The following is a 68,601-nucleotide window of genomic DNA, read 5'->3' on the forward strand; positions in this document are numbered from 1 at the left end:
TCTTTGTGTTGACATTGATGTTCGAAAATAATTTTCTCCACTAATTAGGCTAGTCTAGTTTCCACAACCAAACATATTTAGGGCCTATTTGGCTCCAACCTGTTAAAATTTAACACCCGTCACATCGAATGTTTGGATGCTAATTAGAAGTATTAAACATAGACTAATTACAAAACTAACTGCACAGATGGAGTGTAATTCGCGAGACGAATCTATTAAGCCTAATTAGTCCATGATTTGACAATGTGGTGCTACAGTAACCATTTGCTAATGATGGATTAATTAGGCTTAATAGATTCGTCTCGTGTTAACACAGGGTTCTGCAATTAGTTTTATAATTACCTCATGTTCAGTTCTCCTAATTAGCATTCAAACATCCGATGTAACACTGTTAAAATTTAGCACCTCGTATCCAAATACCTCCTTATACGCTTGTGTCTTGAAGCATTTTTTCTCACTCCTCACCTCTCTTTTATACTCATTAGATATTAGTTTTGTCAAAACTTTTGTTATTCGCTCTTTGTTAACAGAGTGCCTCAATATACAAAGCAAGCAATTGCATCCATCGTGTTTTTCGTGCTTAGGTTACATATTATTATTTACCATATAGGAACAAATTGAAGTTGGTAATATAGACTGAGCAACCAGAGGTAGAGGTTCCTTATGTCTATCACAACTATGGATCCCCACCTATTTGTCATGTCCATTAGAAGTACTTAGTTAGGTATGAAATTAGCCGACTAAATCTAAGAAAACCTGCTGCATTTTGGTGTTTGCCTTATGCTGAATCAACGTGATCTAAGGTATTAACCCTTGGTTCTGCCACTATTGAGTCTTGGGTTTTCTCGTTAAAGTAAGTCATTGATTTACAAATTTATTTGCTCTTAACATTTCAATAATTTATTTTTAATGCAACATGATTGAAGATATTCAATCAAAGATAGAGATTTTGACATAGTACAAAATCACATTCATTTGCCTTATTTTCGTGACTGTTTTTAAAAGGACGGTGCACCGGAAAACGACCTATAAACATTATTGCACTTGTACCCGGGAAAAACCCGTTATAATATTACAACGTGCCGCAGATAGGTGGGCCCACGACAAGCACATCGCCTCCCTTCCCCACTTCGCCCTCGCCGTTCTCCCCTCGCCCTGCCTCCACCGATCCACCCCGCGCCGGCACGAAACCCTAGTCCCTAGACCTGTGCGGCTGTCCTCCTCTCCGCGAGAGAAAGAGAGGGAGGGAGAGAGAGAGATGTATTCGGACCAGATCTCCACCAGCCGCAAGCGCTCTATCCACGAGCGCCTCGACGGCGACCTCCCCGCCGGCGCGGGACCCGGCGGCCGTGCCCGTCACACGGCGTCCAAGAGGTCAGTGCAAGGCGCCGCGCCACTCCCAATCCTTGCTCCGCTCCTGCTACGGCTACGGTTCCCACCTCCCTGGTCGCGTTGGTAGTGGGCGTCTCCAGATTGGAAATCTGTCCTGCCCTGGGCTTCTCCGTGCGTGCTTCTTTTGTTGCCTTGAAGCCCTGATCTTCAGAATAGGCATGCCCGTACGTAACCCTAGTGGAGGATCTCTCTTCGTGCGCTGGGGTGTGCTTGGGAATTGCAGAGATTAGGTTGGGGCGCGGGTTTTGGTTATTCTGTTCTGAAGAAGGTGGTGCCTTTAGCTTGGTTGCTTTGTTCCATCTTCCGCGTGTGCTCTTGCTGGGTCCATAGGTTATGTTTCGGATTAAGGTGGAAGAATGGATTTGTGCGGTGCATGATTTGTGTTATTCCGAGAATCCGAGTGGAAACATTCGGAATTGTGGCCCTTTGATGATGGCATTTTCGCAAGGCAACTGTCGTGTAGTTTGTAGTACCTTGCTCCTGCTTAAAATGGGAATTAGCGATTTTGCTTTCGGAGCTGCTTGAGATGACTTCCATGAACCCGAGGGTTTGTTGGTCCGCAACAGCACCATGGATTCATTGTTCATGGCATGGAGCTACATCGCTTCCAGATTGTTAGTATCGCTAGCTGACAGATCCACCTTTTTTTCTCTCTCTCTGTTCAATCATTGATTTAGTTATGCAATGAAACGTTTGTGAATATCGTCGTTTAGCGAATATCCTTTTACGAGCTGCAGAACTAAGCAATTATTCACATGTGCGCTGACTAGTGAAAATTTTGGAAGGAAGTGTTCCATACGTGTAGCAGTGAATTATGGGATTTATCTGTGAACTTTTTAAGAATCAACGACTTATATGCTTTTTATGCCTTTTGTTTTTGGTTGGATGTGTTTTTACATCTCAAAAAGAAAAAAAACCTTGAAATTTGATATGGCTGTACCATGGGCAATTTGTTACTATTCCCACTTCCTGACCTGACTAGTCCATTCAGCATTAGCTGTGGATGTGTTTAAGGCGCATATTACAGGCTCAGGATAAATATTGGGCTATCTGCATTGATGGCGTTCTTAGGTATTTATTGATTAGATCCTGGGCTTTAAAACCACTTCCTTTTATATTAAATTTCTTTAATCTGGGCAGGGAGCAGTTAACTGTGGATTACGAAATTGGTTACATAACTTTATTTTGTGTTGATCCTTTGTGCCAACCATACTTGATTGTCTATGTAATAACTCCTTACATTATTGTTTGCTCTGCAGGCAACGGCAGATAGATGAAAAATGGAAGCATGATCTGTACCGGGAAGATGATGAACCAGCTTCAAGTATATTTTTTTTTGTCACTATATGGCAAGCTATTTTAAATTCAGTTCCCATTTAACACATACCTTTATGTGCTTTACTGCTTTGTCTTAAGAATCAATTGATCCAAGGGATTTACGATTGAAGCTTCAGAGGAGAAGTTCTCAACTAGGCTTTACCAGCACAAAGAGTTCTGGTGTGCGTGATCTACGTGAGAAGCTATCTGGAACAATGCACCCACAGCCATCGAATGCTGACCCTCCAAAGCCAAAGCCAGTATCAGAAGTTGTCAAAATCTCAAGGCGTGAAGCTGCTGATGAAATGCCAGCACGCCAAAGTAAGAAAGCATCAAAACAGACTTCATCGAAGAAGACATCTCAGCCAAAGGTATGTATGCTAATAGCAACAGTTGCCATAGTATGTAATTTCCATTTTTTCTGCTCTCCACGTTCTGAATTTCATTTCTTGGCCAAAAGCTGGAATAAATTTATTGCTGGCATTACTCATTTACCAAAGTCAAGCACTAAAGTTTAGACCTTTTTGTGATATTCTGTGATGTGGTACTATTTTTTGGGTTATGTTTGCTACATTCTACTACTACATATAGAAGAACAGTAACATCTGAAGCATTTTCCTTTTTTTTGTGTGCCCCTCCAATCCTTTTGCAACGAACTATTGCATGAAATTTAGAGGTGCCACTTGAACATATGTGTTTCGTCTAATTGGAAACACGAACTTTGGTGCCAGAAAGCAAAGATTTGGTTTAGGGGGAGCATTAAAATGTTGAACTTTTGTGTATATCGTTTTATCTTGACCAATTTTAGAGATAGCTTACATGCTCTTAAGGAAGTGGTGAGCATTCTTGACACTTTTTTTTTATGCAATCTTCATTTGTGAAGATAAGATTCACAAATGTATCACTGATCAAAGGGTTGTGCTAGGTTTTTAAATTGAGAATTTGTAACAAGGACAGTTCAATCGGTTTATGTAATGCTTCTGTTCTATTTAATTGATTAAAAGTGAGTGTTGCTATCATGATATTCGGATTAGATGTTTTGGAGTACAGGTTATGTACCACTATGTCCCGATTTGAAATGGTTCAATTTTTGCTTCCACTTACTGTAGAATTCATTAATTATTCTTATAAACAAGGTCTATGTCTTCAATTTGGTTTAGAGTTCCCTTGATGAGGAGCAGTTGACTCTGTACATGATTACACTGTAGCTGAATTTGATTATTTGGAGAATGTGCTGCATATTGCAGGATAGCTCTGCATCAGTTTTTCAGTGTTTTGCTTTACATTCAGCTTCAACATCTTTTGGGACTTCTTTGCAGGCTGAAAGTCCACTAGACATTTTCCTGAGTTCACTTGGACTTGAGAAGTATTCAATTACCTTCCAGGCAGAGGAGGTCTGGCTAAATTTCGGAACTGCCAAAATTTTTCATGTTCTCTATGATGTTTTCTTTTGTTAATATTTGTTCTATCATACAAGGTTGACATGGCAGCCCTAAGGCATATGACTGACAGTGATCTGAAGGCTTTGGGCATTCCAATGGTAAGCACTTTACATCGATCTATTTTTTCCTGGATGAGTTTGCTTGCTAAATTGGTGAATTATTGGCTCCTCACATACCTAATTCAAAGATTAATGCCAGTCTTTCATACTAAATAAGAGTAACTAGGATACATGAAAACCATTTTGCTGAATAATCATTTCGCCCTGTTTTATTTGGGGAAATGTGTGTTGTTCCATATTTATTGAATCCTATTTCCATTTTGCATTTATCTGATAACTGATTAAAAACCTACTGTTAGCTAACCATCAGTTAGTTTTGTTCCATTCATCTCCATAATAATTTTGAGCTGCAGACGTTGAACTCATGATGAGTGTTTGTTCAGGGTCCTCGGAAGAAGATTATCCTTGCCTTGGAATCCAGAGCATAGGGCCGCGGCGAAGGAGCACAATGTAGAAAGGTGGGGGAGATTCGCTAGGCATGCTCATATGCAAGTTTGCCAAACCTTTGTATTCATATGTCTGGTAAAGGGTGCAACAACATGGGCTCCTTGTAAGTTGCAACGCATGTTCTGTCCTGTTGGGCATGCCCAACCAAGTTTAGGATGTTTAGAAGGCGGGCTGTTGCAGCTAATGATGTAACTTATAAGTCTCCCATTAATTAAATGGTGCGGTATACATCTTGAGGCTATTCTGTTGGTCTTGGAATGCTGTATTATGTTACGGCATTGCATTGTGAATTCTTCCATGAGGGATATATTTGAAATCAGGTTGGTCTGGGGCTATGCTTTTGCAATGTTGTGATGATTTGGTAGAATTGCTGTAACTTTTGGTTTCTGTTTAATTCAGAGAATTTAGAATGAAAGGTTGGTGGGGGAGAATAGGCTGAGCAAGATGGTTGAAGAGCGATCATGCTGCGAGCTTTTGCTTGAATAGAATGCACAGGAATGAGGAATGTAGCGGCAAATAAAAGGTTTGAATGATAGAGCGATCATAGACGGTTAATTTGGAGCAGGCTCCCCTTTTTCCATCTCTCGATTGATCTGGGAACAAAAGAGCTCTACTGTTCGTACGTGACAGTGTAAGTTGACTTGTATCAGGTGCACCAACTCTGCTCCCTGGCTAGGTGCCACGATGTTTTTGGACTTTTAATAGTGGTTCCGCTCTGCAGGCACAATAGGAATTTTAATATCTGGAATCAATCGAAATATACTCAAGTAAATCGAAGAGAAATAATTATTAGAAATTTATATACATATTTAGGGCCCACATAAAATTTCTTATTTTGCGCGTACCCTCTCTCATTTGTTCATTTGTTCATATATTAGTATAGGTAATTTCTTTTCTTTATCCTATTATGATACACTTTGTTTATCAACTTCATATTTTTTTCCAATCCCGACTCACCGTCCTTTTTCTTTGGATTGTACCTCCAACCTCCATAGCGCGCGCTTGTTGGGAGCTGAATCAGCCATCGATTTCTGACCAAACCGCAACTTTCCTTTTATGAAAGTTTTCGCTTCCGCAACTCTCTATTTTAGAAAGTTATAAACTTATGTATACCACTTTTATGCCTAATATTTTTCAACAAACTTATGATATTAATTTTTTCAATATAACTTTTGATACATGATTTTTACAGACACTTACAATGACAACTTTTTCAAGCATAACAGTTTTTGAATACAACTTGTGCAACAACGTCTCCAACATAAGTGTAATAGCATAAATTTTGCGTAACAACTTATATGCACGAGTTTTTACTGTTTAAAAAACATTTTCAAAAAATTATACACACAACTTATTTAGCACGATTTCTACGCACAATTTTTTTTTGACAAACTTATTAAATATATAAATTTGATTTTATCAGTGTAAAGAAACAGAGTGTGTAGGTTAAATATGGAAAAGAAAGAATAAAAGGAAACAAAAATAAGAAGGGGAGACTGGAGAGTTGGTGTGAAAAGGGAAAGAGAAAAGGGCTACGAAGGACAACTAATCAAGAGCCGGATGATATCAGCCTGTGGGCAATCGCGTACAGTGCAGTGAACCAATGCGTCGAGCACTCGTGCACAGAACCATCTTTGCGGATATGATTACACATAGTTGGACACCATGGACCTTTTCGAGTTTCGACCCACCTTCAAGATTTCCTTTCCACACATGTCCGATGTGTTAAAGGATGGTAAGTTTAATGTTTTCTTTTCACACCTCCGATGTAAAATTTTTTAACCGCGTGACCTTCTCGTAGACAAACCCGGTAGCTGATGAAGAGAGGATGCGTGTGCAAATTACACTTGCAAAAAAAAGATAAGAAAACGAAAGAAGAGACGAGGGGATGCTTGGTCAGCCACTGTAAAGACATGTGTCACGTAACGAACGGATAGATCCCGCGCGCGATCAAGATGGGGAACAAATGAAAGCAAAACAAATCCTCGGTACCCGTCCTCTTGCTTTAAGGACGTCAACAATACATTTGATCTGATCAAGTAGTTTTGGTGATGGGTTCTTTGACAATGAACTATAATTAGTGCAAATTTCACAATCGTCAGCGTAAAAGCAGGTAGCAATGCACAAGGTATGGAGGAAAGGAAAGAGAGAGATATAAATTATTATTTTAGTTCTTATATATAGGCAGCCCATAAACGTATGGTACCACGAATAATAAACTGCTATATTGACTAGTTGCACAATATATTTGGATTGAATTCCCTAAGGGCCTGTTTGTTTCGTAGGAATTGAAACTCATTCCAAGAAATACATTCTAGATATTGGATTCCACCGGAAATGAAGTACTCAGAATTTGATTCATTTCATTTTTTTTGTTTGGGTGTTGATGGAATTCTTTTCCATGAATCTAATCCCATATTCCGTTTGGATAGCTAAATATGGAATTTTCTCGTAGCAATCGGAATACCAGTTTGTCCAGTAGCAATCGGAATACCAGTTTGTCCAGTAGCTACACACTCTATTGTTTAATATGGAATTTTCTAATACCAGTTTGCCCAGTTTGTCACAGACAACCGCATCACAGAGGAATACCAGTTTTCTCTACTGGTATGAACAAAGAGAAGATCAGAGAAAGATAACACGAGGTCCAGTAGCAGCAAAGTCTAAATAAAGTCATACATTATGATTATACACACTCAAAATGACATGACTAATGAGCATAGTGATAGTAATCAGCATCTAAGCATGCATCACTTTTTGAGTTGCTTTAAGAGCCACCTTTTCCTCATCCCCACTGGAAGCGCCAACAAAGACTCATACTTGCGTGCATCACCGGTCAGGATATCAAATAGGTCCAACAAAGTGTCTTCATCCAATCCTAGTACCTCATTCAGTGTGTTGAGAATTTCTTTTGATGTTGGACCTTTAGGTGCTTCCTCCTTGAGTGCTTCAGCAAACTTGTCCATTTTTTCAGCCATCATAGAGGTAAAAGAGTCACCTGACCGTTGCCTCTTTAAACTTCCTGAAGTTGCCGATGATGTGGGCTCTTTGTTACTAAAATCTTCCTTACTCATGTCTTTTGAGCTCTCAGCTGCAGTCCTTGCCGTTTCACCGGTAGCATGGTCTTTGCCAAACACCAAGCTGATTGAGTCCCAGTACAAGACAGTCTTGTGCCTATACCCAGAAGCTTCTTTGTTTTTCTTAAAAAAACAAATGGTTAACACATGTATATCCAACCTAAACTCTATTTTATACTGCAGAGATAACACTGCATAGATAATGATGATATTTTGTAAAGCAAGTATATCTTCTGACTAAAATTGTAGGAGGACAACTACATTCTTAGATAACTAGAGCAGACACGATGAAAGCAAAAGGGAACTATTTCAAATTGACAGCCAATCAGAGGAGACACAATGATAAATCCCTAGAACCATTCCACTCCCCCCCACAATCCAATGCTTATGTTAAAGACCCAAATAATCCCCTCCACTGTTATGACTAAAGAAGGTTCAGGAGTGCCATTTGCACTGACACAGGACACAAGATGGTCAAACCATGCATGTGAGCAGGTTCAGATAGGAACAAGAACTTGGTCAGTTATCCTAGAAATTATTCAAACATCCACATGCACATGACAAGGGAATCAATAGCATCAGCCTATTAAGGGCTCATTTGCATCAAACCAGTGTGTAGTTCACTCTGAATTTTTTATACACTCTAAAATTGTGGATTGCACACTGTCCAGGTTGATTGCATCTGAAAAAAGACTTGAATTACCCTTCCTCTGCTGATAGACTGGACCAACCCATGAATACTGAGCTTATCAAACAGGTAGCATTATAGGTTAAATAACTCAAAAGCACAGAAGGCCATGTGGTAAATTTGGAAAACATAACCATTTACTAAAATAGATTCATAAGAGAAAGGTAACTTGAAAAACATACAAGGCACATATTGTTTCCCAATCAGTGTGATACTTAGTTTTGCAGCATATATTCTTTGCAAGTTCAATATACTTCTTATGCATGTAAGGAGTACCTACAAACAAACAGACAGATCCTATTACAAACTTACCGCCACATATTCTTCCCATACAAAATCACTATCAACAGATATTTTGTTTTTGTTCCAATCCCAACCAAATCCACTTGATTCCAGCATACCATTGATGATAGTGTAGTGTTTGTCAAAGGTCTTGTTCCTCGCCATGATATTATCTTTTGAGATATCCACATTACACTTTTCTCGGACATTCTTGATAGCAGCTGTATAGACATGAGACTTCCACCCATTCTGGCATTTGTCACCCTTGTTATAGTACTCCACAAATGTGTCAAGAAGAGCCTTGTCCATGTCATCATTCCAAGAAATGTAACCCCTGCCCGAGCCTGACTTCTTGCCTTTCTCCATATCCTACAGGAAAAATATTCACAAAAGGTTATTAGTAAAATATTAGGAGCAAAACTAAATATCATAAGTTTAAGCATGCATTGATGATAGAATTTATCATACATTGACCACGTCTTGCTTGGTAATCAGCAAACATTTGGTTAGCTTTGGTATCCCTAAAATTGCTCCATTCATTTGTTGATTGAACATTAGTAATCATACCCACTTCACTTTGAACTTCATGAGGTTCAAAAGATATTACTTGATCAACTTGGTGTATAAGTAAATCATCCATATCTCTCTGTCTATCAATTACAAAGTTGTGCAATATGCAGCAAGCATTAATGATCCTAATCTGCAAGAATTTAGTAGAAATGAGTTATATGCTAGCTAGGGTCATTCAGAGGTGAATTTCAAGCTAGGTTACTACGGAATACCTGATTTTGTAAGTCAAAATATGAGTTGCTTCTTAGTATAGCCCACCTCATCTTCAATAGCCCAAATGTTCTCTCTATCACATTTCTAGCAGTTGAATGGCGCAAATTGAATAGTTCTTTGGCAGTGGATGGGTTATGCCCTTGAGCAGCCCACTCATTCAAGTGGTAGCGAGTGGATCGATATGGAGCAAGAAAGCCCGGTCCATTGGTGTATCCGGCATCTACTAGATAGTATTTCCCACTTGGAATAACAAATGCATCGTCCCGAGACATTGCATCACGTAGCACACGTGAATCTGAAGCTGATCCTTCCCATCCCGCTAAGACGTAAACAAATTTCATGTGACGATCACAAACCCCTAAAACATTGGTGGTAATCTGTTGCTTCCTATTCCTATACCTCCCTTGGTCAGCCAAAGGCACAAAAACGTCAATGTGTGTACCATCTAATGCTCCAAGGTAATCTTCAAACCACTTCCACTTGGAATCCTCAGGTTCTATAGCTGATGGATCAGGAAGCTTGATAAATTCATGGCATAATGATAGAATACCTCTAAGCACCTCATTGAAGTGACGGCATATTGGCTCAAGTGACCATCCATATGAGCTACGAATCATCCTCATCTTAGTGCCATGACCCACTACAAGCAAAAAGATTGCTACCTTTTCTTCTACTGACACATTCTTGTTATCAAACATACCACATCTCTCACGTAAGATGGCACATAGGTCATAAAATGATCTCTTAGTTAGGCGCAAACTATCATAGCAATAGACATTTGATCCTTGGTACAGATTTCTTAGCATTTGTTTGCGTGTAGCGACATCTCTCTCAGCCACTTCATCTGGATCAACGATATATCTAGGTCTCTTACGCTGATACCAGTGCACAATCATGCTCATGACAGCAGAAACAAATAAAGCAGCCACTCTTTTTCTCTTTTTCCTACGCATCTCTCTCATTTGCTCCATGCTTGTATTAACCAAGTCTATGTTGTTGTCAGGCATCTAAAGCACATATGCAAAAAGGAATGTTTTAATTTATCATCAAAAAGGTTCATAATTAACTAACTTAGCACCCAGCATTGGAAAAGAAATGAGGCCCATATGCTGCAGTAACCAGTAAACATCACCCAAAAATACATACACTGTCTATTTCGAAAGCAACCGAGGCCCATATGCTGCAGTAACAATGTTTAGATATAGTAGTCAGGAGAGAAACTGTTATATTCATCTAAAGCAACTGAAGAATACATACACTGTCTATTTCGAAAGATACTGTAATTGCTGTTACTGCACCGGTCTACGGTCACCCAACATCATCGACCCAAAGCTATGATTGTCATTTGTACAAGGAAAAAGAGGGCCTATAAGCTGGCGTGTTACACTCTCTAAGTCCCGGTCACATGAAACTTCTACTGGTGTTTGTTTGCAAAAAACAATCTAGTAGCGCTTTGTGTCTTATTATATTTTGTTATCCTGGTAGAACATCTGGTATGAGGTACAATCCTAGATCAGCAATCAGCAGAAGTCATTGATTATACAGAATGCAAAATGCCACCAGTCATTATGTTCAAGCAGACAACAGAGGTAATTCTAATCCAGACAAGAAAGTTTTCAGTCGTTTTTATAAGACAATAGAAGGAAAGCGATGTGCGCTGATAATTTAACCCTCAAATATGGAAAGCTGAAAGCGATGCATTACAGAGCCGTGGAACAAGTGGGCATAAACAGATGACATATATCAAGAACAAGAGATCAGAGTAAATATTGCATTGATTTCTAAAGTGAAGTCCTTTCGATCATCATCAGACCAGTAAATAAATTATATGTTTAACACAAAAGTAAATGAAAAAAAATTAGAAACTACACAAGAATCTAAAAATTAATACCGAAACAAGTTTTCAGTTATCAGTGTTGATTGAAAGAACTAGTCTGTAGTCAGCAGTATAGCAACACTAAAGATAACCTCAAGGCTTGGACAGATAACCTCTAGGAAATAGATGAACCACAGAGTTTTGATGCAAATTTAATGGCCAATGGTGGAATATCTGGAAGTGATCCAATTAAAAAAGTTGATAATGCTCCTACTTCAGGGAAGAACCTGACATTGGAAGCATTATTTGGGGCTGCGTTTATGAGCGAACTCCATTCCAAAGATGCACCAGTTTCTATTCGAGGATCTGTAACTGGTGGTCCTAATTAGTTTGCAGAGACAGGCAAAACTCTATTGTCATCTAGCCATGAAGGATACTACCCTGTTGAACAGACCCTATCCTTCAACAATGCTAAAGATGCTGCTGTCCCTAAAGAACCAGGACTTGAGTATTCAGCACTAACTGGTGGTCTAAATCAGGGTAACACTAGCTTTGATAAGAAAGGTGTGGAAATTCATCTGCCTGAAGAAGATAATTTGTTTATGATGAATGACTCTCTGCCTGGTCAAAATTCTGATATTTTGCCATCAGTGAGATCCAACAGGGTTGAAGGGCTATTACCTGAAAAGGCAGTTGATGATCTCAGCTATAGGCTTCAAAGTCTTGTGCCTGGTGATGCAGAACACATTCAAGTATCAGAAATATTTGAAGGGTATAGCAACAAGTATTTGAAGGGTACATTAATATGAACTTAGCAAGTACAAGACACTATGACAAAGAAATATCTAGACGTGGAGTTACATCTCTATTTTCACTCAAAATCAGTAGGTAAACAGTGATATGCTGAGTAGCTATGCATAAGCACTGTCAAATGCAGCACGAGATGATTAAAACCTAAATTACCTCAAATCCACAACAAATTACCTCAAATTAGAGGACGCAACAACCAGATCAAAGCACAAATAGTAAGAGCAAAGTGCAATAAGGGAGGAGATGCACGAACCCTAGAGACGAAGTGCAATCAGGGACGGTGGCGAGGTAGACGGGGGCGTCGAAGGAGGGGTGGCGGAGGAGGTAGACGTCGCCTTCTTCGTGGAGGAGGGGGTGGCGGAGGAGGAAGATGGGGAGGCGGAGGAGTGGCTGGCAGCGCCGAGTGAGCGGATCTGAACGAAGGAGGAGGGGGGTGGCAGAGGAGGGGGCGCCGGAGGGGGCGGCGGCGGAGGGGGTGCCGAAGGAGGGGGTGGCGGAGGAGGCAGCAGAGGAGGGGGCCGCGAAGGAGGCGGCGGAGGAGGGGCCGGCGAAGGAGGCGGCGGAGGCGAGTCGGGAGAGGGAGGTGGCGCGGCATCGGGGAAGGGAGGCGAGTCGGGAGGGGAGGCGAGTCGAGAACTCGGGATGGAAACGATTTCTTCGTTTTAGGCCCGGAATGTGTCGCAGGCAATCAAATTGGCCCGTGGAAATCACTGGAAAGACGATTTCCAATTCCACGTGCAGCCAAACAGGTCGGCTCAGGAAAAGAATTCCAATTCAGCCCAATTCCTGCGTAACAAACGGGCCCTAAAAGAAAATATATTTGGATTGGTTGGAGAAATTGTTTATTCGTTACGAACTGCTCTTACCTCCCATTGTGGTTGTCCAAACTCCAAAGGCCACACCATTTTGCCATGTTAAAAATTATATTTTATATTATAGCATCGACAATTATACACATCAAGCGATTGAATTGAGCATGCAGGAAATAAAACAAAGGTCAAAATGTATCCTTTTTATTCTTTTAGTTTTAGGAAGTTCTAAGGATAGGCAACCTCTACCTAATTTCACATCAAAACACAATAGAGGAGCGCACAGGCATCCCATGAAAATAAAGATCGCATGCATATTAAGCCACCGATGCTTGCACGTCTTGTCGCTGTGCATGAAAATAATGGGGTTTGTTGCTCAACGCTCTATTAGAAGACAATTTCGACTCGTGGGGTACGATGGCTGAAAACATATCGGATACGAACAAATATTGCAGATACAAATACAGATAGTTATTTTTATTCTTGGATCGAATTTGGATACGAATAGTGACAAGATGTGTCGAATATTGATATTCATCCTATTAGGATCTTAGAAATGCAACTTTGAGTATTCAGATTCGGATACGGTACGAATATTGAATGTCTGAATTCGGATACGAACTTACCATTTGAGTGTCTGAACCACTTCAGTCGAACGAACGGACGGATAATATCTATACCACTTTCATCCGTCCGATGCATACAAGACTTGTATGGTTGCTGCCTTTGGCAACCTGCCTGGACCAGGCAGTAGCATCCGGCTGCAGGCAAGCAAAATCCGACTCCTGAGGATAGATGCTGCCTGACGCAAGCAGCTTCTTAGGATTCGAAGAAAACAAGCCCACAAAGTCTCCAGTGAAACACGTCCAAGTTCAATAACCTGATCGATATGACACAGGTTACTGTACTTTCAGCTAAATTTCCATAGCCGGACGTGCATGCCAGCAGCCAGGCCCTCTCCCATGGCATCAGTAATATTAAAATCCAATAGCCTAGTCTGATATCTACAAGGATAAAATTTATAAGAACGAGCGTGCATGTATTTATAGAGATGAGTATGCGTGATTATGTATTTATAAGATCCACATCTATTGTGCTATATCAAGTTATCAAGTTGAGCTTTGTGTGGCCCTTACGGATAATTCATAACCAATAATTCGGTTCTTCCACACACATCGCGTGCACAACTCTACCTAGCTATAGTAGACTTTTCTGCAGGCTGCATATAGTTGTATAAACACACACACATGAAGAACATGAGACGTCACCTCAGGACCAAGCCACAGTTTGTGAAAATGGCAGCTGCTGGTAAGGACGACATCAAGCTACTGGGCTCGCCGGTGAGCCCGTTCGCGATCCGTGCGCACATGGCACTGAGCCTGAAGGGGGTGAGCTACGAGTACATCGAGCAGGACCCGTTCAACAAGAGCGAGCTCCTCCGCAGGTCCAACCCGGTGCACATGAAGGTGCCCGTGCTCATACACAACGGCAGTCCCGTATGCGAATCGCAAGTCATCGTGCAGTACGTCGATGATGCCCTTGTTGGCACCACCGCCGCCCAGGGCGCCATCCTTCCAGCCGATCCTTACGATCGAGCGATCGCAAGGTTCTGGGCAGCCTACATCGACTACGAGGTATAGCTATATATCTTGACATTAGATCTTTGGTGTAGAGATTACTGATGCGAGCAAAGCTCCACTTTTGGCCGCATGGGCGGGACAGGTCATGGAAACCGTTCTGGCAAAGGAGGTGGCGCTAGAGGATCGGAAGACATGATGGTGGAGCACTTCAAGAAGGTTTATAAGGCTGCTGCTTCAGCCCTCTTAAGTTTCATTTCATGTGCTGCTGTCAAGCTTGTAATGATCCCGGGATAAAACGAAACAGACAATGGGGTAGTGGCATATATAAACCTCTGTCTAGTTTGCAAATGTCTTTGATGTACGTTATTTTTTTTGTTTTTTTTGAGGGTCAACGTGGGGAGAGCTTCCCCACCTGGTTTTCATTGGAGCTTTTTGCAAGCCAAATTGCTGTTTTACAAGGAGTTTTCAGATTTACGAAAAAAGAGGGGGGGGGGGGGGGGGGGGAGGAGGGGAGGAAGTTTTACATAGGGTTTACATTGAAGAAAACGCAAATCCCTTGCGAAGACAACGTCATTACGATGTTTCCAAAGGTGGCAGGACATCATCTGGAGGAAGCTGTCAAAGTGTTTCGATGGAATACTCGCCGGCCGAGGAACATTCCATATCTGGGAGATATCGACGCGAACTGTGGTGATGCCCAGGGACGCCCGCATCTGTGCAGCAAAGGGGCAGTTGAAGATAATGTGATCGCAGTCCTCGACGGCCTCCCCACAGAGCTCACAGTTGGACTCGACTAGGACCTGCTTCTTCAGCAGGTTCGCTCGACATTGTATGCGGCACTGTACCAGAAGCCAGGCAAAGAACTGCACGCGCGGTGGCGCACGGTTGTTCCACACGAAGGACGAGTAGCTGCAGGGGGCGTTCCCGGCTGCGGTCATCAGTGATTTGTACACCGGGCCAGCACGCAGCTCTTCATCGTGCGTGGACAGTGGGGAGGAACGCCGGTTCGGCCCTGCAGTCAAGGAAACCTGGGCGAGCAGCCGTCGTACCTTGTCCAGTTCGTTCAGCGCGCCGCGACTGAGGCGTGGAACCAAGATGTTGTCCATCCCTTCGTCCATTACCCTCGCCACCGAGACTCCAGGTCGCGTCGTGTGGCTGAACAAGAGGGGGAAAGTTTCACTGAGACGACCCACGGCGAGCCATCGATCACTCCAGAAGCTGGTGGAACGGCCATTGTGCACTTCAGAGATTGTCACCGCTCTAGAGAATGGCAGGAGGTCCTCCAAGTCTTGCCAGTGTGCTCCGGCAACATCCCCGTTCAGCCCTTGAGGAGATGCAGGTCGGCAATGTCAGCTTTGACTAGGAGTAGTGTATCGTCGGCGTACTGCAGCACCGGACAGGGCAAGTCCTGCGCGGCAGGGTGCCGAATCCTGGCGTTCTGCTTGACCATCTGTTGTAGCACATCCGCAACGAGCAGGAACAAGTATGGCGACAGGGGGATCGCCTTGCCGTAGGCCGCGGCCACAGCCAAACCACGGGCCCGGTGTTCCGTTCACCAGCACTACCGCCATCTTCGACGTGATGAGCAACTGTGTGATCCACTGGCACCATTGGTCGGGGAAACCGCGAGCGCGCAGAACGGCGATGAGGCTGGTCCAGTTCACGGAGTCAGATGCCTTAGCGAAATCCAGTTTGAGCACAAGGGTAGGGAGCTTCCGCCGGTTGCAGCACTGCACTAGCTCCATGGCGTAGACGAAGTTCTCTGAGATCGAGCGGCCTTTGATGAAGCCTGTTTGATCTATATCGATGAGTCTGGAGATCTCCTTCTGCAGCCTTGTAGTGAGCATCTTGGAGATGATCTTCATGGGGCAGTTCTGCAGAAAAATGGGGCGGTAATCGCCCTGCTTGACTGCTGCCGGGTGCTTGGGCAGCATGACAATGTAGGATCGGTTGGTTCGCTCAAGGTCTGCTGTCCCCTGGTAGAATGCGTTGACAAACTGCATTACAGAAGGCGCAACCGTAGTCCATATCGCTCTGTAGAAATTCGGTCCAAACCCATCTGGCCCCGGCGAGCTGTTCCGGTTCATGGCGCGCACCTCGTCTTCAGTGAAAGGCGCGACGATCACCTCCGGGTTCGCCACCATGGCACCATGCCGCAGCACATCCGACAGCTCCACGACTGCAGGTGTCGGCGTAGCCTCCTGGAGCAGTCCGCGCAGGTGAGCGGTCAAGGCTTGCGTCTTGGCGTCGTGTGCGGCGACGGCCACTCCATCAATCTCGAGCACCCGGATTTGGTTCCTGCGCAACCGCTGGCTGGCACGAGCATGGAAGAACTGAGTGTTGCTGTCATCTTCCCGAATTGCCCTGAACTTGCCGCGCTGCTTCCAGTAAGCTGCGCGTTCACGTAGAGCAATCGCCAGTCGGTCCCGGCATTGCTCACGCAGGGTGCGCTCACCTGCAGACAGTAGACGACCTTCCTCAAGCAAGTCAAGCAGGTAGATAACAAATTTGCAGTTGAGAGTGTAGGGATGGAGGGGAACGCTTCCCTCGCGCCCAAACCTTCGACGCACAGCGGACCGCTTTCAACGAGCTCACAAGCGCAGCAGCAGTTCATAATTGGAAGATAAGCACCAGTTCAAATCCTGTGTCGAGCACAGGCAGAGAACACCAGCCAGTAGACAGACAACTATCCAGGCAACTCCCCAAGTGAGAAGCTGTGCAGGTGTGGCGAGGATCAATACTAGGACAACAACAACCGATGACACGACACGTACGACAACTAACCATAGCAACCAAACCAGTTTTGACGATACAACAGACAACCTTAACGACAAGCAAACCGAGGCAGACTCCCCTAAGCAGCGAGGAGGGGTGATCAGTGACGTTCGCGCTATTGCTAACGTAGTGGGTCAAAGCAATCCGCGCGCGGTCAGCTAGGAGTTCAATCATGCTGGACCGGCGAGCGCCATGTCCAGCTCCCTGCCAGCTTCTTCACCGATGGCGAAGACGCCGTCCAGTGCCTTGGTCGCTTTGTCTCCTAGCCCGACGACGTCAGCCAGCTTGATCGGGTCTGCGGCCGCGATCAGCTTCTTAGTCTTCTTCATGATCTTCTTCTTCGTCACGTGCACCCTGCACCGCCTTGGAGCACTGCGCCAGACTGTTCTGCAGGGTCTTCAGCTTGGTGGCCTTTGTCGTGGCGTCAACGAACTTGCCAGTGTCCTTTGCCGCCAGGCGAGCGCTGTTCCGGGTCCCGGCCTGAGCGACAGCCGCCCCAGAGTTGTTCCGGCGAGCGCGGGTTGGTTTGGGCGGTGGAGCAGCAGTGGATGCAGCGCGCGGCTCATGCGGTGGAAGTGGGGTGGGCTGCGCATTTAGCGTGGCAGGCGGTTCAGCGTGCGGCGGCGCAGTGGAGTGCCAGGTGAGCAGGAGCACGGGCGTGGCGCGGCAAAAGCGAGGCTTAGCGAGCGGGGTGGCAGGGAGCTGCAGGAGCAGGGGCAGCGCTGGCATGCGTGGCAGCGGGAACGCGTTAATGAAGCCTTGGCACAGGATGGATGCCCCCAGGAAGGCGCCGGGATGTAGTGGCGGTGGTTGCTGGGGCGCAGGCGGTGCAGGCGGCGGCACCTGGAGGATCTGCGCTTGGTCGCCGAAGTAGTGGGGCAGGTCGAATCCGGCAGCCGGCGGTGGTGGAGGCGGTGGCCCATAGAATGGGATCCAGGCCCCCTCGGCGTCGAACTGCTGCTCCCTTGGCCAGAACGCTGTGGCGTTCATGCGCAGCACAATCCCTCGGCCACCCGGCGGGTGCACGCCCACACGGTAGGGCACGTGCGGGTGGCACAGCTCAATGACAAAATGGAGGCAGGAGCGATCAGAACCTAGAACGCACAGTGGATCGATCTCCCTGACCGTCCCAATGCACTTGAACACGGCGTTGATCTTCAGCTCATCCCAGTGCTCCTCTGGGTAGTTCCAGACGACCACCTGAGCGAGCCACTAGGGCTCGCGGATGAAACAGTCATCGGTCTCCACGCGCTCTAGCTTGACGAGGCTGCCCGCGTGGGCAACCGGCTGCGCCACCATCGCCACCTCTCTGTCGCCAGCGGATCTGAAGTACATGAGAGAGACGCCGCGCGATGATGGTAGGAGCTGGTAACGCAGGGCTAGCGCGGTGCTGAGGAATGCTGCGCGAATCAGAGGCGCTGGGTTCGCTGCCGCGGTAACAAGTTCCACATTGACGAAGGCAAACCGCGCAGCCCTCTCCCAGTCCCCTTCCTCCACCCAGATCTCAACGTACTCTGGGCCATCGTCGAGGTCATCGCTCTTCCACCTCCTCTTCGTTGTCGTCGGACAGGACGTAGCCCCCCAGCAGCCCCACCACCTGTGCCCCGACAGCCTGCGGCACTGGCGCAGAAGCTACGGGAGGCACGGGTGCCTGCTGTCGCAGGCGAGGAGGTGAAGCTGGCCCGACGGTGGTGAGCGCGGTGACCGCGCGCCGGCAGGCGCGTCATTGGCGCCATTGGCGTGTTCAGCAACAGGCGACGCACGCCCCACCATCCTGATGTCACAAGCTTTGGGGATCTTGGCGGCGTCGCACCCAGGACACCCCCCGAGGATACCTTTGCCTTTGTCCTCCAGCTCCTTGAACAGATCACCCAAGAAGTACGGCCCTTCTTCAACCAGGGTGGATGCAGGGGCGTGCATCTGGCGGCCCACGGTCATGCCGGAGCTGGAAGATGCGAGCATGTTGTGGGGGTCAAAGGAGGTGGTGAACAGAGGGAGGTTTAGCAGCGTGGGTGGTGGCGTGGGGGTGGCGGATGGCGGCGGGGATGAGCAGGGGGAGAAAGGTACGGCGTGGACGGGTGCGCGCGAGGCAGCGATGGGGACGGTGGGACAGTGGGTGGGGTGAGGGGTTTGCTTCCTGTCGATCGGCATCGGACAAGTGTGGCTACGGTGGCCGTCGTCGCGGCAAATCTGGCAGCGGATGGGTCCCGGCAGTCTCGCACTTGGTGGTCGAGTGCAAGGCAGTGAAAGCACCCATGGTGGTGGAGAGGGATGGGAGGAAGGAGGCGGCGTTGTGGCTGTGGTGTGCGAGAGGGGGTGAGGAGTGCATGCAGGTAGGGTTTTGCGGCTGGTGGTTGGGGAGCAGTGAATTCCGACACGACAAGCTTGTGGGTCCCCCTTGTCCTCCTGTTGACTCTCGGCGTGCTGGGGAGTAGGGAGCAAACCGGCTCCGGCGGAAGCAGTAAAGGCTGAATCCGCAGAGGAGATATTCTGCTTCTCTTGCTACCCCAGGTGTGAGCTCAGCCTCAGATCAGCACCAGGAAAGGTGTCTCGAGCCACACGCCCAGCTGGAGGAGTAACTGCCCCAGCGCCCTCTGGTAGTTGAGCTGCATTAACTCCAACAGTGTCTTCCTCCTCGAGGCCGGCTGCCATTGCTATGGCTTGAGCTTCGGAGCTTGGAAGACAAAACCTTAGGCGATTGAACTCTACATGACCGCTTAGCAATGTTAGAACTAGGGAGGGTGGCACAGTAAACCGAACCGGTGACGCGACGAGCACGATGAGGTCAGGGGGAGCGGTGAAGTGATAGGATAGGTGTAGAAGTACACATGTAATAGGATTAAGGGGATGTATGTAATAGGATTAAGGGGATGTTTGGATACAAGGTACTAAACTTTAGGAGAGTCACAACGATGTTCGGACGCTAATTAGGAGGACTAAACATGAGCTAATTATAAAACTAACTGCAGAACCCCTATACTAATTCGCGAGACGAATATATTGAGCCTAATTAATCCATGATTAGCACATGTTTACTGTAGCAACACATTGTCAACTCATAGACTAATTAGGCTTAATAGATTCGTCTCGCAAATTAGACTCCATCTGTGCAATTAGTTTTATAATTAGACTATATTTAATACTTCTAATTAGTATCAAACATCCGATGTGATATGTACTAAAGTTTAGGGGGGCGTTTCCAAACACCCCCTAAGTCTCTCATTGTATGCAACTAGGACTTAGAGTCTGTTGACACCGGATTTTGACCAATCCTATAAATTCGGAGTATGAGATAATTGGAGTCACGTACAACAATAAGAAGCTAGCATGCATGCACATGGGCAGGAGTCCAAATCGGCTTCATTGGATTGATCGGCAAGGAGAGGCAAGGCTGATTAAAGGAAAGGTCAGGACGTATGGATAAAAATGATTAGAATATACAACATGGATTCTGGTGCACTTTGCATGCCATACGTGGGAGGTTACCAGAATAATTATGCATGCGGCCGATCTTTGCATGTACGTGAGGTTGTTTCATAGAATAAAATATTTTAGAGATAGAGTTGTGTTAGTTAGAGATAGAGTTTTTTATTAGAAAAGATTGTGCACGTGACTTGCCTCGTACGTGGTTAGATGCCAATTATGTAACGTCCACCCTATAAATATAAAGGGACGTGGTCATTGTAAAGAATCATCACACGATCAATAATACAACATATTTACCTTTACCTTTCGGCTTCACGCCATTGCCCTAGGAGTAGGAGTAATGTAGCTTCTCGACGAGTTCCTTCTAGCAAGCTGGGCTGCATCGACCTCAATCTCCGGCGAGCTGCAAGTTCTGTCACCAGCTGTTCTAGGCTTTAACCACCGGGCGCATCGCTGTGGTTTCATCTAGTTTCATCTACCAGTTATCGAGTATCTTGGATCTTTGACTTACGGCGCATCGCTTCTGTCTCGATCTACGGTATTCACCAATTGTCCTGCCTTGATTAAGCTCGCGTCGGCTGATATTTATCTGTTCTTTCGTCTTGCCGTTCAGTTTGCTTTAATTAGCTTTAGATCGGTTCATCATAGACGATAGATCATTTAATAGCCTGTTGCATCTTAATCTTGGCCATCTTCGGAGTGTTGTTGGGAGCAAGTTCCGTTGTGATTGGATTCATCGGCTAGAGGGGTTCAGATTAACATCCTACTAAATATTTCTAGACTTCAATTACCGGGCGCATCGTTGTGGTTTCACCTAGAAATATTGGTGGTGACGTTAGTTTAGATCTCATCGGCTTGTGGCTCTAGCTATGGTGGAGCAACAACTCAACAGCATCTTGTTTCCTATTGGCCGTCTGGCTGATGGTTATTGTAAATTATATTAAATTGGCCCGATCGGCCAACTCCATCGAACTTCGAGAGAATTATCTCCACCTTGTCAGTTGAATGGTCAACTGACTGGCACGTCGGCGCACACCACGCGCACCGATTTGGATTCTGCACTGGAGTTAAGCAGATCTCCTAGGTCCTCATGTGGTGATGCAGGGTCCACCATCATCAGGATTTTGCGTCAACAGAGTCTTATATGTATAACTCATGTACCTTGTCCTACCTGGACATTATTTTCTAGGACTATATAATGAAACCACCAGCACCCTCATTGGGTTAAGCCGTTCCAACATATTTCACATGGTATAAGAGCCACCTCCTCCTAAATACATCTAGCTAGAAATTAGCATTTTTGTTTCTTTTTCTTGTCGACGATCTACATAGCTTCGACGAGTTCGGCTTCAATGACTTTCAACATCCCGGTTTCTAAGAAACTCACTCGAGCGAATTTCCTGGTGTGGCGAGCCCAGGTGATGCCTGCCATGCGAGGTGCGCGGCTTGTTGGGATTCTGATGGCTCTTCGGTGCAACCTGTGCCCATGATTACTGTCAAGAAAGCTAACACCACAGAAGAACAGGTGGAAAATCCCACCTACATGCAATTGATTGCACAAGATCAACAAGTATTGTCCTACCTTTTGTCGTCCATGACTAAGGAGATTCTGGTTCAAGTCTCTTCTCTAGAGCATGCGTCGGAAGTTTGGAAAGCTATTACAGACATGTTCTCCTCTCAATCAAAGTCGCACGTTCTTCAAATCAAGTCTCAACTTTCCAGGCAGAAGAAAGGAGATCAACTTGCGTCGGCTTATTATACTAAGATGAAAAGGCTTGCAGATGAGATGGCTGGTTCAGGCAAGAAGCTCAAAGATGGCGATGTCATCGATTATATTTTGAACATGTTAGATGCTGAATATAACCCGTTTGTATCTTCTATGTCCATCAAGGATAATGTGAGCTTGAGTGATCTATATGGTCAATTGCTCTCCTATGAGGCTCGCCTGCTCCAACAGAATCAAGATGGTGGATGCTTCTATTTCTCGGCCAACACCGCCTCTTGCGGTCGGGGTCGTGGACGTGGCCGTGGTCGAGGCCCTGGTCGTGGTGCATCTTCTTTTGGTCGTGGCTTTGGCAATTGTCAAGACCATCGTCAGGAATCTAATGATCAGGATGAAGGGCCATGGTGTCAACTCTGTGAACACTATGGCCATACTATTCATCATTGCTGGTGCTCGTCTCCGTGATGAAATTCTTATCCTACCCTCTCATATAAATAATCATGCTAGGGATATGAACAATAGTTTTACTGATTTGTCTAATGCCTCACCTAAATTGTTTGAGCTGTGCCTTGATTCAGATCTAGGTGACCAAGTATCTATTACCAGACCGGTGGTCTTTCCATTTTTGGTACCATTCCAAGATTCCCCTTCCGATTTTATGCTATGCAACAACCCTAGCACGAACTCCAGAGCTGATATGCTGCCGGTGTAGTACTACGCAACCAAGGCAGATTTGCTCCTGCTGGCTCCAACAATGACTACGGTAGATTCTGCGTCAGCCAGTCCCTCCTCGCCAAGTGTCCCCCTGCCACTGTCCTCAGCTTCTGCTGGATTGCCCCTGCCCACTCCGTTTTCGCTAGCTGTCCTGACAGCTTCTGCCACCCCACCGGTGTCCTTGGGATCGCTTGAGGGAGCTGCTGGATCTTCTGTGCCACCGAATTCTGTTGAGGCGTCTGTTCATGCAAGAAGGCTTCCGCCTCCTCCACTTGGACCTCCTCGTCCTATTCATGGATTGATTGTGTCCTCCACTAGAAGATCGAGGACGTATCTCCAAGACAACATACGATAGCCTAAACAATGGTTGTGTTCGGGTGTGATTTTTTGCTGCTGATTCAATAGTGTTCTGTGAGAGAGAATAAGCTGCAGTACGGCTGATAAGCCGGCTGAAAAGGGCAGCCGAACACGCCCAATATATTGATGGCACGATTCATTATGGCTTGATCAGTGAAGCTACAGAACCAAGGTCTTTTTGTGACGCTCTTACTTCTCCAAATTGGAAGGCTGCTATGGATCTGGAATTTGATGCTCTTATGAAGAACCGTACTTGGCATCTTGTTCCTCCTCAGCCTGGACAAAATGTTATTGATTGCAAGTGGGTGTTTAAGGTTAAGCACAAAACTGATGGCACGGTTGATTGTTACAAAGCTAGGCTTGTTGCCAAAGGGTTCAAACAAAGGTATGGTTTGGATTATGAGGATACAAAGCTAGGCTTGTTGCCAAAGGGTTCAAACAAAGGTATGGTTTGGATTATGAGGATACATTTAGTCCTGTGGTGAAAGCAGCTACTATCAGACTTATATTGTCTTTGGCTATCACCAATCAATGGAGTATACAGCAGCTACATGTTCAAAATGTGTTTTTGCATGGTGTTTTGGAGGAGGATGTTTACATGAAGCAACTGGGTATGCAAGTCCAGAATTTTCAGATTATATGTGCAAACTTGATAAATCATTGTATGGGCTGAAACAAGAACCATGGGCGTGGTATTCTCGCCTTAGTACTAAACTGTTGCAGCTTGGTTTTCAAGGATCCAAGGCAAACACTTCATTGTTCATTTTTCACCAAGGTGATCTTACTATATATTTCTTGGTCTATGTTGATGATATTATCGTTGTCAGCTCTTGTGATTCGGCTGTTCAAAGGTTATTACATAAGCTTCGGGATAATTTTGCTCTCAAAGACTTAGGCCCTTTGCATTATTTTTTGGGAATTTCAGATAAGCTCTCATTTGATGTCAGCGAGCTCTTGGATGATGATACTGCAACAAGGTATAGGAGTATTGTGGTGGTCTCCAATATTTGAGATTAATAAGGCCGGATATAGCATTCGCTGTGAACAAAGTTTGTCAATATCTTCACTGCCCAACTTCAATTCTTTATACTGCAATTAAGCGGATTCTTCGCTATATTAGTGGGACTGTTAATATGGGTTGAAAATTGTTAGTCCTCTTCAAATGTCATTAGTGCTTTCTCTGATGCTGATTGGGCCGGCTATTCTGATGATCGCAAATCTACCGGAGGTTTTGCAGTCTTTCTTGGTGCTAATCTTATTTCTTGGCAAGTGAAGAAGTAGGCGACGGTCTCAAAGTGTAGCACAGAGGCTGAGTACAAGGCTCTGACCAATGCCACTGCTGAAATTATATGGGTTCAATCTCTCCTTGCAGAATTGGAAGTAACACAGCACAAGGTGCCGATTCTATGGTGTGACAATATTGGTGTTACATATTTGTCTGCTAATCCAGTGTTTCATGCTCGAACTAAGCATATTGAGGTTGATTATCACTTTGTCAGAGAGAGAGTTGCTCACAAACAGTTGGATGTGCGCATTATTTCGTCTAAAGATCAGGTTGTTGATGGTTTTACAAAACCTTAGCCTATTCGTCAGCTTGTTGAGTTTCGTCGCAATCTGAATATTATTACAAGTGGCTAAGTTTTCTTTTCTATGTTCAGATTGAGGGGATGTAGAAGTACACATGTAATAGGATTAGATCTCTCATTGTATGCAATTAGGACTTAGAGTCCTATACATATAACTCATGTACCTTGTCCTACCTGGACATTATTTTCCAGAACTATATAATGAAACCACCGGCACCCTCCACTACGAGAAACCTTAAATTTGCCGAGTGTTTTTTTTTGCCAAGTGTTTTTTTCGACACTCGGCAAACAAGCTCTTTGCCGAGTGCCGGGCTAAAAACACTCGGCAAAAAAAAACACTCGGCAAACGAGGGACTTTGCCGAGTGTAAGAAAACACTCGGCAAAGAGGGAGTTTTGCTGAGTGTCAAAAAAAACACTCGGCAAAGAGTGGGGTTTGCCGAGTATTTTTTTGACACTCGGCAAAACAATAATTTTTTTTCTCTTTTCACCTTGAAATTTTTTCTACTCTCCACATACAACATGTTAAAGTTTGGTATATTTTTCAATTTCTTTGCTATATTTATTTAATTAATTGCATTTCAAGAAAATTTTTGGTATAAGTCAAATTTGAACCGCAAGTGATTCAAATTATAGAATAAAATGAGTAGAAAAATGATATTCATGTTATTTGACCCAATTTGAGACCTGACCCGTGAAATGAAAAGAAATTTTGAACATCTTGTTTAGGAAACACGACCACGAACGTATGGTAGTGGTATTTTTAAATTGTAAAAAAAAACAAGCAAAGTCTGAAAATCATGAGATTTGTCATGATGTGATGATATCATACGTGGAGGCTGTGGAAAAAAATTGAAAAGGTTTTGCACATTTCCTCACGTACGATGTTTACAAACCGAAGCATCTCAGAAGAAGAATAGTAATGTTGAGACGGATTCGATAAGATTTGGAGTCAAAGTGACGGTCGAGTTTTGATTTAACTACAAAACTTTTTGTATAGTCAATAAAGAATATATATTATTTCATGTGAATTTTTGGCAATTTTTTGAAACTGTTGGATAATTTTTGAATTTTTTAAAATAGCTTTGCCGAGTGTCCTGGATTAGACACTCAGCAAAGCAACCCTTTACCGAGTGTCACACCTAGGACACTCGGCGATTTTTTCTTCCGCAGCGCCCAGGACATATAGTCCCACCGACTCAGCACCCCACCCGGCCCCCTCCGCAACCCCCACCCGCGCGCCCCCTCGTCTTCCTCCGCCACCCCCACCCGCCCCCCAACTTCCTCTCCCTGTCACCGCCGCCCGGCATCCGGCGCCGGCCCCCGCCGCCGCCCCTTCCCTCCCTCCCTCTCCTTCCCCGGCTCCCTCCCCTCTGGCCGGATCCGCGCTATCCTTCCCCGGCTCCCTCCCCTCCGACCGGATTTGGCCTCTCCTTCCCCGGCTCCCTCCCCTCCGGCCGGATTCGGCCTCTCCTTCCCCGGCTCCCTCCCCTCCGGCCGGATCCGCGCCCCCTTCTTCCCCTCCGGCGCGGATCCGGCGGCCCCCAGCTCTCTCCCCTCCGGATCTGGGGCGGGCCAGGGGTGACGCGGGCTAGGGATGGCACGGGCCACGGAGCCGTCCAAGAGCTCCGGGAGGTGGCGGCGGCGGCTCCGGGTGGTGTCGGCGGCGGGCTTCCCCCCACCTTCCCGGATTCCAATGGCGGCGTGGTATTGGTGGTAGCGGCGGGGGCTGGTGGCGCGGCGGCGACGCTGTTGGTGGATGGCGGCAGGCTTCATGGCGTGGCGGCGGGAGGCAAGGGTGGGGGCCTGGTGGCAGCGGGGTTCATGGCCTGGCGGCAGGAGGCAAGGGTGGCGGCGACCGACGGCAGTGGCGGCGGCCGGCGGTGGTGCTAGCTTGTTTTTTTTTCTAAAAAATCATTGCCGAGTGTTTTTTGCCACTCGGCAAAGCTTTTACCGAGTGCCCGACGTTTGACACTCGGCAAATCCACTGTTTGCCGAGGGAAAGTTCGCCGAGTCCTGTTTGCCGAGTGTTACACTCGGCAAATGCTTTGCCAAGTGTTTTTGGGCCTTCGCCGAGTGCTCGGGGCACTCAGCAAACTTACTGTTTCCGGTAGTGCTCGTTGGGTTAAGCCGTTCCAGCATATTTCACAATAGGACCGTAGTAATGTAGGAGGAGTTGAAACGGGGCGCGGCAAGGAGTGATCCAGAAACGACCACAAGTAGGGGATGAGGAGGCACCTGAGATGGTAGTGGAGTAGTAGTCATGGAGGAGGTGTTCTTGGAACTGACTGCCCGGCCTGGTGTAGCGCTGCTGCTCTGGGGTGCGCCGTGCCGCACTAGCAGCTGCGAGAGGCGGTCTGGGATGCGTCGCCAGCGGACCACGAGGAGTGTTAACAGTGGGAGGAGGGGTGGTGGTGGCGGCAGCGCCGGTGCGGGATGCGCCAGAGCCGAGGACGCCCGTCTCGCGAGAGGCGAGCGGCGTCATCTTTCCTTCAGATCCTGTACGTGATTTTGTGATCTAGTCTACCAAAGGATAAAATAAGGATTCACCTATGACAATTGCATTGGATGTAATTGTTCCCTGCACGTTCTACTTTTAATTTGTTGAGAAGGATTGCACCAGAAAAGATATTAGGATTAGAATTGAGAGTTTGAATTGAATCCTAGTCGCGTACCAGGCATAACACTTTTCTCAAGACAATCTAGCAAGAATTCTGTGTGCCTGTGACACCTCCTTGTAAAAGGCAAGAGTATGTGGCTTGGAAATTAATAAACAATCGAACTTATTTGTCTTCCAACCGACACTCTCGCTAAATCATCAGTTTTGTTCTTGATTTGTTCTCTTTGCATTTTAATCAGACCAGCACAAACAGTTACGCAAAACATGTCATGTATTATTGTCTTATTTTTCTTTGGTGACAAATGCTGATGGTAATCAAGGACTCTGCAAATGTTGTTCAAGCTGAAGCATTTCATCTATGAGTTATATATGTGTTTGGTCGTATGCACCAAATGATACATATATGGATGATCAATCAATTTTCTTGAACCATATGGTTCATCACTCTTAGTAGAAAATTAGCTCAAGTGGGATGGATTCATCCTAAATGAGATACGGTTCACCCAACCAAATATAAAGATCATCATCCATCTTGAACCATTCCCTAGGTGTATAATAATATCTATAAATCTAGGAAAGTTAAAACGACCTACAATTTACAATTTGGAACGGAGGGACTTCATGCAACAAATATAAATACACCCTAAGTTGACCAACAATCCATGTCGTGTGGAAAAGGTAGAGCATGCACGACGGTCAGTGTGGGTGCGCACGACCAGCAGCGGACGCGAGCCCCACTCAGGCAGAAGCTTCTAAGCCCAGATTTCCCCCATGTGCGAGCGATGCGGCAGCAAGTCCAGCAGGTCGACGATCCACATTGAACAGTGGTTATCTTTTGCCAACTACATTGTGGGAATTAAGCTGTGCAACTACTGAAAATATCTTCAGATATTTTGCCAACAATGGATATATAGGGGCATTACAATCTAGTCTACCAGTGCATGCGAATAGACATACAGTACTGAATCTTCGCTTCTAGGATGTGTCCTATCGTGCGTTTGAATGACGAATCTGACTAGGCCCTTACATATGTTCACTTCCAGGACATCCAATTATGAAGAACATATGCGCAATGCAACAAGGAAGAGAGCCACCAAACTGAGATCTTATGTAAACCAAGCAACCAGCAGCCATCATCTCCATCAACAACCCAAGTGTAGCTTTGGTTGCCTCTTCCTGCTAGCAGGTCTCATGTATAATATATCCCTCCGCTCCAAACTATAGATCGTTTTGGCTTTTTTAGATTCATAGACTTTATTATGCACTTAGATATACCCTACATCTAGATGCATAATAATATCTATGCATCTAGAAAAACCAAGATAACCTATAACTTGAAACAGAGGGAGTAGAAGATTAAGGTTCACTGTAGCCACATGGCAAGAACTTCGGTAACAGGTCTCATGTACCGCCTTAACCAAAAAGAATATAGGGGAGTTACTGTATCTCTATTTCAGCACTAATTAAAATCCACCAAGACTACTCCAGGCCTGTTTTGCACTTCCTGCTAAATGCTAGGTATGCGCTTGTACGCTGATATGATCACTCTCTCGCTCTACAGAGGGATGACCTCAACCTCAGCATAGCCATGCGCAGTCTCCGGTGCTTCACTCTCTGGTGCCGAGGCTGAAGGGCCAATCTCAGCCATGCTCATCTCTTGCACCGGCGGTGGGTTCATGATGGTCGCTGGAGCAACGCTCTGGGCATCAAGCCGGCCTTTCCTCTCGCGATGCTCCTGGCAAATGGCGCAGCAGTGCAGAGTGCCATGAACCAGCCAAGGATTGCATGGAGAATCCTGATGAAGGAATACAAATGAGATATATGACCCGTTAGTTAATATAAGGTTCATCACGTGGCTGCAGGAAACATATAAACACGACCACACCCGCTACTTAAGATAGGACTACGCTGTTCGAGAAACATCGATCTAGCGTCAGAGCATATGCATGGAAGGATTATTTAGGGGTGGTCACTAATCAATACAGTTTAACAAATTTAAGCTCCTGCATGCAGTTCTACCAAGCTACTAGCTACTTGATGCCTCAAATCACTATTCCAAATGCAAACAGTGTTTTACCCCGAAACAGCACATATCAGTAAATGTTCTACTGAATGGAAACTAGTACCGACATCAACTAGGATGATGCAAATTAAGTACGTAAAAAGCTCAGTAAGAGCCAATGAAAGCATTACAAACCTTGAGATGGTATTTCTTCTGAAGGTTTTCGCGGGGAGAAGAGAGGCAGGCACAAGATATGATCCAACAAGACAGTAGCCCTTCACCAATCAGGTATGATAAGTGTGGGTCAAGAACACCATTCAGTACCCCTGTTAGTGTTAGGATAGCCAGTGCGGTGCCACCTCCAACACAAACAGCATGACAAGCGCAACGTCTCGTCCATGGGATTCCATCAAGAGCCTCGGCGTTACGTCCAAACAGCACGCAAGGGCATAGTAACCCAGTCCAGCCTAACAAAGAAATAAGAGACCCCACGAGACACTTAAAACACAGTCAATCATTAACTAATTCAATAGAACAACAGATGTCAGGATACAATGGCCAGTTAACGTTAGAGCAGATACTGGCCCTTCATCAGTACTACTCAGCTAGGATTCAGTAGCTAGAGTTGGCCAGGGTTCCATTTACTTCCAAGCTCGGCTACTATGAATTGCAGATTAGCATGGCATTACAGTCAAGAGAAAAGGAACATGGAAATAAAAGAAACAAACAACTACCACACCCGTTCTTAAATATCCAGCGAGCAAGCAAATTACTTGTTTTAAGCATCATATATTTGGAACGGATGGAGTATGTCGAGGACTAACAACACCCGACAACATCATAGAACTCAGTCTGCTATCAGGAAATGGTTGCAGACATATGATACAAAAGGCATTTGGATGGCGCTAAATTTGCGATGCAAAGAGTTACAGATTCCTCCACATAGATCTGGAAATCCATGTTTGCTACAACTACAAGCATGGGAATTGGTAAATGCATGAGAGCCCGGCAAGAAGGAAACAATAGCATTTCCTGCAGACACGGATCCGATCCATCCGCACAGAGACAAGTAGAAACGAAACGACAAGAAGACAAATAGTAAAAGTGGGGAGGGTAATAACTAATAATGCGTGGAGATAGCTAGCGCTACGTACAGCTCTGGGGATCCTCGGCGCACCCGAAGATCCCGGTGGCCCAGGGCTCGTCGGCGGGGAGCTGGTAGCCCGGCGGCAGCTCCTGCCAGCACACGTCGCACTTCCTCACCTTGAACTGCATCGGAATCGCAAAAACACGGACAACATACCCGCATAGATCAGCCGAGATCAAAGGGGATAGAAGTGAAGGACGCAAAGATCGAGGGGCGGGGGACGCCGATCGGCCGGTGGCCGGCCGGGAATAGGGACCACACCTGGACGGCCTGGTTGAGCTCGCCGGGGCGGATGTCCTCGGCGCCGGCAACCGGCGCGTCCCCGTCCTTCTCCTCCTTGCCCAGCTTCACGTAGCGCCTGCGGCCGTGGCTCGGCTCCGCATCCGCCGCTCCCGCCATCGCGCCTCGTAGCGGATCGGCGATGAGCAGATCGACGCGACCCTAGCACCCTTCCTCCCCCTTCTCTCCCTCTCCTGGTGGCGGTGGTAGTGGCACGAGAGCCGACGCCGCCTCGGCGAGTTGGAAAGTGTAGGAGGCGTGACCGCGTGAGAGCGAGACCGATGGGATGGCGTGAGGGCGGGTCCCACTCGAGCGACGGAGCGAGCTGATGGAACCGGAACCAAAACCGCGATCGGACCGGTGGGAAACGGTTTTGACTTTTGAGTTCAAAAAGTTCAGGGATGCCGATCAAGTTGGCTTGATCCGACCTCGTCAACTTACCAGCCGTAGAGCTGCAACTTTGGGCGTATTATTATAATTTCGCAAAAGCTAAATGGAGAGGGCTCTCAGCTAAGAGCCCTCTTCTTGTCTTTCTGAACACACCGGAGGAAGTTAGTTCTCAAACGAAGTGACACACGCCGGAGGAGAAGACATGAGTTAGGATTTTCGGGTTGGGGCTTCCTGGGGTCATTCTGGGCCCGCCGAGCTTAGAGGGAGAGCCTGGGCGGCCAGCAGTGGTGGCGAGTCGCCGGCCGGGGCGGTGCTGGACAATCGGTGGCACGTGCCCGCAGTGGGGGTGAAGAATGTTGGTGGGCGGTGTGGTTGGTGGCTAGGTTGCCGCTGGGCACGGGCAGTGGGAGCAGGTGCGAGGGAGCGCGGTGGATATAGAGAGGAAGGAGAAGGGGAAGGAGGGAGGGGAGGTTGGAGGGTGGTCCTTGCCGGTGTCTTTGGGGATACAGGCGAGGGGAGGGTGGCGGCAGGGGCGATGCATGCCGCATTTTCCCTCCCACGGATCGGCACGAGCTATAACCGCTACCGGAGGTGGCTGCGGGTGGGGGAGGGGCGGCTTGGCAGGAGCCGACGGTCACTGGTAGAGAAACGACCTTCCATCCAGCTACAAAGGTCTTGATCATTTTTGAACCCGGGATTAAAGGAGTTTAAGTCACGGGTCTAAATTTTGTAGTCTGTCGAACCCCTTTCAATCCCGTTTGGTAGTTCCAACCGGGACTAAAGTGGAGCTTTTACAACCGGGACTAAAAAATTTCACGCGCCCCCCTCTCTCTCTCTACCTTATCTTCTCTCCTCCTCTCCCTTTCTCCCTTATCTCTTCTCCTATCTCCAGGCGCAGGCAGCAGCCTTTCTCTTCTTCCTTATCTTCTCTCCTCCTCCTCTCCCTTTCTTCTAGGCGGAGCGGCGGGGGGCACAAGCTGCCGGCCTGATAGGGGCGGCAGGAGCAGCGCGTGGCCAGGCCTCTGGCGGGGGCGTAGCTCCCCGCGGTGCGGGCAGGCGAGCAGGCGCGACCCAGCATGGCGCCGATAGGTGAGGACCTGGCGTGGCGTAGCCGGAGCAAGCAGGACGGTGGAGGTGGCCTATTTTTTTATTTTTTTAACCTTTTTAGTCTCGGTTGGTAGTACCAACCAGGACTAAAGGAGGTCTTTAGTCCCGGGTGAAATACCCGGGCCTAAAGAAGGGGCCTTCAGTCTCGAAAGATTAGTTCCGGTTGGATTTTTGAGACCTATACGTCTCTCCAACTAGGATTAATGCTCACTTTTCCACCAGTGGACGGCGAGGGTGCCACCGGATGCCGGGCAAAAGGCAGTCCGGCGCGTGGTAGAAACTTCCGTCGTGCTGTGGGCGAGTCACGAGAGGATGAAGAAGATAAGGTTGTAGATGGGGCCCGCACTAGCAGTCAACGATGGAGCGGGCCACGTGTCATATATGCTAGCACTACTCTGTCTAGTTGGGTCCTTATAATTTTATGTACCGTCCAATGCATAAATTTTTAGCACTATCCGTGACATAGAGCTATACGGTAAATGTATTGGTATATCACAAACATGAAGGTTGTGCCATGGCTAGAATCGTCTCGACACGGCAGATACACCGACACAATACCTTTTTCTTTGCAGTGAATGAAGGATAGCGAGAAAGAAGGAAGTTTCGATATTTGATGTTTTGAATTACAGTAAATACTTTGATCATAGGTGTACGACGACTTAATGCATTAGATGCGGCTTCCTGCTAGAATCGGTGTGACTGCCTTCCGCAAATAAATTAACTGACCTTACCCTGTCCAACCATGTAACCATTTATTCATCCTCCTCTTTCTCTTCTTCCTCTTTCTCTCTCCTCTGGAGTTCAGTGCACAATACTACCAGCTAGTAGTATAGAGTATAGATTGTTTTTTGTATGGGTAAAATTGTAATTAGCACGATATATATTATTCGGGGAAGTCAGCCCAGCTTCAAGGAGCTCGGAAATGCCCCTCTCGAGCTCCACGACGTCCCTCCCATGCCGGCGTCGTACCTCATGCGCGAAACGCTCCTGGACCCGGAGACTGAGCTATAAAAGTAGATGATGAACGCGATGCGCCGGAACACGGAGCCCGATGGCATCCTAGTGAACACGTTCGCGTCGCTGGAACCTCGAGCTGTGGGGGCTCTCAGGGACCCGCGGATTCTTCTTCCCAGTGGAGAGTGCAGGGTGCCTCCAGTATAATGCGTCGGGCCACTGGTCGCCTCTGGCGCCGCTGGCGCTGAGGCAGAAGACAAGCATGAGTGCCTCGCGTGGCTCAACGCACAGCCAGAGCACAGCGTCGTGTTCCTCTGTTTCGGGAGCATCGGCGCCGCCACCCACTCGGAGGAGCAGCTCAGGGAGATCGCCACCGGACGGATATCTTGCGCTTGCCGCCATCGCTGCCGGTCGCCGCCAGTCGATTTGATATATTTCAACAATGCCATTTTATATATTTCCAATCATACCCCTATACTACTCATACTACTCATGCATACTACCTGTACTACAGCTTTAGGTTTTAGTAGTATACAATTAATTTCAATTGTCGGATCCTTACATACGAGTCTTTTTCGAACAGTAGTATAAGGTAGTATTGTGTACCATAAAAGACCTCCCCTGATAAGGGCAGCTCCGGTGTAGTTTAAATGGTGCTAGCATAAGAGAGAAATGGATGGAAGTGACGCAATATGTTGGAGCAAAACTTTCCATCGGTGCTACCCTAGCATCTGAAGCCAAATTGAGCACCCGATGCAAAAGGGGAAAATGATAGCACGTGCTCATTTCTCAAATAAAGTGTGCCAGTCGCCTATATATATGTGGAAAGAAATCATAGGTGCGAGGAGAGAAATTAAAGTTGTTAATTACAGCAATATTTTTAATATCTAGTGGATCCCACTAAAACGCTGGAGCATTTTTTTGGGGCTAGACTGGCTATCCTTAACGTGGCTTCCTTTGCATCGTAGTAACGGAATGTACGCAAAAGTTGCTCTAAGAGAACCATAAGATAACACACATGTGAGTTGCTGTTCAGAATCTTCATGCCACTGCTCCTGCTGCACTCTACCATCACCATCACCATAGCAAAGACCATGAACTGGAGAAAAACCTAGTGCCTGCTCGAGTCGTTTGGCCGGCTCGAAGGGCGCGAGTTCAGTAGCTGCGACGCAGGGCCCTACGTCAACATCGCCTATGGTACGGTGCACCGTGGGAGCTGCCTCCCCAATAATGGGCCTTTAATTGTCCATGGTGGGAGTGGACACCATGCAGCTCTTCTATGACAAGCTCCATCATGGTGGGCACCCCCACCGGTGGCAAACTCCTCCATGGCGGGGTGGCTCTCTCGGACTAGCTAGGTGCTTTCCAAAGGGGTCAATTGAATTTCGATGTCGCATATAGTTGATTTTCGAGATGTTGTAATTTGTGGTTTTTTATGTTTTTCTTGTTGATTTCGTGAGTGTTGCAGTGAGTAATTTATGATGTTGCAATGCATATTTTTTCTGATATCTTCCACGGTTGACTTTTTAATGTTGCATAGTTGGTTTCATGATATTGTAATATCACATTTTATGTGCTTGTATCAATGAATGTTGCGTGAAATATAATTCAATATTGCCGTGAAAAATTTTAACATAAAATACGATGGTAGAGAAAAGAATAAATATGTATTTCTAATGCAATTTTTGTTGTCGCGGATGATATTTTATCGTGTCATAGAAGATTTTCCCATAATGCAATGATGCAACAAAGTGTCTTCAGAGTTTTCATTAGAAAATTTTCCCATAGACATCCAGGTACTATCAACACAGTTTAGCGTAAGTGGGGATCGGTTGAAACTTGAAAGACAATTGACACATATCTTGAATTGCTTGCCACTGGTCCAGGTGTTGTACTTGTAACCCGAATTATCACGCTAAAGAATGAGGCCTGTGATTCAATGCACCGAAAGTTCACTGAATGGTCAAGAACTGATGGAGCTTCCTCAAATTCATCTCGACCAAGAAAAAAAAAACAAACACGAGTCGCTGTGACTCGTTGACTCCCACCCTTTCTGCAACATGGGCCCCACCTGGCAGGATCGCTCCCGCGCCAGGGGAGCCGCGCCGTTTAGCCTTCTCGATCTCGGCGAGATCATCTCGCACTTCAACTCCGCCGACGGCCGACCAAAACCCTCCCTCCGCCAAGTGGGCATGGCGCCGCCACCGTCCCCGCCCGAGCTGATGGACGAGCTCATCGAGGAGGTCCTCCTCCGCCTCCCTCCGGACCACCCCGCGTGGAGCTGGAATGCGGCGGTGCTCTTCGCCGCGGCCCCCGGCGGCGGCTGCAGCCACATCGACTTCCGCCGCGACCCCTTCCTCGTGGTCTTCGTGGGCGCTAGCGGCGGCCGGGCGTTCGCTTGTGTCTACTCTTCCGAGGCTGGTGTGTGGAGCGAGCACACCTATGGTGAGCACATCTATGGCTACTTCCTGTTGTCACCTGCCGTCCTCGTTGAGGACGCGCTCTATACTTCATGTTTCACAAGGGCACCATGATCATCAAGTATGATGTGTCCACTTCGGGAATGTCCGTGATTCATACACCAGACACTTTATATCTGCCATACATTGTGCTGATGACGACGGAGGATGGCGGACTTGGACTCATCTTTGTTGAGGACTCCAAGCTCTACTTGTGCTCGAGGCCTCGAGGGAGGCTGATCCCCGGGTGGTTTGGGGATGGACGGTAAGCAGAGTCATCGAGCTCGAGCCGTTGCTCCCTGTAGACGCCCTCTCGATTTCACCTGAGGCTGACCGGTTTGCCGAATGTGGACTCCCTCCGTCCAGAAATGATTGGTGTATTTGAACTGGGGAAAAATCTTTCAAAGTAGATTTTGACTCTTAATTTCTCTTATAATATAATGTCAATCACTAAAAACTTAATGTCATCTCAAAATAAATTTAAGTACAAATATGTTGATGCAAAATTTATATACTAAATATGCTTATAATTTAACTAATTGTTGGTCAAAGTTTGTAAAGTTTGACTTTTGATTGATCAAAATATACACCTATCATCTTTGGACAGAGGGAGTAGCTTCGTTCTCTTGTGGACGGTCAATGGGTTCTTCACTATCGATCCAAAGTCCGAGCAGGTCAGGAAGGTAGCAGAGGTCAGGAAGGAGGTAAAACGTGCACATGAATTATTGTTTCCTACTCGGACTCGCCTCCTACACAGACCAGCTCGGCCGTCTTTGATATCCGGGTTGTCAGGTTAACCCCTCTCCAAACCCAGCGCCACCACCACCAAACCAAGCGCCATCGCCACCGCCATGGCGGGCAACGAGCGCCGCGCGCACGTCGTCCTCTTCCCGTTCATGGCGCAGGGGCACGTCGCGCCGTTCCGCTGCCTGGCGGAGCTGGTCCGCCGCACGCGCCCCGACGCCCGCGTCACCGTGGTCGCCACTCCTGGGGTGGCCGAGCCCCTCCGCGCCAGCCTTGACGTCGCCGTCCGAGTCCACGAGCTGCCGTTCGACCCGGCCGGCCACGGCCTCCCCGCCGGCGCCGGCACCACGGCCGGCATCGGCTCCCACCACCAGCTCATCGCCCTCTTCGCCGCCTCCGAGTCCCTCCGCCCGGCGTTCCGGCGCTTCCTCGCGGGGCTCCGGGCCGCCGACCCCGCCGCGGCCGTCCACGTCATGGCGGACATGTTCCTGGGCTGGACGCTGGGCGTCGCCCGCGACTCCGGTGCGTCACACTCCGCCGTGCTCACCACCGGCGGCTACGGATCCGCGGTCTACTTCTCGCTCTGGAACGCCGTGCCGCTCCCGCTCCCGGCGGCCGCCGCCTCCCCCGACGACGCGTTCAAGCTGCCGCCGTTCCCGGACGTCGCCATCCGCCGCTCGCAGCTCACCGACCACCTCGCCGCCGCCGACGGGAAGGACGCGTGGTCCACCTTCATTCACAAGCAGATCGCCGCCTTCACCCACACCGACGGGCTGCTTGTCAACACAACGGAGGACCTGGAGCCCAAGGGGCTAGCGATGCTCCGCCAACTCTTCAACGTCCCGATATACCCGGTGGGCCCGCTGCTCCGCGCCACGGCGGCGCCACAGCCGGCGCCGGCGCCGGGAGCGAAGAACGGCGGCGCCATCCTGGCTTGGCTCGACAAGCAGCCTCCGGGCTCCGTGCTGTACGTCTCGTTCGGGTCACAGTACACGATCGGCGCGTCGCAGATGACGGAGCTGGCGACGGGGCTCGAGCGCAGCGGGCACAGGTTCTTGTGGGTGATCCGGCCGACGGCGGCGAGCTCCGGCCTGCCGGAGGGGTTCATGGAGAGGGTGGAGGCGTCAGGGCGAGGTCTCGTGGCGCGGTGCTGGGCGCCGCAGGTGGAGATCCTGGCGCACGAGGCGACCGGCGCGTTCCTGACGCACTGCGGGTGGAACTCGGTGCAGGAGGCCCTCGGCGCCGGCGTGCCGCTGCTCGGGTGGCCGCTCTCGGCGGAGCAGTTCTACAACGCCAAGGTGCTGGCCGAGGAGATGGGGGTGTGCGTCGAGGTGGCGCGCGGGGCGCGCGCCGCGCTGGGCGCGGAGGAGCTCGCGGCAGCAGTGGAGACGGTGCTAGGGGAGACCGTGGAGCGCGCCGAGATGAGGCGGAAGGCGGCGGAGATGAAGGAGGTGATCGCGGCGGCGAGGGGGAGCGGAGGCGATGGGTCGTCACTAATAGTGATGGAGAGGCTCTTCGCCGACGTCATGCATTGTTGATGTGACAAGACTTTCGTTGTAATTCATGTTCTGTAGGGGTCTTATTTAAGAGATTTGCAACAGCTCAAATGCTTGATTTTTAAGTTTGTCTCAATTGGAACAGCAGCTTCGGTATTCTCCTCCAACTCTGGCAATGGCACCGGTGAGCCTTAGGGTTCAGGTTCCGGATTTGGGGTTGGGGGTAGGGTTACATGTGGTCTGCGGGCCTGAAGGAGGCTTTGGGGTGGCTTGCTGGCCGTCGGTGTTGGCGGTCGAGGCAGCAGGAGAGCGGAGGCGGTGCGGGCACCGCCAGAGCCAGGCGGCGGAGGACCCACGACTGGGTGATGGAGGCGAGCGCTAGCGATAGGTTAGTGCGGGAGCGGTCGATACGGCGGTGGCAGATCTGGCGGCCCCGCCGCCGGAGATGGGTAGGGTGGTGGAGGTGGCGGGGGAATCCAACCCGGATAGGTTAGTGTCGGCGGTGAAAGATGGCGGCTGCAGAGGTGGCAGAGGCCGCCAGAGCAGGGCGGATGGTGGCAGCGGCAGGGGTATGGGACCAGACACACCCCTTATTGGACGAACAAATTTGTTGTGTGTGGTGCAGTATTTTTTACATGTGAGTCGTGTCTTTAGGAGGGATAGAAGGACCGCAGTTCGAAGGATTCGAAGAGCAAGGAGCAAGTCTTTCAAGACTTTGAGCAGCAAGAGCAAGTTCAGGAAGGAAAGTCATGCCCTTGATCACAATTTGATCCTATGAACCTTTACTTTTATGTTCAATACACGTATGCCATGCACTTTATAAATATGATAAGTCCTATTTAAGGTGTGCTTAGTTTTATCCCTACACCTTGATCACCTTGATCAACCTGGGTTTACTTTAATGTTGGGTAGTTCTTGCTTAGTTGCTCTAACTGGGTATGGTGGTATTAATGAACCAATGATTAAACTTATTTTATTTATGCTATACCTCTCATTAATACAAGATCACCATGCTTAATTGGAACATGGAGAACCACCCAGGAAAGAGTGCAACCACAAAGCTATATGGCTCTGGCTTGGCTAATTAATTAGAAACTTTAATCCGTAATAATCTTACCGAAAGGACAAGAGGGGCGGCGACAGACAAGGTATAACTCGGCCATAAGACTGATTTGCTCTATGGTAGTTTCGTAGTCTTGAGAGAGGTTTATGCTTTGCTACTGATCCGGAAACCTTAGTAGGTTGCTACTTATTAGTGAATCTTTGTAAAGGCCTCATAGTGGATCCCTAGCCACTCACCTTGGAAGTGTTTAAGAGGCTAGCTACCTCGAGTGACATGGGAAACACGACTTGTGGGTAAAGATATACAACCTTTGCAGAGTGTCTAAAACTATTCGATTGTGCTCAGGTCGAGCAGCCTGGACCCTCACATGATTAATTTATCGGAAGTTGAATTAAATTGATGTTATTTATTGCTATTATCTTTATTTGTGTTCATGCTTAATGTGGGTGGTATAAACTTATACTTAGTAATTGCTAATAAATTTTGACCAACCAATTAAAATGCTGAAATGCTATTAAACCATAGCCTATCCTTGCATAGTCTTACACTACACATTCCTCACGCTTGCTGAGTACTAACCATAAGTGTACTCACCCTTGTTAAAAGCGCTGCTCAGACTAAGTCAAATTTGAGGAGGTTCTTCAAGACTTCGAGGAGTTCTAGGCATACGTGTGCCACCAGTCAACTGCCTGTGGAGTCGTCGTCATCGTTGGAGTTCCGCTGCTAGAATAAAGACTAGTTTTGCTATTTGTATTAAAGATTTTCGATCATATAATAAATTTAATACCCTCTTTACGTTATGGCACTGTCTATGGTATTTACTGAAGTCGTTGCATATGTGAAACTTGATTCTGACGCACATGTAATTTGTTCATCTGGTTTTATCTTAAAAACCGGGCGTGACACCTACATTCCTGACCTGGTTGGACTTTGGATCAACAGTGAAGAACCCATTGACCGTCCACAAGAGAATGAAGCCACCACATTCCGCAAACCCGATAGCCTCAGGTGATCTTGAAAGCGCATATGCAGGGAGCAACGACTCCAAGCTCTACTTATGGTCAAGGGAGGCTGATCCCCAAACTGAGCTTGGAGTCCTCAACGAGTCCAATTCTGCCATCCTCTGTAGTCATCAGCACAATGTTCTGCAGGTAGAATGTATTTGGTGCATGAATCACGGACATTCCCAAAGTAGCCACATCATACTTGATGACCATGGTGTTCTTGTGAAACATGAAAGTAGAGCGCACCACCCATGAGGACAGCAGGCGCACAGGCGAAGTAGTCATCGATGTGCTCATCATATGTGTGGTCGCTCCACACAGTAGCCTCGGAAGAGCATACACAAGCGAATGTCTTGTAGCTAGTGCACACGAAGACCACGAGGAAGGGGTCGCGGCGGCAGTCAATGTGGCTGCAGCCGCCGGCCGCATTCCAGTGCCACCGGGGGCTCGCGGCGGGGCGGGAACCTCCCAATCCTCATATGCGACGGGGTCCCAAACGAGGAAGCCGTTCTCCCAGGGGCGGGGGACGGACCGGCTGCAGAGGAGGACGCGGCCATGGCGGGAGTCGATGGCCCGTAGGTCGCGGTGGTCGGCGCGGGGCAGGCGTAAGGGTAAGTACATTGGTGTCGTCTAATAGACGATCTCATGCATTGACACGTAATCTTGAGACGATTTAACAGGCAACCCGTACAATGGATTGTCCTATAAGTTGTCTGGTAGTGGTATATAATTTCTTAATTTGTGCATAAGAAAAATAAAATATTATGAGTTGCATAGCAACAATAGCTCGTACAATGATTGTTAAGTTGTCTCGTAGTCCTACAATTTAGCTCATAAGGTGGTTGTTTCGCCAAGCAACGACCTCTTTCTCTCTCCTTCACATTATCAAAAATCCTACGTGGCACTGCATGAGACGACCTATGAGACCGCTGACGTGTAGCAATGTACTTGCTCTAAGGAGGATGTGGGGACGAAGCGGGAAATGTCGGGGCCGTCGGTGTCGGCGATGTTGCAGACAAATCCCAGCATCGGGGCCGGTGGAGGCTGCGGAACCTGCGGCGGAAGCAGGGGTCCGAGATGAGGCGGCGCTAGCGCCGGCAGACAAAGACGGCGTGAGCAAGGCTCGCTGGGTTGTCCGACAGGAGGCGGAGAAGGACCTCCTTGATGAGCTCGTCCATCAGCGTGGGCGGCGGCGGCGCCACGCCCAGTTGGTGCCTTGGTGGGTAGGGGCCCGGCGGAGCGAGGGCTTGGTCGGCTGTCGGCGGAGTAGCTGAAGGCCGAGATGATGATCTCGCCGAGATCGAGAAGGCCAAATGGCCGTCTGCGGGCCCTGCTAGGTGGGCCCATGTGGCTTGGTTTTGATTCGGCCTCGGGCCGAGCTCGGAAGAGTCTGTCGGCCCAACAAGAGCCGATCCAGCCATTCGGTCCAACCCACCGAATCCCTGAGAAGTTTCACGAGACCACAAAAACCCTAGCCCCACACCCGTCTTCATATAGCCCACCTGCGCCGCAACTCCTCTCTTCTCCATTCCCAGTCCCCACCTCCTCGATCCTCGCCGTCGCATGGGCACTGCGGAGGCCTCCGCCGGCGGCTAAAGCTTGCCGGGTAGGCGAGTCGCCGCTGTTAAGCTTCCTACTCCTCCTGGATTTCGTCCCCTATGTTTTGGTTTTGATCGTTGTTTGTTCCCCCCTTTGCTGTAGGTTGGAGACGCTGGTGTGGTGGTGGTTTTGCTGGTTCAGCGGCGCGGAGCCGAGCTTGTTAGCATGGCCGAGCGCCTCCTGAGACCAGCCACATGGATCCGTCGATCAACTGACCGAGTGTCTCCTTGCCCCCACGGATTCGCTCTTGTCAAGATCTGACACATTCCCCCAATTCCTTCATATTCGTATCCTCCACAGCAGCGCAGTTCTCTCAGCGATTTTTTTTTCTTTTGGGGGTTGTGGGTTTCTGTTTGGTTTGATTCGAGAACCCTCCCTCCTCGGAGGAGAGGAGAGAGCTGGTGATGTGGCGTCGGGGACGGCACCGGTTCCCCGGCCGCCTCCCATACCCAGCGACACCGACGGAGCTCGCCGCTTCCTGGCAGCCATCGTCACAGCCACGGGCGGGCTCGGCTACTTCTCGATTTGGGTCCGCTCATGCCCCGGCTGCTACAGCAGATCCCAAGGATCAATCAACGTGCTCGATCGCTCTTATCGGATTCGTTGCCGTAGTAGCCTCGCCCATTTCTGGTGGGAACTGAAGCACGCCTTGAGGTTATTTCTCGATTCGAAAAAGGTTCTTTTTTATTCCACTCTCGATTCGAAAGAAATCATCGAATCCAGGTGTAAGTCAGGTGGCAGCGTGACACCCTACCCCTGTCGGGGAGGATGAGCTGCCACAGTTACACGCCTGGGAGACCAACCCGACCCGGGGGTGCCCTTTCGTTACGCGCGCCGCGTTGCCAATCGTGGCACGCGTACATCAGGGCTCCACATTTCGCGTTTCCTCTAGGTCGCAATGCGATTTTTTTTTCAACTCCGGCCTCACTTTTGAGTGGATTTGGTGGTGTTGTCAGCTGGGAAATGCGATTTTTTTTTCAACTTCGGCCTCACTTCTCACTTTTGAGTGCAATGCGATGCGGACAGAGGTCAAGGGTTATTCGTGTCAAATCAAAGCCAAGCACCAGCATGCTCAACCAATTCGAATGCTGCCATTGCTTACTCGTGGAGATGACGTTTAAGTGACCAATTTGGACATAACTCAGGGTTGGTTGGGTCCGTTTGCTTATTTTTAGCACGTCATGCTGAATGTTTAGATACTAATTATGAGTATTAAACTAAACGTAGACTATTTACAAAACCCATTAGCCATGCTAAACGGCGAGACGAATCTATTAAGCCTAATTAATCTATCATTAGCAAAAATTTACTGTAGCAACACAATGTTAAATTATGGACTAATTAGGCTTAATAGATTCGTCTTGTCATTTAGCCTTCGCTTATGTAGTGGGTTTTGTAAATAATCTACATTTAATATTTCTAATTAGTATTTAAATATCGATGTGATGGGTACTAAAAATAAGCAGCCTAAACCAAACCAGGCTTCAAAATTAATTGGTACACACAGACACACCAAGGTTGGATCTTTATTTTGTGAATGAAGTAGAAGTAGTAAGTAATTTTGATTTAAACTGCAGGACAAGCTGCTCCTGCCATTTACAATAGCGTGAGCTTCGAATCGATTGACGCCTGATGGTGAATAGCTGGTTGTCTCGTTTATCACATCAGATGCAAGTCCTGAATTGGATAAGCATTCATGGCTTGGCATTGCGGTTCAACGGCCCATACCCTCGGCATTGGGCTCTGCTTCATCAGCGGCCCACAGAACATCATGGTTGACACTCCGTGATCCTATCCATCTTCCGGAAAAAAATTATTTGTCTTTCATTGTTTTGCCCCCTGGCTGGCTCCCTCTCCTGCACAACGCCTCTGGTCAAAACCAAAACACGGAACAATACCAAAACACGGAAACAGGGGAAATGGGGAAGAAGAATGGTGTGGGAATGGGATAGGATAGGAATGGCTGATATTTTCGCAGCCAACCACCTCATTCTTCTATCTAAAATAAAAGAATTTTGCTGATTTATTTATTGCTATATCCAATTTATAAATTGCTAGCGGCATTTAGTAAGGGCCTGTTTTGTTAAGTGGGGCTAAAGTTTTAGTTCCACTTTAGTCCACGGACTAAGGGTGTTTGGTTCAAGTGACTAAAAGCATTAAATGGAGTGATAAGATTACCATGCTGCTTTTGTTTTCTCTCTCCCACCAATTGCCCTGTAACCTGGCACCAAAATCGCCACCACCCTGTTCCATGCTGAAAAATCTGGTGGCGTCAAATTCGTGTGGCAACAGCAAGAACGGCAAAAACTTTATTGTGCCACATATTCATTCCATTTGGTAAAAAAAAATTCATACAAATGATCATACACATTCATACACTCATACAATCGAAAAAAATATCCATAAATCATCCATACAACAGTTCACAACAGTTCCACATAGCAACGATAAAATCACCATTAAAAGTTCACATCTACAATCTACTAAACAAACAATGGGCTATCCATGGGCGGGGTGCGGCGGTTGGGCATGTAGGGTATAGCGGCAGGGGGTGGGAGGAGTTGGGGGCGGCGGATCTGGTGGGGGAGGGCGCTGCCGGCGGTGCATGGGCGACGGCGCCGGCGTGGAGGAGGGATCGAGCGGCGGCCGGGTTGGGGGAGCGCAGGGACTAGCGGGGGAGCGTCTGGGGTCTGCCAGCGGGGGTGGGAGGACTTGGGGCGGCGGACCGACGGGTGAGGGTGCGGCCGGCGGTGGTTGGGCGCGGCCGCCGGCGTGGAGGATGGATCTAGCGGCGGCGGTGTTAGGCGAGTACGGGTCTGGCGGTGGGGGTAGGAACGGTCGGGAGGAGGGTGCGGGGGTAGGGGGCGTCCAGAATGCTTGAGAGTTAGTTTTAATCACTTTTAGGAGGGGGTGGGGGGACTAAAAGATTTGAGCCTCCAATTTTGATCACCTTTTAGTCAGCCTATTTGGTTATTTAGTCACCTTTTAGTCACGGTGGGAACCGTGCGCTTCTTATCTCCTTCTTAATTTTAAGTTTTCCAATGACTTAGGATATCTCTGGATATCCGTCAAGTAGTACTATGTAATTAGAGTTCATCATCCTGTATACCATTTCTCCTAACATAATTATGTCCTTTAGAGGGTATTTTTTTTTTTTGATAAAATGTCCTTTAGAGGGTAGCCTATATTTACCGTTTGCTTGGTGTGTTCACCTCACTAATTAATCAGCGCCACCGTATTTGGTGGTAGCCGGAATGTGTTTGTGACATTAGTAGTGGCAGCGCACACTCGACCTTACCCATTAATGGCACTAGTATTAAGGGGGTAAATGGCTCAGCATCGGCAATATACAAATTCTATTAAAAATAGTTATACTTTATTTTTAGACATGCCAACAGGTCCTACTCCCTCCGTTCCAAATTACAAGTCATTCCAACTTTCTTGGTCAAAGCATCTCAAGTTTGACCAAATTTATACAAGAAAGTACTAACATTCATGATACCAAATAAGTGCCATTAGTTTCTTTATTAAATATATTTTCATAGTATATCTATTCGGTGTCATAAATCTTTGTGGTCCTCTCTATAATTTTGGTCAAACATAAAATAGTTTGAACTCTCCAAGAAAGTTAGGATGGCTTATAATTTGAAACGGAAGGAGTATGTTTTTGTCATTCAACCTTTTTTTTGTCTATTTTTAAAGAACCGTTTGCCACTTGCCATTGTTAGCATCTTTCTTGACAGCTGTAGTTGTGAATTGCAATAATGTATGGTTAAATGCACAACTTTTGTAGCTGAAGTAAAAAAAATGCGCAGCCGGAATAAATACTTTTTTTTTATCTAAGAATGAGAATTAAAATGTTCCCCCTCTCCGAACGGCCTACTTCTTGTTCGAAGAATCTGGCTAGTGGCTATGATCTACAGCGTTCATGATAGATCGGACGGTCACAGAATACCCTGACCCGTTTCCTCTGTACTATTATCGCTCTCGAAGACATCGGTCTCCATTCCCCAACCGGTCAATCCTCCTTCACTTCCGACCATCCTAAACCCCTAAACTAGGGTTTCCGCCCATGGCGACCACGCCGCCGCCGCCGCCGGCGTCGATCCTCGGCACGCTCGGCGACTTCACGTCGCGGGAGAACTGGGATAAGTTCTTCGCGCTCCGCGGCACGGGCGACAGCTTCGAGTGGTACGCGGAGTGGCCTAACCTCCAGACCCCGCTCCTCGCCCTCCTCCGGGACCGCGGCGCCGCGGCGGAGGCGGATGCTGGGGCGGGGGCGCAGGCCCCGGAGATCCTGGTGCCCGCGTGCGGGAGCTCGGCGCTCTCGGAGCGGCTCTACGACGCGGGGTTCCGCCGCATCACCAACGTCGACTTCTCCCGCGTCGTCGTCGCCGACATGCTCCGCCGCCACGCGCGCGCGCGGCCCGAGATGCGCTGGCGCGTCATGGACATCACCAGCATGCAGGTACGGCCCGTGCGCTACATCGACTGCGGTGTATGGGTTGGCTTGGCTTGTATAGAGCTTGGATTTTGGCTTTGCTGGCGGTGCTGTTGCCTATTGCAGGGATAATTTGGGGGCATTGATAGTTCCGTAGTTGTAAGTTCGTTAGATGAAACTTCGAAACAGTCACATCTATAGTACTATTTAGATAAATCAGAGTTGTGAATTTTGAGCCTGCTGCTGATGTTGGAGGTACTGTTAAACTTTCTGCATTGCAAACTCCTTGATCGGACATGATATTATTATCATATCGTTGAGATGCTTTTGATCACTGAATGTGGTATCAATGTAGTTTTTTTTATCTGAGTTCACTGTCACTTACTCCCTCCGTTTCAAATTGTAGATCGTTTTGCCTTTAGAAATACATAGATTTTGCTATGAATCTAGATATACATTATGTCTATATACATAGTAAACTCTATGCATCTAGAAAAGCCAAAACGACCTACAATTTGAAATGGAGGGAGTACCTGGCATGCCAACTCTTGATTGTTGAGCTCAAATGTTTCTTGGTCATTTGAGCAGGCATTGCATTTAATTCAGTTATGTTTGGTTGACTTGGGGTTTATGAATGAGTTGCAGTGCGTTTATAAATTGTTGTCACCCGAAGGCAGCTTACAAGAAACGCGCTATGGTTGTTGATTCATGGTTTCTGCACCATAATAAATAAATCAATCCAGAGGAAGATACTTTCTTTGGTTGAGATTCTGAATGGCCCTGTACTATACCTGCTTGGCATTATTTTGTGATACCTCTTAAAATGATTTGTGAGCTTTCTGCATTGCCTAGTTCTCTAAATTTTTATGCCCTACCTATTTATAGTTTGTCTTTGACCCTTTCCTGTAATAATTGCTGGCTGCTCCTAAACTTAACTTTATCTCACACCAAGCAACATATTTCTAGTAAAAATTACATGACATATTAAATTGTTTCTTTGCAAGTCCTCGATGCTATGCTTGCCAATTTTTTATGCTGTATCTCTCCGTCATTTATTAATACACATGCTTGTCAGAAGTACTTTGACATATCTAAATGCCACTTTGCACATGGATCGTCTGGCTTCATACCCGGAATTTTTCCATTATTGATAAATCCAGAAACTCTTAATACATATTTCCTATCAACACTAGCTGACGTATCAAAATTACCAGTTTGCGGATGGGTCGTTTGATGTCATTCTTGATAAGGGAGGACTGGATGCTCTTATGGAGCCAGGGGCTGGGACAAAACTGGGGACAAAATATCTTAATGAGGTATGTTGGTGGATTTCTATTGAACTTTAAATGCCTCTTTAGTTGTTGTAATGGATATATCCCTTGGTCCTGATGGAAATGCTATTTTCTTAATGATATTTATGACTGAGCAGGTGTCTTTTGCAGGCCAAGAGAGTTTTGAAATCAGGAGGGAAGTTTGTGTGCCTTACCCTTGCAGAATCCCATGTTTTAGGTTATTTTCTATCAATTCTCACCTTCTCTTTACCTTTTCAAATTTAGTTTTTATTAACTTATTATGCATCTCCAGACTTCAAGACTTGAATTTTTTTTAGATAGTTAGGAACTTTCAACCATGCCACTTTGTTTTTCAGTATGTGGTTTTACTGAGTTTTTTCTGTAATTATAAAGAGAAACTCTGACCATAAATATTTATAAGTACATGTTAGTATATACGCTCAAAAGTTGTAAGATCATGGAACCATTTTTTTAAACAATAAATCTGATGTTTTCATGCAGCCAATTGACATTGTTTCACAAATATTGGTGATCACGAAGTTTATAGGTTCGACTACACAGATTCTTAAAGAACAATAATAATTGAATGGTGAGACTTACGATGTTTTCCATTTTCGCTTCTTGCAGCACTTCTTTTGTCTGAGTTCAGATTTGGATGGGATATGAATATTCAAGCTATAGCTAGTGAATCCTCTAAAAAATCTGCCTTCCAGACATTCATGGTGGTCATGGTGAAAGGGAAGATGGGTGCAGTTCAAACAATAAAATCATCATTGGATCAGTCTGCTGAATACTGTAACATGAAACAGGTATTGTTGATTCTTCTAATAAACTGTATGAATAAATCAATGGTTTAATTCAGCTCAGGATATTTGTTCATTTCGTCACTTCTGTCTTCTGTATGTTTGTGCTACAGGCAACTGCTGTGATTCGGGCTCTTGGAAATGAGAACATCGTCAGGGAGTCATACTCTTCTGGTGTTGATGTACTCCTCTCATTGCGTGATCTTCAGCTAGGAGCTATAGGAGATCTGAAAGTGATTGTCCCAGGACGAAGGAGGCAGTTCATTCTTGGTGAACAGGAGACTTCGCTCTATTGCTACAAGGCTGTTCTATTGGATGCCAAGAAGCAAACAGAAACATTTGTATACCATTGTGGAGTTTTTATTGTGCCTAAGGTCTGTTTTATGTTGTCAATTTGCATTGTTGCTTTCTCAGTATTTACTGTTAGTTGTCCAACTGAATCTCCCGCCAATCTTCTCCTTGATCTGTTCTGTCTTGGAAGAAACAAATCTAATAAGTGGATGCATTATCATGATGAAACGAGTTTGAAAATCTGGAGGAAATTGTAAACTAGTTCTGGGGTGGGGTGGGTCCATTTCCATTTTCCTCATCCACATTCACTTTTTCTGATGGAAGCCTTCAACCTATGCTCTTCATACTAATCTAAGTGTAAATGCGACCTTAAGTAATATCCTAGTTCTGTGTACACATACACAATGCTTATTTGCCTGATGTGATGAAATGGTGATACTGGACGAGAAAAGGCAAACACCAAGTTACTTAAAACTATGTAGTATTTACGAATCTTGCTAAAGCACCTTCAATGGAAGTAATTAAGTGGGTGGAGAAAATAAATATCATGCAAATATGTCAAGTCAACCAAGTCAAACTACAGTGCATGTGCTGGGGATGCTCACTATTGGAGGCCTTTTTTGAAAAGGAAAAAGAAAGAGAGAGGCTCTGTAGAAAAAACAAAGAATTGGGACATGTAGCTGGTGCTTGCTTGTGAATTTGGACAGAAGTTTAGATCTGGAAGGACAAGAACAATGTGAAACAATAAGCACCAAGGACAATGAGTGATAAACAAGCTGCCTCACAAAATCGCTGTCTTTGTGAGTTTATAGAAGAAAGGATCTCTGGCCTAAGGATAGATTCTCTCTTGCCTGGGGAGGATAATGCAGCAGAACCAACAATGGCATATCCGAGAAGCTGAATTTGATTAAAACTGTGTTTTGCTGATCAAACTAATGCCGAAATATGCTTGATTAAATGCAAACAAACTGTTGGCTACGAAAGGATTTATAGTAACGCTTGCAGCTATAACTGTTAGTTAGGAAATAACTCATAGTTCCTAGGGCTTGAAAGTTGCTAAGGAACATATTTCAATTTCAGGCTCGAGCTCAGGAATGGCTATTTGCTTCAGCAGAAGGACAGTGGCATGTTGTTGAAAGTGCAAAGGCTGCCCGTCTAATTATGGTACAATTATTACGAGTGCAAACCCAGCATTATTGTTACATTGGTATTTATGATTATGTTGCTGGGTTTCATTTTACCTGCTCATAATTGTATTATGCTAGGTTTTCTTGGACAGCAGACATGCAAATATCGACATGGATATTATTAAGGTGGTTTTTATTGTTACATTCTTTGGAGATTGCCGAAGGCTCCTATTTAATATCTTCCCTATCCTAATATTATTGTTTTTGCTATTTCCAGAAGGATTTGTCTCCACTTGTTAAGGATCTAGAACCTGGAAATCCTGAAGAGGAGGCCCCTATACCGTATGTTTCAATGCTTTCTAATTGGATTTTCATCGCCATTTCTTATTAAAGTATATCCATTTGCAATGTTCAGACACTAATTAATTTAAATCAAAATTATTTAACCAAGATCTTAAATTTTGTATTTTGCGCAAACAAGGGTTTTATCACTAACCAAGGACTACATCAAGGTTTTAAAGTTGGTTAGGAATAATGGTTACATGGTTTGAATAGAGGCCCGCTGATGCCAAATAAGTTTGATTTGTGTTTCTACTTGTGACCATATTTTTAGGAAAGATAGGGACTGGGCCAAGCTTAGTTGGTGGGAGCCTTTTCGACTCGAATTTGGGAGTCAGTTTCTTCTTTGTTTGCAGTGTCACCTAGTTCCTCGTATGTTAGTGAAGCTTCATTAATTTTTGTTAGGTAATATAAATACTGTTATGACACTCCCCCACAAACGGGAAGAACAAGGATGCCCATTGGCCAGGGACGTGTCCTGTGCATACTATGTCTGGATCTTTCGGTGCTAGATGGGAGAAGAAACCAGACCGACATACCTGATCTCTGCAGCCCCTGGAGCCTCCCCTCCGGAAGCCAAGTGTTGTGTCACTGTCACTACCAGACGGCCCAAAACTCCTGTACAGTAGCCAACAGGATCTGGATCTCCAACTAGATCTCCAGATCCGGTGAGCTCCAACCCCACGGAGCTGTCGTTGGCACCGGAGCGAGTGACGATGAGGTCGAGGGCTGGAGGACCTTATGCCACGGTGGCTGCCACAAGTCCACATTGCAAGCGCCAGGCAGAAAACCACGCGTCCCCTCACATCTGAGGCCAGCGAGGCCATTGGAGGCGAAGGGGAATGACAGCCTAACCGATGGGAGAACCTGAATCTCCTGCCTCCTTATTTGTGTGAGTTGAGGAGTTGAGGTGTGGGGAAGAGAGACCAGATAGCTGCTTTTTGTGCCAACTTAAAGAAAGAAGCTAGAAGAGATAATACCAAAAGGGCAACTAAATCATTGTAGCATTACCATATAAATAATTATTCATGGTTCAAAGGCATGAAAATAAGGAACTCACATATAGTTCATATTCATATACGCAAATGTGAATTTAACAGTTAGAAATCGCAAACTAATTTGATTCAGAGGGTATTTTATGGCTAATAAATTTGGCACCGAACTAATGACATGACTTGAGAGTCATGGTATGGTAAATGAGTGGGATGTAAATTATGGAAACAGGTGTGGAATATACAAGTGAATAACTGGGAGAGATGTTATTTTCTTATTCTCTTATTTAATATTTGACAAATATTATACTTCTGGTAGCTGACTTGGTACTTACTGAAGTGAGGCATGTGATTGTTCCAGACTGCAAATTGGCAGTTACATTTCTACTGAGAAATGACCTGAAATTCACTTTTTTTTGCTTCATTTCATGGAAGAGCCAGCCACTTTTTACATCTGGTATTAGTAAAGAAAACTCTCAAGTGAATGACTTGTGTACAATTAGTTACATGACCGAAATAAATCCCAATGGGCACTGTTGAAACTTTTTTGTCAATTGATTTTTTTACAAAAATACCCACAACCTAATTTTTTTTTCGATGTTTGATCTTCTGGTGATGGTATGTAAACAATCCTGCAGGTTCATGATGGCTGGTGATGGTGTGAAACAAAGAGATATTCTGCAAGAGGTAATTATAAATATCTTTTTCTTCTAAAAGCCATTGATTGGTTTGGCTAGCTGTGGAGTTGATTAGGAGACATCCAACCCAATCTCCTCATTTTACTTCCCCTGTTCCATTTTATAAGACGTGCATGCAGTTTAAGAGTCAAACCTTGTAATCTTCAACCAACAATTAGCCTCACGTGATTAAAATCTTGTTATATGAAAATGGTATCAGTGTGTTCACATTTGAAAGTACTTTGTTGTGGTTAGAATTTTGTTGCTACAACCATTGTAGTGTAAGAGAAACTAAAAGTCAAAGCCTAGTTTTGGAAACTGTGCTGAGTCAAACCATGCCTTATATTTTGAAATGGAGAGAGTAATATACAGTAAAATGTGACAAAACTTGAGTCTGTAAACCATGCAACTCCAATCCTTGCTAGTTCTGCAATGAATTGGAAGATTCAATGTTTGGGCATCATCAATTTGTGGGTGGACTTAAATTCGTTTTTTATTTGAGGAGTCAGCAATGTTATAGCATACTTGCTAGAAATGCACATGCCTGCTATTAGTTTTCTGAATGAATGGAAGTAGGGATGCTGACATGAAGACTAAGAAGTGAACTGTGTTGATACTATAACAGTTCACTTAGCTGTAGTGTCTGATTACAGTTGAGCTGCGTACTTGCATAACCTTCTCAGCTGACCTCTTGTGTTGCATTTGGAAGGCCACCTCAGAATTAACTGGTCCAATGGTTGTGGAAGATGTTGTCTATGAAAATGCTGATGGAGACCAAGGTTCCATGCCTGAGAAAATGTTCCGGCGCCTTATTTTTGGAAGAAGTTCTGGCTTAGTGCAATCTGAAGCGTTGCTAATTAGAGATCCTCACAGTGATGAGACAGATAAAAAGAATAAAAATGCATCTGCAACATCTAAAAAGAGAAGGAGCAAAAAAGGTCTGTACCTTTTTTGGTTGCTTGCTATACCCATTGCTTTCATTGTTACTAGCTGATATTTTTCCTCTCTAGGGTCCACATATAGATAGATTTTGTACTTCCTTAAAGTCATAGATCCACAATCTGAGAGTTTCTATTAACTGATAACTCATTTTATTTTGTGGAGAGGACATCATGTACCACATATTCCTATATAGCAGAACTTATCAGCTATCACTTCTAGTTCTTATGGCTATGAGCTGTAGCTAATTTTCAGTCTATGTATTTACTTTGTGAATATTTGTTCAGTTAATACATGCAGCCACAATTGTTTGGAGGGCAATTCATCTATTGGTAGTGGTATGGCGGATGTGTGGTTTACATTGACCTTTATAATCTTTTGCTCCCGAAGAGTTTCAGAAATCTTATCAAAGTAATCAATGCTTCCCATAATCCAGAATTGCTGCAGAAATCTGTATGATTTTGCTGCTTTTCTGATAGCAATGCTAGTTGATCTTATAGAATTGTAAGCACTATATTCACTTGATCATAGAAAGAAGAATGATGAATCCCCTGGTTCTCTTCTATTGAGTTGATGAATGTTGGAACAACTACAGTTACCTGATTCTTGTTGTTTCATCACTTGTTGATTTTTCTTATATTCACCAACTCAATAAGCTATTCAAGATTAGGCACTAATTTGCAATTGTTCTTCTGTGGTTTTAAACTCCAATTGTTGGTGTTTACATGACATGCAGGATCCAAGAACAGTCTGAGAGTTGACCATAGCTTTCTTGGCAGCTCTTATCACAGCGGTATCATATCTGGGCTTTCTTTAGTTGCATCTGCTCTGGGTGCTGCTTCTACATCTGGAGAAAAAGTAAGTCTTATGCTTTTATTCTACTAGGGTTTGACTTTTAAGTAGTTGAACTGCCATTATTGTTGAACCAGCTTCGTTGTTGTACAATTAGTTCTTAATTTTTTTTGTGTATGTAACAGTTTTGTACCTTACATCCGATTCACATTTTGTAGGTCAGCACCACTGTTATAGGCCTTGGTGCTGGTTGTTTCCCAATGTTTCTCCGTGGATGTCTCCCTTTTGTAGATATTGAGGTAACAGAAAAATAAAAAAACTTTCATCTTCAACAAATGATTGAATGCAGTCATCACACTTCTCAAAAATTACAGGTTGTGGAGTTGGACCCCTTGGTAGCTGAGCTAGCAAAGAAATATTTCGGTTTTTCAGTGGATGAACAGTTAAAGGTGGGTTGTTGTACTCCTATAATAAGAGAGCTAATCATACTCCTTTGAATAACTTGGACTTCAACTATTTTCCATTGATATTTGAAAATTTCCTTCCATACCACTGTTTAACTAAAACTTTTACTGTATACCAAATTGCCAATTGAAAGATCATTTGCCCCTGTTCCATCAAAGTCCCATAAGGGCACAATGGCAGAGATTAGAAGGAGTTATGGAATGGTATGAAAGAATCATGCCACGACTAGTATACCATGGATGCAGCAATTATTTAAAATCATTGTCTGATTTGCGTACCTGTTACTTTGGAATCTAAAGTTGATCGAGCATACATGCCAAAATACCCACTTTCATGGCAAGCTATAACATTTTTACTCTGGTCATAAAAAGGTGACATTTTAGGTTACCTGCTAACTAAAACATACTTATCATTTGAAGGTGGTTTCGCCGGATTTGTCTTGAAAAAAAGCTTCATAATATTATAATTTCGCTATGATTTACAAATACACTACAAAGTAACTAATCATTAAAGTTAAATTTTGAAGATTATCAATGTCTAAAACGACATTTTATATGGACTTTTTATTTTGATCTCAATAATTTGTTAATTTCCATGCAACACTAAGTAACCACAATAGCCCAGGGGAACTGATAAGGTTTTCATTAGTAAAGCATGCTGAATGGTCTTATTTCTTGCATTTCTGTCGTGATATTTTTAATGATGACGAGCCTAGTTTGGAACTCAGATCTCCCTATTTTCTTACTGATGTGTTCAGTGTTCGCAATACAGACCATGTTTTTTTATCATTGAGCTTCATTGCATCTTTCCGACTCCCACATGTTAGGTGCATTTGGGGGATGGAATCAAATTCGTTGAAGACAGTGTTGCTGCAAACCATTCTGTATCAAATGGCAGTGGCAGCAATGCGATCAAAATTCTTATCATTGATGTTGATTCATCTGACCTAAGGTATTGCTTTTCCATGTCTCTCTCAGCCATTGTATTGCCATTCTTTTATCAAATGATTTATTCTCAATAGACTGACAGCCAATGGTTATTCCCACAGCTCTGGGCTGTCTTGCCCGCCAGAAAACTTTGTCGAAGATCCTTTCCTTCAGAAAGCAAAAGAGTTCCTTTCAGAGGGTGGTCTTTTTATCATCAATTTAGTCTCACGATCATCTTCAGTTAGGGAAATGGTTGTTTCAAGGCTTAGAGCGGTAAGATGTCTGATGCCCTTATGGTTTACACTGCATAGAATCAATAGTAGGAGAATCAGATGATACCTCAGATATCCAAATGCAACACCATTGCTTAATTGCAACTTTATTTTGTAGGTCTTCGAACACCTGTACTCGCTGCAACTTGAAGAAGACATAAATGAGGTTCTATTTGCGTCCCCAAGCGAAAGATACCTGGACGTCAATAACCTTGATGCAGCAGTTACCAAATTGAAGGATTTACTCAAATTTCCAGTGGATGTAGAATCGGATATAAAGAAGTTGCAGAGGCTCCAGTAACAGTCTCACCTGATGCTGAACATCCATTTGCATCCAACAGATTTTGAACACATCTCAAGCTTTTACCCCCCAGAGATTAGGATGAAATTAGCTAGGCATGCCTGTTTTCCCATATTTTTTTCCTAGCCAACTTTTGTATGGGTAAAACAGTGCATCTGTACAGATTTACAGGAGGGGAGTGGAGACAATAGAATGTTCATGATGAATGGCCTATGTCGGTTTACAAATCTGGGCAAATCGATGAAGGTTGGATTGATTTCCCAAGCTTGTCTGGATGCCTGTGAGTTGCTAAAAGCAATCCTCAGATATTTTCACACTTCAGCTTATCCTTCAGGTGTTAGATCAGATGAACGTTCGCTAGATACCTAAGTACTGAACACTTGCCGAGTGCCAGCTGTTGCGAAGGTGGTGGTTTACCGGGCGGAGCAGGGAGAACAACGATGGAGGCGGGTTTAGTCGTATAGAAGCTTGCATGTGGATGGATTTGTGTAAACTTAGGGAGAATTTGAGTTCTTTTTTTGAAACGAGGGGGAATTTGAATTCTAGGATTACTTGGAACCTGATAAAAAAAGATATGGGGTGGTGTAGAATGTGACAAACGTTTTATATGAGTTCCGGTAGTAGATTGCTTTTATTTTGCAGGACTTCTGTCACTGATTGGCAGATTTGTGCCATGTTGTACTTTAGGCCAAGGATAGATCTTCACAATCTGTGAGACTCACTTTAGACCTCACAGGCTCATACCTCTCAACTAACAGATCTTGGTACCCTCTACGTCAACGTCACCATGTTCATGAGAACCATAAAAAAATATTCAAATCTTGTTTGCGTTTGGTAGTAGATGGTAGATTCCCACGGGACTAAATTTTATTCAAGCGGTGTACTTGGATGTTGAACCGCTCAAAAGCTTCCTTTCCCTACCAACTCTTTTCCAACAGCTTTGCTATCTTCGCAGTGAGCTGGCATTCGAACCTTGGTTTAGAGAACGATATCCACGGATTTATCTCGTATCGATGATCAGACAAATCATACTCCATCGGTTTCAAATACGTCTTACAATGTTTGTCCATTAAATACATCATGAGTGCAGTACAGTGGTGATTTCACGCTATACCCCTATAGTTAAATGTTTTGAAAGAACAAAGAAGAGAAGTTATGGTGCCATACTAGTTAATTAATAAAATTATATTTCACACTAATTTTTCTTCGAACTCATACTCCCTTAATAATGGGAAAAAAAATAGTTTTGGCCTTGGCTCGGTACTTTCTTGGTTAATGTCCATCGTGTCCTATATGCAAACATATTGAAATGGGGATAGTGTTCATATTCAGTGTGTTAAAAAAATTGGAATACCTTTTCAGATACAAGAGATGGAAAACTAAATAGTAAATGTAGTGTTTGCATAGTCCAAAAGACATTGCCTACCACTGATCATGTGATGGATTTTTTTCCCTCTTGAACTATGAGACCGTCGTGTGTCATATTTAAATCAGCATAACATAGTTCCTAGTGGCAAGTACATAATCTTTTGTTTCTCCTTGAATATTTGATTGAGAAGACAAGACGATTGATCTAAATACGAAAAAGACATTTGTTTATGAGTTCTCTATGGCAGCAAAAGGACCATTTCTTGTACTTGCTAGAGGATGTTTAGAATTGCAGCTCTGATGTAACCAAGATTGCAAAAGATTTAAAAAGAACAGGATGCGGTACCATGGTCACTTTGACCGACTCCGAAGCAACATATGAACACCAGACTTCAGTCTCATGACTCGAGGACAGGAAGAAGAAAACGGGATTTCTTAAAAGAACAAATCAAACAGAAAATGACTAGGAAGTGCAGTATGTTCAGGCCGCTACGATCTGCAGACTATAAGATTTAGACTTCATAGCATTTGCCATTACAAAAAAAAAGCTTTGACCAAATATCTCTACTTCCTTTAATCTGGTTACACAAGATTTCACCAAAGAATGAAGTACAACTCGATTAATGCAACCCAGCACGTATTATAGACTTCTCTCAAGATCCTGATGACTAGTCAAATTGGAAAAGAAATGTTGGTTAAAAACCTGGAACTGTAAAGGTTGGTCAAATTTGGAGCAAACTTCGAACATGTTGGTTCAAATTCCACTATTTAGCTGTAACAACTTGTTTTTGTATTAGTATCCTGCTTTTAGTTTGCATGACTCTGTCATAACTGATTGGCAAATCTGTTTATTCTTGTATTTTAGGTGAAGGATAAATCTTTAAAATTTGTACCTTATATATCTTGTAGGTTCTTACTTCTCAGCCAACAGATCCTAGTATAGCCTCTGCATCAGCTTATTCGCGTTTGGTAGTATAATAATAATAGATGGTAATATAAAAAATAAAGCGGTGTTAGACCAGTTCATCATGTCTCGTGCACTACTGTACATGCTTATCAAATCAGTCCAGTATTGGAGTGGCGTACTTGAACCACTCAAAGCATCCTTTCCCTACCTAATCCTTGTAATCGCCTTCGTTGTCTTCACAATGAGCAGGCATTCGGACATTGCTTAGAAAATTAATCCATGGATTTCATCCTGATGATCGTATTCAGATATTTTAAGAAAAGAAATACATTTGTCTCAGATTCGGAAGGTGGATACTGTATAGTGTGAAGTTACATAATCCAAAACTTTTCTCTTAAAGAAACTGGTACCAATATTTAAATGGCCCTATCATAATCCATGCAGGACAAACATATCATTGTTTTCCCCATCCCTTGGTTCCCTTGAAGATTTTGATTGCGGTAGGAAGACAAGATGGATCTCAGTACCAAAAAAGCATTTGTGTTTGGGTCCACTGTGAGTGTGACAGCAAAAGGACCAATTCTTGGACTTTCTAATAATTCAAAGTGGTGAAAAAATTGGGGCATGGTTGCAGACATGCAGCTCTGATGTAAAGCAAAATTACAGCAGGTTTAACAGACCAATGCAGTGCCATGGTCAGTTTGACCTACCAAAGCAGCATATGAAATACAGATTTTAGTCTCCTAGTGACTTGACAACATGAATTAGGTAGGAAGAAAAGTTATTCTTGAAAAAAAAATGACTTTCAAATGTTGTACAGGTTAATACTTCTGTCTGTATGTTACAATCACAATAGATGTAAATACCGGTGATGGTGTACAGCATTTGCTTTGGCAAAACTTTCGCCTCTCTTTAGAAAACATAATGATAATGCTTCAATAAAATCACTCAAATATCCCCTCAAATCTTCCAAAAAAGCGTTTATTAGAGACTGAGGGAAGAGGAACCCTGATTAACTCATTAAGCACAAGTGGGCTCGGGTTAGGCAGGGCTGCTTCCCTGCACGAGTTGACTTCGACCAGGCCTCCGTATAATACCTAAATCTTCTCAAACAGCGACTTTATAGCCTGGAGAAGCGTGATGTATAAGACCATTCAAACCTGAATCTGTCGGAAATATGTGTTTAAATCTACCGATATAAATATGAAACATATTATGTGTAACCTAGTGCTACTGTTATATAACCTAATTCTAGTTACAAACAAACAGACGTAACCCACAATATACTCATATAAATGGTGTGTAAAAGCAACATGAGCAAAGCAGACGTAATCATATAAAACATCATGTAACATGTAACCACTTTGAAAATTGTGTAACCTGCAATGGTAAGAAACCAATCTATAGACTTACAGATTAGCACTCCGTCCTCGTGAAGGCTCATTGCAAGGTTACACGGTGCAGTGCAGATCAAAGAGGTGGCAGCGCAGAACGATGTCGATCGATTTGAGCGATCGTGTAATTGCGCTGCCCAAAAACCTTATTGCCGTTCCTTGTGCTTCCCAACGGCAACGGCTTGGAGATACCGCTCACCCTCCTCCTCGGTGCATGCCAAGGAGAAGAGCCGGCGAGATTCAGTAGCTCAGTATCACAACACAAAAATCACCAGGTGGAAAAAGGAAGAGAAGAAGGAGTTCGTGGGTTTCTCGCATGTGTTTCCTAGACATCTTCAGGACTTATTATAGAGGAGATGGTAGCCCTCTGGTGACTATTCCTACTATAAAATTGCCCCACTAATTGACAGTAATAACTGCCTAGTTAACTCAGGATCAAGGTATTGATTGTGTGCTTATCACCTCTAATGACTATTGTCAAAAGATTACACGCAAACGGCAAAAAGGTTACACCAACTTGGCTGCTCGCTGCGTCACAAGCCACGCGGTTGGCTAAGCGATAAGAACACGAATACGCATGTGCGTTGTGTAACTCAAGTTCCATTTTTTGCTTCAGTTACGTATTCAGAGAGGTGAGTGTGCGCTCCTATTCAAGTTGATTGCACCAATTCAAACTAGCACTATGTGACTATTAAATGACATACACTCTTACTTTGGGATTCCATTAAATGGTCCTGTTCCTTTGGGATTCCACTAAATGGGCCTATCTATAGATCATTTTTCCAACAGAATCATCATGGCGATCAAGTTATTATTGAATAAAGCATCTAAATACTTTTTTTCATCCAAATTGGCTGCCACGCAAGCTAAACACAGCTATCAACTCTTAAAATGCTTAATTACATGCCTGCTTTGCTTGTTTAACATTCAACTTTTTGGATCTTTGACGTCAGGACTGGAAGAACTACTACTGGATATATTGTCCTTGGAAGATGGAGCTCGAGGAGGTTGTCATCTTTCTGATGGCCACTGATTCCTGGTGTTTTCTTCCACGGCATACGTGGTTTTAACTTGTACTCTCTCGTAGCCCCTTGATGCCGGCTACCGTATAGGGACATAAAACGGTTGTTTTAACCAATGTATGAGGTAGCGGGTTATGGGATTTAGCGTAGAGCTGTGCTCAACCGTTATAGTTCATTATAGTGCCACTATAGCCCGCTAATTAATACAACACTGTTGTAGCGGCAACTAACCGCTATAGCCTCGTTATAACCCGCTATTTCGTACATTGGTTTTAACAGATCTCGAGACGCCAATGCAAGATTTTTACTCGGGTCCCCTCGTTATGTTATTCCAAGGTCCGGGAGACTTGGTCAATCTGGGCACAATTAATAATGTTATCTTGCAAAAATTAACCCAGACAAAGACGGCAGGGTTCCTGGATGACGCGGCACAGGTAATCTCGGCAGCTCATCGTCAGCATGCAACGCTCATTTAGGCTTCTGTCACCCTTAGATGATTACTTAACTTAGCGCCGGCACAAGTAATCGATCAGTCCATCCAATCAAAATTGAATTATATATATATATATATTGTTTTAATATAGTGTCTCGACAAAAAAGAACGACAAGAGGTGTGTACTTCACCTATAATCAGACATTCGGATTTAGGAGCACACTTGAATTCTCATTTATAACCTTGTTACTAGTGTAGTAGTTTAGAATGCTCTGCTTATACTCCATCCAATCACATTTGTAAAGAACAATAGAGTTCCTTCTTGGTAAGTATTTTATTGTTTTAATTTCTTATGTCCTTTTTCTATTTGTTTAGCGTTGTACAATCCTCTAGTCAACTCCCTGTCCAAAAAAATGGCAACTTGGACATCGAATCTTTTAAATGCAAGTTTGGCCCTATAGTTCCAACTTTAATACATTGACAACTGTTGTAAAATTAAATGATTATGAAACTACATTTCGAGACAAATCTACTCATCTCACTGTACACAAAGTTATTAATGATTGATCTACAAAGAGTAGTTGATGATCAAAGATTTGACATTCTTGAAGCGTCGGTCTTAAAAGGACTAGAGGGAGTATTCACATCCCTGTCAGTGTTTCTCTTAAATTTTGCATATATGCATTCAGAGAGGCCCTTGAGTTTTGCATACATTTTTGAGCTAACAATTTTTTTCCTTCTTCTCTCACCTTCAAAATAAATTCCTTAAAGAAGCTAATGTTTATTTTGAATTTGTGGCTCACCCAAAATATCTCACCTAAGGATTGGGTTATATATTCGCTAATTGTTGTCAAGGTCTGGACAACTGAACTGACTACTAGTTGATGAATTGATGAATTAAAATCAGGAGCAAGTGGCTAGCTGATGACCGGAGTCCATCTAGAAGCCTTAACCAATATAGTAGCCGGCAATAATGGTTTGATTGTATCTCATATATATTCTCCGTTCCAAATTATAAGACGTTTTATTTTTATCCTAAGCTAAGCTTATCTAATTTTATATAGAAAAATATATGAACAACTACAACATCAAATAAATATATAATAAAATATATTTCATGGTTTACCTATTGAGTAGTGAAACTAGCTTGATATTCTAAATATTTATGTATTTTTCTATAAATATCTAGTAAATTAAAGTTAAAAAGTTTGTATTGAGATAAACTTAAAATAACCTATAATTTAAAATGAAGGGAGTATCTTATTAGAAGATATCCAACTCCATACACAGTTGAGCCTTCCAAAGAAAGAGCTCTGCAAACATCCTAGAGCCCTTAAAGTGTCCTTCATCCATATCACCTATCATAGCATTGCAATCAACTTAAACAATTATAATAACATTTGAGAGATAAAGTAGCTTTGTACAGGTACGATCAAACAAAAATCATTAGCAAACTAAGCTTATATCACTAGGGTCGGTTTCTTGTAGTGGAACACATGCCTACCTGAACTTCACAAAGGTGCTCGTATTTTTGGTTAATTAATTTTTTTAGTGGTAAGCGATGTGTTCATCTTCATCTTAAGAACTAGCATCACAATTTCTTTAAAGTTTTTCTAGAGAGTGCCTTGCAGGATGTGTTCGTTGCAGGATGGATCTCGATCAAGGTCATCTTCTGATGGCCACTGATTCCTGCAGCTTTTTTCCTCAGCATGCGTGGTTTTGACTTGTATGTACCTTGTACTCGTACCTCGTTGTTGCCGGCTGCTGGTGTGAAAGCACTGTAAATTTTCACGACATGTTTTTCCAACAGCTCATGAGACGTTGGAATTTTTATATGTTCTCCGATCCAAGGTGTCCAAGACTTCCTTGATCTGGACAGACAACTAATATCTTGCAATAAAACGAAAATTTAACCCAGAAAAGATGTCATGCAATGGTCACCATCCTTATGTCACCCTAAATGAGTAAATCAGTGGCATACGAAACTCATCGGTCCAATCAATCACAAAAAGGTAAATTATGAACACGAAATGTATATTTATGTTGTGTTCTAAAAAATGAAAAAAAGCATCATGCCTAACTTCAATACACGAGAGTACATTACGAAGAAATGTGTCTCTAATTTACGTGAAAAAATATTCCACGTCTAATTCTCTCTTTTTTTATTCTGTTTTTGTAGGAGTTGGGGAGGAATTGGCGGTATCTAATCCTAAATTATCGCTGATAAAACTGATACCTATTTGATGCCATCTCTAGTTAAAAGAATTTTATCCCTTTCAACGATATTTCTAGTGGCATTATTCATATGCCACTGGAAATGGCATTGTAGAAAGAATCCAGGATGTTGCGTCACTTTGGGTGCGCCCCTTACCGTTTTTCTCTAGGCCTGCTGTGGTATGTAAGGTTTGGAGCATGTTCGGGCTTTTCTTCTAATCAATACAACAGGTAGCTCTCATGTCATTTTTAAAAAAAATGGTATTGTAGAGATTATGTAATTCAATAGCACCGGAAGGATATTGTTTTTGGGCAAGCTGGAATTGGAGTTATCCAAAGAGTAAATTGCACCCACCATACAAAACATGTATAGTTGTATTATTTTGGTCCAACAAGTTGTAAAATGCGTAGAAACTTGTCAACTACATACTTGTCAAATGTGCGCTACTGAACGTATTTTGCCACAGTGGAAGCCATATGTAATGTAATTTAGGCCACAAATATCAATTTTGAAGTGCGGAAGGTTTAAAAATACAAAATTAGCATTCCTAAGTGCAGGAAGCAAGATGTCACCTGTATGCAAAATTAATGTGCTTGATACTCTTTTTTAAATTAATCTGGTAAACTTGTCCAAGCAGCAACAAATTTAATGTAGTATTTTAAAAAATTTATTGCCATATTTTATTTTTGACACGACAAGCATTACATATATAATGGGAAAGGGCATAATACACGTAGCCGTAGAAAAATACGCTCGATGGATACATATGACTGCATTTTCATGCATCCCGTTGCATCATTTGCAACTTGCAACCATACAAGTTGTTATATGGTGGGTCCAATTTACTCTTATCCAAATGGCACTTAAGAAATTTTACTCTAACACTCACTCATTGTATTTCTTTTGCTCTTTCTCTTTTCCCTTTTTACTGAAAAGAGCATTTTGGAGCTATGCCTATCCAATCATACAGCGACATGTACTTTACTATTCAATTCTTTATATATATATAATTATATAATATATATAATATTATAAAGCAAGTAAAGCTTCTGCCTAATCTTCTGGTACATCGTAATCTCCTTGGACCCACTTGACATAGCCAAATCCTCTCCTTGGAGACAGAAACTATGGGACTTCGAGGCGGACTCAGCTACGATCGCCGCATCTACCTCTTATTATCCTACAGTACAAATGCCAATAAAAAGATTCAAGCAATCTCGAGAAGGATCGCACACCTCCGGATTTGAGGGAAGGAAGAGCAGGGCAAAGCCGCCTTTGGATTGCAAGGAGGGAGAGGAAGGGAGGAGCCGCCACCTGCTACGAGCAGCAGCGTGGACGACGAAGGATACCGAAGTCGAGGATGAGCAGCAATTGTAGGATGCCTGCTTCTGCTCGTGTGCGTTGACCTCCTGCCCACGGGGACTCTGTCCTCGATCCGTTTGCAACGAATCTAGAGGAGCACGATGGCAGGAGCAATCGCCAGTGGTGGCGCGGCGCTCTCCACTCGGGGCCTCTCGGTCTCTCTCCCATATACGATTTGGTTCGGATAAGGTGGGTGGTGACGGGAGGATAAAAATTTACTGTGAGCTCCAAGTGAGGAAGAATATTTTTTTTACCTGTACACGAAGCGTCAAAGATCAATTAGATATGTGGTCGTGTGGTTTTGAACCTTTCCTACTCGCCAATTTCTAGACAACATTTTGTCATGATATTCAATTTAACATACTATTTTGTTACTTAACATAGCATTTTGTTAACGGTAATATTGACCAATTACTAGCTGTATTTCTTGCAGAAGGATTTTTTTTTAAAATGATGTGAGGATAGCACTCCATTGAAAGTGCTAAGCAGAACAACTGTCAAAGGTAATATTGATCAAATATTGTCTATAAATATTCATCCCATATGATACTATATAACTAAGTGTCTAAATGTATATTGTATTTCTTTAAATGCCGATAATATTAGTGATGGCAATAGGTCCACGACATCCGGTGATTAGCCGCTAGAGGCAACGAGAAAGGAATCATTATGCATAACTATCTGCATGAAGCTCGTCGGCAAAAGAAAGTTATTGGCGTAGAACATTATGGCTACGTAGGGTCGGGATAATTTGTGTAAGAAAAACTACAATGCACATATGAGCAAATTGAAGCAAGGCGTGCAAATGCTAGGGCACGTTATGCAAATTTAAAACCCGAGCAGCAGTTGGCGATACGTGATCGTAAGAGGCTACTGTATGCAAACTTACATGACATACGAGAAAAACATGTAAAGAGAAACCGTGAAAAAGTACGGCAAAACATGTAAAGAGAAACCGTGAAAAAGCACGTCGTGCTATGCCATGAAACACTCTGAGTAAGAATTCCATCGTCATGCAGAAGCCTCCGTATAACTCATCATATTAATATTAAAAGATATTTCTAAAGATATGTTTATTTTCAAAATTTAAAAGCGTGATACGAGATTGAGATTATGTAATTTTTTATTTTGTTTTATCTAATTATATCTACACAAGTTATAATTTTATAGTACAATTACATCATCCGATATTAACCTCCACCCGTAGCAACGCATAGGCATGTTCACTATCCAACGTGGATAACAAAAAAAATATCCGTACCAAATTTTATCCGAAAATAAAGAAACAAAAAAACAAAAGAGAAGGAGCTTTGAAGGCTTCGAACTGACAAGCAACGGCGCTCCCTCCCTCGTCAACGTCTTTGTCTTCTTCCTCGCTTCCTTCTCCTCCTTTTCTTCTCTCCCCCCAACAGCCTCTCCTCCCTCCTTACACTGAATTCCGCGCTCCTTCTCCCTCCCTCCCGCGCGCGCGTGGACAAACACGAAGCTTCTGAACCTGCCAAGTCAGAAGAAAGAATCCGCCTTTGAGTTTTTTTTTCTTGGCGATCTGGGTTCTTCCGCGGGGGGATTTGAGCGTTTTCCTTGAGAAATTTGAGTTTCTTTGAGAGGATTTTGTGTTTTCTCGTGAGAGATTCCTGTGAAGGAAGTCGCCTTCGATCCATTTTCTTGGGCATTCGGATTGTTCCTATATAGCGTCAAAGAATCCAACTTTGACTTTTCCTTGGGCGGCTTCTTCCGCTCTGTGTTGTCGACGAGACAATTTGATTTTTTTTATTTAATTGGGGTGGAGGCAGGATTGGTGGTTGGGTGCTTGTTCAGTTCGAGTGGTTGGATACCATCCCTCGTGGTGATTTTTGTGCTTCTCTGAAGAGTTGGGGGCGTCAAATTTGCCACCTGCAGTGTTTCTTGGGAGGATTTGGTGAATTTCGGTGGAAGGGCAGAGCTTCCTTCAATCCTCCGTCCTCGTCTTCAAGAATTTGGGTGATTGGGGGTATCTTTAGATTATCCGTGGTACAAAAAGGCTTAAACTTGGAGTCCTGTTATATTTCTTTTTTGGGAGAATCTGGTCTTCATTTCTGGTGATTCCTGTTGAGTTGGTTGAGATGAAAGGAGCACTATGGTAACTCATTTTGGGGAAAGGAGTCCAGTCAGTACTTCTCTGTGAAAAAAGTGACACTTCTGTGCTTTCCTTTGGAGGACTGTGGCCTGTTCCTCCAAGAATTTGGTAAAGAAAGGTGTGAGTTCTAGAATTTTCTTTGCACAGGAGGTGCTCAATTCCGCATCGCAGATCCAAATTGACCGATGGCGGTGAGTAAACGGTTTCTGATTTTGCATACTTATCATGTTCCTTGATATATTGGTACAACGTGGTACATTTCGATTCAACTTTAAGGCATTTGGAATTGGTCTATCTTGTGATGGCTAATTGACTGGTTAGGAAAGAACTAGTTTAGAATGATACTTTTGTTCTGCCTTGACTTATTCAGTTTGGAGGATTTTTAGACATTTCGCAGTTGGGTGTGTTACTTTTACCTATAGTTAAATTTTAAATATTCTGTCTGGAAGACACAGGGAAGCATACTACCTATAACTACTGATGAATGAGCAGTGCACTTAACTGGTTTGGTAATCTCACCTTGCCACCTTGGAATGCAAGAGAAAAGGAACATATAAATCCTAGTCGAAACAAGCGAACTGCAAATAATGCAATTCTAGATTTGAATGCACTTGATCCAGGTTAATCACGTCATGTCAGCATGTATCACATGCTACATTCCAGTATTTAGTGGGTTTCAGTCCTACTTTTTTTTTTTCAGAAATGATATTCTCTCTGAGTCCTAACTGTAAAGTCGTTTGGGATGTTTGGGAACCTTTTTTTGTCTTTGCTAATTCTTGTCCCACGAAATGATAACTATCCTAGCAGCAGAAAATGATGCTAGTACTCCAGAATGTTGACTGAAGCAACCAATTGATCTGCTTTGTACAGCAATCTGAAATTCCTCCATTTAGGGACTGGGAAACCACTGGAAACACCAAAGATGCACGTAAGAACAAGAAAACAGGAATTCCTGCTCAACAAAATGATCCAAGACGGAACCCTGAACCTCCTCGTAAGTCACCTTTGCACCCAACGGCCTACAAAACCGATCCTCAAAACCAAGGTCCAAGGAATCCAACACATCGACCCAGACCTGAAACTGATCACCAACGACACTCCGACCACCCTACTCACCGTGAGTCTGCTCCACGAAGACATACAAATCCTCAGCGAGAACAAGGGGGCAATGCTGGTGCACCAAGAAGCCCCTACAGAACAGCTGCTGGATCTGCTTCACCAATGCAGCCAAGCAACCAATCAAAGCCGAAGCACAGGTCGACTGGAATGCAGACTCCAGAAAGGAGGGCATCTTCAGAAGGGTACGGCCAGCATACCCCTGGAAGGAGCAGGATGAAGCCGAGTGACCGAAGCTATGAGGTAATAATACCTATGATCATTTTCAACAGGTTTCCTATGAATGTGGGCTCGAAATGCCTTTAGAGTAATGTACTCTTTGCTTTCCCGTCTGTCAATCCAGCCTGAAGAGGAAGTGGCGGTACCACCATTTGGTGAATGGGATGATGCAAATGCAGCATCAGGTGAAAAGTACACTGGTATCTTCAACAGGGTGAGGGACGATAGGTTATCACCTAACACTTCTGCTAGGCAACCATCCACTTCCCGTGCAGAGGAGAATAAGGCGCAACAGGTATGCTGTACACTAGCTAGTTAGTGGTAACCTTGAGATTTGAGAGCATATTATTTTCTGGAAATCACACTTCATTATCTGCATTCTGCACATAATATACTGGCAACTCCAGTGGAAGTGTCACTTTCCAAATTCTTATATGGTAAGTTGTATTAAGATATTTTACATAGACACGTAAGCTGCATGGTGTGCTAATTGTCTTTGTTTGTTTTGATTCATGGTCAACACTCAAATACTTGGGATATACTCTTCTTACTACCCTGTCAAGAGTAATAATCATAGCCTTGTTTTAGTCTAGAATATTGAACTGCGATGCCTTTAGATCATTCAGATGAGTGAATGTCCCTTGAATTTATTCAGATAAATAATGATGGAAAATTAAACGCGAGCAACCTACTTAAAACTCCTGTAACTATCCATGTGACACAAGGATATTCTATTGACTGATATTTGTCTCTTTTTTTCCTCCAGAAATGTTTTTGCTGCATACTTTGAGAAAATGAGGATAGGATCTCCAAGAGTTCTGGACAACTTCCTATGCTGCTCCTGTGA

General features: G+C 44.9%; 7 protein-coding genes and 2 long non-coding RNA genes across 10 annotated transcripts in view; 6 read left to right on the plus strand and 3 right to left on the minus strand.

The window, feature by feature from the left end:
* The first annotated feature begins 1,089 nt into the window (after nucleotides 1-1,089).
* LOC117865645 (uncharacterized) lies at nucleotides 1,090-4,898 on the plus strand. Its single transcript, XM_034749873.2, has 6 exons — nucleotides 1,090-1,374; nucleotides 2,652-2,716; nucleotides 2,809-3,080; nucleotides 4,029-4,103; nucleotides 4,187-4,249; nucleotides 4,594-4,898. The coding sequence occupies exons 1-6, from the start codon at nucleotides 1,259-1,261 to the stop codon at nucleotides 4,636-4,638; spliced, it is 636 nt and encodes a 211-aa protein (XP_034605764.1). The 5' UTR covers nucleotides 1,090-1,258; the 3' UTR covers nucleotides 4,639-4,898.
* A 2,509-nt stretch (nucleotides 4,899-7,407) lies between these two features.
* On the minus strand, nucleotides 7,408-10,458 carry LOC117864664 (uncharacterized). The gene is made up of 4 exons (XM_034748783.1): nucleotides 9,487-10,458; nucleotides 9,312-9,404; nucleotides 8,735-9,073; nucleotides 7,408-7,857 (listed from the first exon to the last, which is right to left on the minus strand). The coding sequence occupies exons 1-4, from the start codon at nucleotides 10,456-10,458 to the stop codon at nucleotides 7,408-7,410; spliced, it is 1,854 nt and encodes a 617-aa protein (XP_034604674.1).
* Nucleotides 10,459-14,217: 3,759 nt separating this feature from the next.
* Nucleotides 14,218-14,562, plus strand: LOC117862813 (probable glutathione S-transferase GSTU6). The gene has a single exon (XM_034746334.2). The coding sequence runs from the start codon at nucleotides 14,218-14,220 to the stop codon at nucleotides 14,560-14,562; it is 345 nt and encodes a 114-aa protein (XP_034602225.2).
* A 14,331-nt stretch (nucleotides 14,563-28,893) lies between these two features.
* LOC117865508 (cell number regulator 6) lies at nucleotides 28,894-31,404 on the minus strand. Its single transcript, XM_034749736.2, has 4 exons — nucleotides 31,112-31,404; nucleotides 30,858-30,972; nucleotides 29,899-30,170; nucleotides 28,894-29,496 (listed from the first exon to the last, which is right to left on the minus strand). The coding sequence occupies exons 1-4, from the start codon at nucleotides 31,247-31,249 to the stop codon at nucleotides 29,257-29,259; spliced, it is 765 nt and encodes a 254-aa protein (XP_034605627.1). The 5' UTR covers nucleotides 31,250-31,404; the 3' UTR covers nucleotides 28,894-29,256.
* A 5,486-nt stretch (nucleotides 31,405-36,890) lies between these two features.
* On the plus strand, nucleotides 36,891-38,321 carry LOC117864666 (UDP-glycosyltransferase 92A1). The gene has a single exon (XM_034748784.1). It carries the CDS (start codon nucleotides 36,891-36,893, stop codon nucleotides 38,319-38,321), a length of 1,431 nt encoding a protein of 476 aa, XP_034604675.1.
* Nucleotides 38,322-41,692: 3,371 nt separating this feature from the next.
* On the plus strand, nucleotides 41,693-42,513 carry LOC117862966 (uncharacterized). The gene is made up of 2 exons (XR_004642091.2): nucleotides 41,693-41,952; nucleotides 42,048-42,513. It is a non-coding gene; the product is annotated as an uncharacterized lncRNA (long non-coding RNA).
* Nucleotides 42,514-45,948: 3,435 nt separating this feature from the next.
* LOC117864196 (uncharacterized) lies at nucleotides 45,949-55,866 on the plus strand. 2 transcript variants are annotated; one of them, XM_034748218.2, is made up of 16 exons: nucleotides 45,949-46,413; nucleotides 47,601-47,702; nucleotides 47,829-47,895; nucleotides 48,306-48,487; nucleotides 48,595-48,855; nucleotides 49,853-49,936; nucleotides 50,038-50,085; nucleotides 50,177-50,241; nucleotides 51,869-51,917; nucleotides 52,617-52,845; nucleotides 53,583-53,704; nucleotides 53,857-53,937; nucleotides 54,013-54,087; nucleotides 54,930-55,054; nucleotides 55,152-55,302; nucleotides 55,420-55,866. In XM_034748218.2, exons 1-16 carry the CDS (start codon nucleotides 46,018-46,020, stop codon nucleotides 55,600-55,602), a joined length of 2,220 nt encoding a protein of 739 aa, XP_034604109.1. In that variant the 5' UTR covers nucleotides 45,949-46,017; the 3' UTR covers nucleotides 55,603-55,866. The 2 variants fall into 2 exon arrangements, with proteins under 2 accessions (XP_034604109.1, XP_072151072.1); XM_072294971.1 differs by having other exon boundaries at nucleotides 46,068-46,413; nucleotides 47,816-47,895.
* Nucleotides 55,867-63,921: 8,055 nt separating this feature from the next.
* Nucleotides 63,922-64,731, minus strand: LOC117863449 (uncharacterized). Its single transcript, XR_004642224.2, has 2 exons — nucleotides 64,256-64,731; nucleotides 63,922-64,121 (listed from the first exon to the last, which is right to left on the minus strand). It is a non-coding gene; the product is annotated as an uncharacterized lncRNA (long non-coding RNA).
* Nucleotides 64,732-65,638: 907 nt separating this feature from the next.
* LOC117863448 (uncharacterized) overlaps nucleotides 65,639-68,601 on the plus strand; it is a 3,192-nt gene continuing 229 nt past the window's right edge. Inside the window, exons 1-4 of the mRNA XM_034747148.2 lie at nucleotides 65,639-66,610; nucleotides 67,290-67,778; nucleotides 67,879-68,049; nucleotides 68,521-68,601. The exon at nucleotides 68,521-68,601 is cut by the window's right edge and continues 229 nt beyond it. Of these exons, the coding sequence (XP_034603039.1) occupies nucleotides 66,605-66,610; nucleotides 67,290-67,778; nucleotides 67,879-68,049; nucleotides 68,521-68,544 (690 nt within the window). The 5' untranslated portion in view covers nucleotides 65,639-66,604 and the 3' untranslated portion in view covers nucleotides 68,545-68,601. The remainder of the gene's footprint in view (nucleotides 66,611-67,289; nucleotides 67,779-67,878; nucleotides 68,050-68,520) is intronic.

The sequence above is a fragment of the Setaria viridis genome, chromosome 7 (assembly GCF_005286985.2).
Source record: "Setaria viridis chromosome 7, Setaria_viridis_v4.0, whole genome shotgun sequence".
In the NCBI taxonomy this organism is placed as follows: domain Eukaryota; kingdom Viridiplantae; phylum Streptophyta; class Magnoliopsida; order Poales; family Poaceae; genus Setaria; species Setaria viridis.

What these genes read in the sequence shown, in the direction of transcription:
- LOC117862813 (XM_034746334.2), top strand. Translation starts at nt 14,218, where the DNA reads ATGGCAGCTGCTGGTAAGGACGACATCAAGCTACTGGGCTCGCCGGTG.
- LOC117865508 (XM_034749736.2), bottom strand. Translation starts at nt 31,249, where the DNA reads ATGGCGGGAGCGGCGGATGCGGAGCCGAGCCACGGCCGCAGGCGCTAC. An exon ending in AGCTCAACCAGGCCGTCCAG is followed by an intron (nt 30,973 to 31,111) that starts GTGTGGTCCCTA and finishes ATTCCGATGCAG; the next exon opens with TTCAAGGTGAGGAAGTGCGA. An exon ending in CGCCGAGGATCCCCAGAGCT is followed by an intron (nt 30,171 to 30,857) that starts GTACGTAGCGCT and finishes TTTCTTTGTTAG; the next exon opens with GCTGGACTGGGTTACTATGC.
- LOC117865645 (XM_034749873.2), top strand. Translation starts at nt 1,259, where the DNA reads ATGTATTCGGACCAGATCTCCACCAGCCGCAAGCGCTCTATCCACGAG. An exon ending in CGTCACACGGCGTCCAAGAG is followed by an intron (nt 1,375 to 2,651) that starts GTCAGTGCAAGG and finishes TTTGCTCTGCAG; the next exon opens with GCAACGGCAGATAGATGAAA. An exon ending in TTACCTTCCAGGCAGAGGAG is followed by an intron (nt 4,104 to 4,186) that starts GTCTGGCTAAAT and finishes CTATCATACAAG; the next exon opens with GTTGACATGGCAGCCCTAAG.
- LOC117864666 (XM_034748784.1), top strand. Translation starts at nt 36,891, where the DNA reads ATGGCGGGCAACGAGCGCCGCGCGCACGTCGTCCTCTTCCCGTTCATG.
- LOC117864664 (XM_034748783.1), bottom strand. Translation starts at nt 10,458, where the DNA reads ATGGAGCAAATGAGAGAGATGCGTAGGAAAAAGAGAAAAAGAGTGGCT. An exon ending in ATTTTGACTTACAAAATCAG is followed by an intron (nt 9,405 to 9,486) that starts GTATTCCGTAGT and finishes AAATTCTTGCAG; the next exon opens with ATTAGGATCATTAATGCTTG. An exon ending in TATGGGAAGAATATGTGGCG is followed by an intron (nt 7,858 to 8,734) that starts GTAAGTTTGTAA and finishes TGTTTTTTTAAG; the next exon opens with AAAAACAAAGAAGCTTCTGG.
- LOC117864196 (XM_034748218.2), top strand. Translation starts at nt 46,018, where the DNA reads ATGGCGACCACGCCGCCGCCGCCGCCGGCGTCGATCCTCGGCACGCTC. An exon ending in GAAGAGGAGGCCCCTATACC is followed by an intron (nt 50,242 to 51,868) that starts GTATGTTTCAAT and finishes ACAATCCTGCAG; the next exon opens with GTTCATGATGGCTGGTGATG. An exon ending in GTTGATTCATCTGACCTAAG is followed by an intron (nt 55,055 to 55,151) that starts GTATTGCTTTTC and finishes TTATTCCCACAG; the next exon opens with CTCTGGGCTGTCTTGCCCGC.